Source organism: Helianthus annuus, chromosome 11, assembly GCF_002127325.2.
Source record: "Helianthus annuus cultivar XRQ/B chromosome 11, HanXRQr2.0-SUNRISE, whole genome shotgun sequence".
NCBI classification, from domain to species: domain Eukaryota; kingdom Viridiplantae; phylum Streptophyta; class Magnoliopsida; order Asterales; family Asteraceae; genus Helianthus; species Helianthus annuus.
Genome location: NC_035443.2, coordinates 131824833 through 131896921, shown reverse-complemented (window position 1 = coordinate 131896921; position 72089 = coordinate 131824833). Strand labels below are relative to the sequence as shown.

The following is a 72089-nucleotide window of genomic DNA, read 5'->3' as shown; positions in this document are numbered from 1 at the left end:
CATCATTCAAATTTGCTTTTGATAACAAAAATTCTTTACTATAAGCCCTTTGGACCGACGACTTTGAACTTTTGACCGATGAACTTGACCCTCCAGACTCAGATTTTGACTCAGACTCTTCATCAGTATCCAACACTTGATTGACCACCTTTTTGATTAACTCAGACTCATGATCAGTATCGGACGAGGTAAATGTGACATCAATGTTATCTGGTAATTCATCAGTTGAGTCGGTTTTTAGCTTTATATTGACTGCTTTTTCCAATTGCTCCTCGTTTGGTTTTCTAGGAGAATACCCTTCCCAAATTGGAGGCGGACATTTGTTATAGCTAACAGTCAGTTTCTTACCACAATCTTTCTTTTCTCTCGGCTTCTTGTCTTGAAAAGCTTCCATTCCTGCAACAGTTGGGTAAATACGATCAATGAGATAATCAGAACTAGAATAGCTTTGCAATAAACGTCTAATCCTCTCATTTTCGATCTTTTCGGTCTCCAACTCTTGTTTCCACTTGGCACTCTCTTCGATGTAGAAATTTATGGCTTTTTGCTTTGACATCATAACTGCATTCATCATCGTCAGTGCTTGTTCTCTTTCTGAGTTCGTCTTTTGTAGACCAGTTACTGTTTTGTTCAAGACATCATATGATTCTTTCACGTAGTTGAGGTTAAACAGTAACTGCTCTTTCTTCTTTTCATACTCAGCTATTATGTCATCTTTTGCTGCACATTCCTTGCAAGCTTCCAAACACTTCTCGCAAGGCTTGACAACTTCAAAAATCTTTTCAATCTCAATTGTTTTCACAACTTCAATCACCTTTACTTCTTCTTTCACCTTCTCAGCTTCGATTACCTTATCATCACTCACCAGCTCAGTCTTATCATTCTCTTCAGTAACACTTTCAATCTTCATTTCCATTTGTTCTTTTGCAGCTCTCTTTGCCTTCAACTTTTCCAAGCGATCTGCAAAATAGAAATGAAAACTTTCAGGAGAAAGATGAGATTTTGCAACATTTATATGTTTCTCTTCCTCATCATCACTACTACTATCAACTGGTGACTGATCAAACTGTACAGATTTTTCAGAATCAGCATCTGATGGTGTTTCATCAAATACAACTTCTTTTTCAGAACTAGCAACATTTTCAACACTTGAACCCTCTGAAATTTCCCTAGATCTTTCTGAAAGTTCGTCAACACTTTCTGAATTTTCATTAGAGGTAACAGACTTTTCATCCTCACTAGTCACATTCACTCCGATAGATTTCATACATGTAGCAAACATATCTGGCTCTCTGATAATCTTGGCCATAAAAGCTTTGAACTCTCCTTTCTCATCAACAAACATATCCCAACTAAAGCCATCAGGTAGTCTCTCATCATCTTGATCAATTATACAGGCTTTGCTGTTAGGAGATATGTATTTGTCCCAGCTGAAATCCACTAAACATGCTCTCTTAGAATCTTTAATCTTCCTAAGATGAGCCGTCTGTGAATCTTGTGATTGACCAACCTGCTGATAAATGGCTTTTCGGTAGTAGTCGTCTTTTCTGAACGGATTCTGAACACCACTAGCTTCTCTACCCTTGCACTCCCGTTTGAAATGGCCTTTCTCCCTGCATCGAAAATAAGTAATTTTAGATTTATCAAAACCTAAAGTAGATACATGAGCATCAAGAAAGTCATTTCTCCCGGTAATCGTTTTGAACTTTTCAGCACGTCGAAGAACACTTGCAAGACACCATTTGATATCCATTAATTCCATCTCTTCGGCGTCTATTTGATCGTAATCCTCTTTGGTAAGCATAGGATTCCCGATCCGACCAGCTACGAGACCCTCATAAGATAACAACACAGAACCAAGAAGTGCCATGTGGTCTTTAGCAGTGTCTTCTGAAAAGCTTTGACCTTCTGGAAGGTTTAGAGCTATGTTACACTGAATCACATATCCATTTCTTGTCTTTGTGCCCTGAAATTGAAAACTTGTCTTTGACTCTTTGGGATTTACACTCGGAAATGATGAGAACTCACTGCTGCTGTTGCCCGAACCCTGATCAGCTTTTTCTGTTGAATCCCCAGCACTGAAAGCAGTTTGGATTTTCGGACTTCTCTCAGATTCAGGAACCAGAATACTACCTTTGTAATACACTTTTACATCTTGTTGACCACTCGGACTGTTCATCCTGGCGATCTTTTGCTGTTCTAGATCCTGACTCTCAATTTTTTCAATAAACTGAGAAATCGTTAACCCATCATAAACACCCGTGTTTTTCAGAATCATCAGATAAGTTCCCCATTCTTTCTGTAGTAGTGCATCAGCCAACTTATCCACCCACTCTTCACGATCTTTTTCAACACCCAACATCGACAATGATCGCACTAAGTGACAGTATCTCTCAATCAGCTTCTTTGTATCCTCTCCCGGTAAGCTACTAAACAGATCAAACTCTTTCTTAAGCAACGCCTTCTTGCTTTTAATCATATTCTCACTTCCCTCAAATTTTACTTTAAGAGCATCCCATATCGATTTTGCAGTTTTATCATGCTGTAGCAGAATGAATATATCTTCTTTAATCGCTTGCTGCAATAAACTGATCATCATCTTCTCGGCTTTGTACATCACTCATTCCTGATCCGTAAACTCAGATAACTGTTTAATAACCTGCAACTCTGTTCTAGGTAACACATACTTCTTCAATATACACTCCCATGATCTAAGATGATTGGCCTGAACCCAGTTCTCAAATCTATCTTTCCACCCGTAGTATTCTTTGATACTCATCAACTTCGGGGGCTTTTGGGTGGTTCCCGTTTCGTTCTCTAAGTTCATGGCCTGAGCAATCGCAGCTGGAGTAGACGATGTTGCAAACGCGTTGTAAAACTCTGAATCCATAATGACTATGCACGTTTTACAATAACAGTGACGAATAAGCGAAACTAAAATGATCACAGAAGCGAAACTACTGAAAAGCACTTGAAGCGAAACACCAAATATTCTTAGAAGCGGAACCACTGATGTATCAATAAGCGAAACTTCTTCAAGCAGAACTTTCAAGCGAGACTCTTGAAGCGGAACTATTAGATGTTCAACCAAGCGGAACCTAATTCGAAGAAAGTTTGACCCATTTTTAGTCCGAATTTTGGCATGAAACTTTCCAGGGTTTATCAATGTCCAATAACACACATTCTGTGCAATTTTGACCCAATTCTGACCGGTACGACTTTCTGAAATGATAAAAGAAGGTGTAGAAGTAAGAAATGATGATGAATTCCAGCTATTCTCTGTAGAAAACCTGGCTCTGATACCACTTGTAGGATCGTGTTCTCGACCCGAACGAGTCGTTCAGAGGCGTTCTTTTACGTTTCAGGTGCGGAATAACAAGAAATGTAGATAGAAATAGCTTGCACTTCACTTTAATCTATTGTTTCATTGATTTGACCACAATTACAGCTCAAACATCACACCGGCAGCACCTCGGTATGGAAATTACAAAAGTTCTATCTGTTTCGCTTGAAGGCCAGCTATTTATAGTGTTCAGGTTTCGCTTATGTGTACATGACACTCAAGCGAAACCTTTACTGTGACACTGAAGCGTAACCATTACAAGACCATACAAGCGAAACCTTTTCTAACACACATACATTTTCCTATTTTCTCGTATATTGAGCCCTAATCTATACAACGCAATGATTGACTTGATCCAAGACGAAATCAACAGATGTAGTGCACCAACAATCCAACTGGTTTGTATCAGCCACGATATCACCAGAATCCAAATTAGCTTGCTCGATAAGGAAATCATCATAATCCAGATTAGTTGCATTAGTATGGTCCTTTTCACCACTTGGGACATCAAGATTTCCATCTTCATATGTGAAATTTGTCTCTATTCCTTTTTGTTTGTCTCTTATAGATTGTTGATAAAGCTCTACCAAGTGTCTGGCTGTACGACATGTACCAGCCCAGTGGTTGTTACTACCACATCGATAACATGCATTCGATGAGGTTCCAATTTTCTTTTTACCTCTTTCATCATTGGATTTCTTTTCATTATCATGCAAATTTTGTGTAACACCTCGAAAATTCATGTCCAATAATGTATTGACACGTGTTGTAAGCTTTGAACGTGTGAAAGAATACTTTAGAGGGACTAAAGTTGACAAACAAGGAAACTATGTGAATATAAGGGTCCAAAGTGTCAACAATGGATAACTATATTTTAAAATAAGCCCTACAAGATGTTTATACCTTCAAACGAATAAATCATGGATCATACGGATCTAAATATGAAAGAAAGTGAGAGATTACAAACTACAGGGGATAAATGTGTCAACATGTTTAAAGTATACCTCTGAGTGACCTTTTGGCAAACCCGAAGCTTTGTAACGACTAATTATGCTCACTAGAATGTGTGATAAAAATTTCATAAAGTTTCGTTATCATATGAGAAAGTTATGATAAAATTCGTGTACAAGGGTTTAAAAGCGTCAACGTTGCAATTTAAGGTCTTGCGGGTGATCACAAAGTTAATCAAGGACTTAACCAAGTTTGTATATGTCTTGGAGCCCTTAAAAGTCAAGTCAGAGGGTTAAAATTGCAAGAAATAAAGTTAAAACCTCGTTTAGAAGGACCAGGGACCAAAACAGCAAATTTGGAAAGTTGAAATTCGTTCACAAGGGCGTCGCGCCACGCGTAGGATCCTTAGGTGACCTACGCGTGACGCGAGGGGTCATCTGATTCGAAAAAAATGGCAGCTGCCTGTTAAAGCTGTTAAATCGACTCAAAACCTTGTTTTTACATACCAGGGGCTGCACCAACCAGTTTACTTGCAATAGGGGCACTTGTCATGATCTGGAAACAAGCATAGACCTCTTTGGCATCATCTTGTGTGATCAAAACCCCTATATAAGAAAATCTAAGTTGCAACATTTGGGCACTTGCATTTGAAGCATTCACAACTTCATTTCTGGAGCTCCCTGATCAGCAACAAGCTTCTTAGTGATCCCTAGTCGTGATTAGGACTCTTGTAAGTATCCTTAACCCTTCCTAATCCAGTTTAGCTTAGTTAATTAGCTAAAAGTCAAACCGTCGTAATTAAAGTTTGACTTCGAGATTACTCATAAATTACTCAGTCAAATCTCGAATTAAAAATACCTATAAGTAGGTAATTATGTGGGTAATAAACCCTTAAAAGGGTATTCTCAAATTCCCACTCTAACTATGTCAATTGTCGGGTCAAAGCTTACTTTAAAAAGTCAACAGAATGCTTATTTTCAAATTAATGCATGATTAGCAATGTAGGATCCATGCAATCTCTTTTGTCACTAATATAACTTGGTAAATAATGTAAGAACATGTCTAAACTTGTTCACCCTGACAATTTTCAGTTTAGGCTCGGTTTGGAGCCGAAAGTCGCATAGTTTGACTTATGCTTTGACTTTCAGTTCTGACCTGTTTAAGCCAAGTTTAGGATTGCCTTAGAGCTTCTTTTGGACCTATTTTAATATTAGTATAACCCTCTGTGATTATACAACTTGGTTCATTAGACATCTAATTCTTATGCATGTTTCCGTTAATCGCTTATATGTTGACCATTATGCCCAAATGACCTTAAAATATGATTTTTGAAAATGTAAAAGAGTAGACACCTTAGTTACTGATTTATAAACTTGTACTTAAAATTTGGCATCAGTTTGAGGTCTAGATTTAGAGTTATGCTCATGAGCGTAATTAGAAGCATTCTTAGTAATTAATTGGCATAATTAGCATATAGCCTATCTAAACCCAAATTTTTATACAAAACTTATTACCTAGTGATATAAAATAATATTTTGGGATTTTTGGAGATTTTTATTTATTTTTAGGCTGAGCATAACTTAGAGTCTTAAGCTTAATTCGGTTATTGCCGGTTTTGCCCTTTTGGGCTATAAAATGAGTTTTATAAATCCTTTTGACCTCAAACCTTTTCTACTGATCTAATATGATAAATAAATTATTTTGAGCCTTTTGGAATTATAAAAATATCAGCTTTTCTTTCAAAACCCGGAAATGGCTCCAAATCGCCTTTTTAAGCATTTTTACGACATAGTATGTATCAAAACTAGTTTATAGATATAAAGTTCGGATCGGCTTATGTAACTAGTTTACACATTTTAACCGAAACGGGTCAAACCATATCCTTTTTGTCTCAAAATCTAGAATGTGATTATGTTACCCATATTAAACAAGCATGCAAGCTTGTCGGGTCAAAACCACATTCAAAACCGGTCTTCGCCTTCCATGCGATTGAACCGTACTCTTTCTTTAAAACTAACCGGTCTAAGCTTAGGCTAAATTAAAGACCCGTTAGGATTATAATAGGTTATTATAAACCTTCGTTCCAGAATAGGAGATCCAGTAAAAGATATTTGCACTTGCTTCTATGACTTTACTTGCTCAGGTAAATACTTTTAACTTATTTCCCCTATACGGGCTTGGGGTACGGTATATAAAATACCGCTTGGTCGGGCATTGAATCTTTGATCCAATAGAGGTTAAATCATTGATATCCTGTTTAAATTGTTTTGTTGCTTAAAGCCTTTGGGGGGTTAATGACCATGTCCCGGATATCCTTGGCATCATTTTACGAAATGGCCACGACCTAAGCATGCGGGTGTAGGCGTAAACCCGTTTGTGCATAAATAAATATTAAGGTATAACCGCCAGTTTTGGGTTAAACCGCTGCGGGATTATATCATGTGGTGTGTCTATTGACCTTTAACCCGGTGTCGACCCGGGCTACTAGACGCATAAGAAACATGTAAATCTTTTACAAGTTTATATTCAAATAATTATCCCAAGTTATAAAAAAAATCTTTTGTGCCATGTGCAATCAAATCAAATTTTCAAACCTTTTCAAAACGAGTCAGTTAAATTGTATTTACCAGTGCAAACTGACGTATTTTCCCAAAAAGATTAAGTGCAGGTACTACGTGTAATAGGCTGGCCTCTCCTAGCATCAACTAGAAGTCTCGCAAGCTTAGATGTCAAAATCTGTTGAACAATATTTCTTCTTTATTTTGATCCGCCTGTGGATCTGTTTCGACTACATTGTGATACTTAAATATTACAATTTTATTGGTTGAAATAAATCTATCTTTTGCTTCCGCTGTGCATTTTAAATTTGTGTTGTTTGACTATGATGATATCAACTACGTCACGATACTCCCCACCGGTGACACGTGGAAAATAGGGGTGTGACAGGTTGGTATCAGAGACAACACTGAGTGAATTAAACACTAGCCTTTTGTGTTTAATCTCAGTGCACAAATTGCATATTCCTCGAGTTCCGAGTCTAGACAAAGAACATAGGACAAATTCTGTTTTTGTTTTATTTTGTCTTTTATTTTATATATTTTGGCTATTATCTTAATCATGTTTGCAGGTCAAGAATGCCGCCAAGGTTTTTGAGAGGAAGAGGCAAGGGCCCAGTTACGGGCCATGACCATGAAGCCGGGCCGTCTCACCGGCGTACACCATCTATCACAATGAGCACTAGCCCTCCGGAGCCGTGGAGGGTTTACGTTGAACCCAGGAGGCGATCAGTCTCCTTAAGTTCCTCACCGTCCTACTTGCATTCTTTCGGGCCGCAATCCGAAAACGTGCCCGACAACCCTCCGCCTTCCTTCATACCGTTGCAGCGGTCAAACTCGCACCATTCTTTTGGTGACCCTACCCCTGCCTTCCAGAGCTGGTTCAACCCGGCTAATTTTATTCAAGAACCAATGGGTTTTAACCCACTAGGACCCGAGGATCACTTCTCGGGTGAAAATGACATGGATGAGGACACGGATCCCGTGGAGCCTGCAACCGGGACCCCGAACCATCCCATCGAGATCTCGGATGGGTACTCATTTCACGGATCGCCTTACCGCGGTCCGGACAACTACGAGGCGAGGTTCAGGCAGATTGACTGGTATTTCACTCCCTCACACCACTCGTCTCCTTACCAGCAGCAGCAACAGCAGCAGGATCCTTCCGAGGATTCTTGATTTGTGGCAGTCACTCCACCACCACCACCAACACCAGTGGAACATCAACCGCCTCCGAAGCCACCGTGGCCGAGAAGGTCAAACGCGCGGATGTCCGTGCAAGGAGGAGTCCGCATCAGCACTCTTCAACCCTCGAGTGGCAGCCATTATCCGCCACTCCAAGAGGAAGAAGACCCACAGATGGGGGGTCCATCAAACCCCGTCCCAAAGATCAACTCTGTGCCTATGGCGCCACCATTGGGTTTTGATAACCCAATCCCTGCCTACGCTGGTTCAGCGGCATATAACCCTTTTGAGCAGTCGGCTCATACCCATTACGACAATGCCAATGTGGACCCATACCAGGAGGCATGGGACTACAATGCTCGTTACCCAGAGGGACCCTATGGTGGTCTTTGAACCACTGGTTACCCAACTTATGGGTACCAGCGTCCACCACCTCCTCAACCTCTGTATCAGCCGCCGCAGCCGCAACTGATCCCGCCGGAGCGCCAACAAGAGGTCCTTGAAAGATTGGACCGATGTGAATGGGAAATTCAAACGGAGCACAGTAACACTCAAGGCTTCTTCAAGGGGTTGTCAGACCTGATCAAAGGGAAGTCCAAGAGAAGGGGTCATTAAAGACCTTTTGTTATTTATTTTATTTAGTTGTAATCAAGTCCCTGCGTGGACTTTTGCTTCAGTACTCAGCCCCTGCGTGGGCTTGTCTTTTTGTACTCTGCCTCTGCATGGGCATGTCTTTAGTTGACCCCTGCGTGGGTTTGTTGTTTGTTTCGCCCCTGCGTGGGCGTGTTATTTTTGTAGAAGTCCCATTTAGGGAAAAAGTTGTACTTGTTAAATTTATTAATGAGATGTTAAATTTAAATTTTCATTTTATTTGTTATTAATTATGTGCATGAAACATAAAATAAATGTAAATAATTTTATAATTAAAAGATCTACCATTATATTAAAATGGCAAAATCTAAAAAGGACAAGACCTAGCCATATGTCATCATAAAACAGGGCCAAAATGGTAGTTCCATAATTAGATTCAGATCCATATTAACATCTCAATTTAGGACTGTTCTGCGTTAATTATTAAAAGAATCTTAAAGGTAAAACCTAGTCTATGTGTCACTGCAGACCTGGCCAAGATGATAGAACCCACACACAAAAGATTCCAATTCTTGTTAACATCTGAAGGCATGTTAACATTCATGACAAACTGTGATACGATAAAATCACATAGGTCATCTTTTAATTGGGTCATTTAAATTCCTTTAATTATATAACCATCCCTTAAGGATGAAGTGCCTACGGGCTAAAGAATAATGTCCTTGGGACTAAAGACAGTAGTAGCTTGTATCTCCCTGTCTAGAATAAGGCAATAAACTTTGATTAAAGCCTTAATACCTTGACTTCGTAGAAGTCTTGGTTTATATATCAAATTTGTCTTTATGACTGAGCTTTTGTGCTATTATTAAATTAAAATATAGGATTGATAAAAGTCCTGAACATATAATTAATTAACAAATTAACCAAAAGTGGCTATTAAAACCATGGTTAATAAATCGTAAAATATTGTAAGACCTCTAAATAAAACCTTGCCCATTATCTTTTATATGTAGCAATCGAAGCTACATGGCTGGGTCAGATGAAGCGAATAGTCATCCGGTGGAAAACCACAATAATGCTAGAACACAGCTAACTGGTGCGGAGCTGCAAGCACTAGTCGACAATGTTGTTACAAGGGCGTTGGATCGGCAAAACAGTGAGTCTTCTGGGACTCGAAGTAGGACCCTATCTACACCGCATTCCAAGCCTAAGATCCATTCTGAAGCTCATAGCAAGCCACCCTCTGTCCAACCTAAGCCTAAGAAAGAGGAACCAAAGAAAGATGATGACCGACATTCCTCCAACGAAAACAGCATTCCATCCACAAGAATTGTATTTGATGATAAGCCTCGTGCCAAAGGTTGCACATACAAGTACTTTGTTTCATGTAAACCCTGAGATTTTACTGGGGAGAAAGGGGCTGTGGATTGCATGACTTGGTTGGATGAGATGGACACGGTGGTAGATATTAGTGGGTGTGCTGAAAGGGATATCGTGAAGTTCGTATCTCAGTCGTTGAAGGGTGAGGCATTAGCTTGGTGGAGGTCCTTGATCCAAGCTACAGGGAAAATCCCATTGTACACTATGTCTTGGGAGCAGTTTGTATCGCTAATCAAGGAAAACTATTGTCCTCAGCATGAGGTGGAAAAGATCGAGTCTGATTTTCTGTCGTTGGTTATGAAGAACCTAGATTGCCAAGATTATCTCACGAGTTTTAATACTATGTCAAGATTGGTTCTTTATCTTCTAATCCCGGAACCCAAAAGAATAGCTCGATTCATTGGGGGGTTTAGCCCCTGAAATCAAGGCAAGTGTGAAGGCCTCTCGGCCAACTACATTCAAGTCTGTAACTGATATATCCCTGTCCCTCACATTGGACGCGGTCCGGCAAAGATCACTGAGGCACACTGATGCTGAGAAGAGGAAGCGCGATGATGACAACTCGCGACGCTCAGGCAAAAAGCACAAGGGAAACCATGACCACAGGAAGGGGTCTGAATCTAAAAAGGATGGGCATCAGTCTGGAGATAAGCCCAAGTGTAAGGTCTGCAAGAAGTACCACTTTGGGAAGTGCAGATACGACTCATAATCCCAGTCTCAGCCGAGGCCATGTGGGATTTGCAAATCAACTAAGCATAAGACCCTAGAATGCAAGAAACCCAAAGATGCAACTTGCTACAGTTGCAACGAAAAAGGGCATATGAAGACAAATTGCCCAAAACCTGCGAAGAAGGCTGAAGAAGGAAAGAAGACCAATGCAAGGGTCTTTCGCATGGATGCGAAGGAAGCTGTTCAGGATGACAATGTCATAACAGGTACTTTTCTTATTAATGATGTCTACGCAAGAGTATTATTTGATTCAGGAGCAGATAAATCATTTTTAGATGATAAGTTTTGTGAATTGTTGAAAATGCCTGTTAAGACCTTAAGTGTGAAGTATGAAGTCGAATTAGCTGATGGAACCATAGAAACCGCTTCAACTGTATTAGATGGATGTGTCATATCCATTAGGAACCACTCTTTTCCTTTGTCCCTCCTTCCATTTAAGTTAGCTGGTTTCGATATAGTGATAGGCATGGATTGGTTATCGCATAACCAAGCCCAGATCGTCTGTAACAAGAAGCAAGTAGTGATCAAGACTCCGTCTAGTGAGCCACTTACCATCCAAGGAGACACCCAGTACGGGTTACCCGAGCAGGTGTCTATGCTCAAAGCATCTAAATGCTTGAAGAAGGGTTGTGTCATTTACATGGCACAAGTAATTGTTGATGAGCAGAAGCCGAAGATTGAAGATATTCTAGTCATTTCTGAATACCCTGAAGTTTTCCCGGAAGAACTACCTGGTTTGCCACCAGATAGACAAGTAGAGTTCAGAATGGACATCATTCCAGGAGCAGCGCCTATTGTAAGAGCACCTTATAGGTTGGCACCAACAGAGTTGAAGGAATTGAGGACGCAGTTAGACGATCTGCTAGCCAAAGGTTTCATTAGACCTAGCTCGTCCCCATAGGGAGCACCAATCTTGTTTGTCAAGAAGAAAGATGGGTCGATGCGTTTGTGAATCGATTATCGTGAGCTTAATAAGGTCACTATCAAGAATAGGTATCCTTTGCCCAGGATCGACGATCTGTTCAATCAGCTTCAACGAGCAAGCTACTTTTCCAAGATTGATCTGAGGTCAGGCTATCATCAGTTGAAGGTTAAAGATGAAGATGTGCACAAGACTGCATTTAGGACTCGTTATGGTTATTACGAGTTCCTAGTGATGCCTTTTGGGCTCACTAATGCACCTGCCGCATTCATGGATCTCATGAATCACGTCTGCAAGCCTCATCTGGATAAATTTGTCATCGTCTTCATCGATGACATCCTCATCTACTCAAGGAGCCAAGCTGACCACGAGAAGCACCTCCGTTGCATTCTGAAACTGATTCATCAAGAAAAGCTCTATGCCAAATTTTCTAAGTGCGAGTTCTGGCTTCGTGAAGTCCAATTCCTTGGACATGTTGTTAGTGAGCGTGGTATCCAAGTAGATCCCGCTAAGATTGAAGCTATCATGAACTGGCAAGAGCCGAAGACGCCTACGGAGATTCGCAGTTTCTTAGGATTGGCAGGATACTACAGACGCTTTATTGAAAACTTTTCAAGAATTGCAGCACCCCTATCTCTTCTCACTCGAAAGAATAGCAAGTTCGATTGGGGGCCTAAGCAGCAAGAATCCTTCGATATTTTGAAGCAGAAGTTGAGTAACGCTCCAGTGCTGACGTTACCTAAAGGAATTGAAGAGTTTGTAGTGTATTGTGATGCATCACACACCGGAATGGGGTGTGTGCTTATGCAAAAAGGCAAGGTCATTGCCTATGATTCACGCCAGTTAAAAGTGCATGAGAAGAACTACACCACCCATGACTTGGAGCTGGGTGCCGTTGTATTCGCACTAAAAGTGTGCAGGCATTATCTGTATGGAACTAAGTGTGTGATCTATTCTGATCACAAAAGCCTTCAACATCTGTTCAATCAGAGGGATTTAAATATGAGGCAGCGACGTTCGATGGAAACTTTGAACGATTATGACTGCGAAATAAGATACCATCCGGGCAAGGCCAATGTAGTCGCAGATGCCTTAAGTAGAAAAGAAAGAGTGAAGCCGATTAGAATCAATGCCAAAAGCATTGAAATCAAGAATAGTTTGAATGAAAGGTTGTTAGCTGCACAGAAGGAAGCTGTGTTGGAAGCTAACTATCCTGATGAAAAGCTAGGAGTGACTAAAGAACAGTTATCCTATGGCAAGGACGAAATCCTAAGATTAAATGGAAGAATATGGGTTCCTGTTTATGGAGGACTTCGGGACGTCATCCTTTAGGAAGCCCACAGTTCCAAATATTCCGTTCATCCTGGAGCTGATAAGATGTACCAGGATTTGAAGGCAAACTATTGGTGGACAGGCTTGAAGAGGTCTATAGCTGCCTATGTAGCTAAATGTTTGACGTGCGCACAAGTCAAAGCTGAACATCAAAAGCCGTCAGGTTTGCTACAACAGCCTGAAATTCCCACTTGGAAATGGGAAATGGTGACGATGGATTTCATCACCAAATTGCCAAAGACAAAGAACGGAAATGATACTATATGGGTGATAGTAGATAGACTGACTAAGTTAGCACATTTCCTACCCATTAAGGAAACTTACAGTTCTGACATGTTAGCCCAATTGTACGTTGATAAGATAGTGTCTCTACATGGAATACCAGTGGCTATTATCTTTGACAGAGATACCAGATACACGTCACACTTTTGGAAAAGTTTCCAACAGTCTTTGGGCACGCGCTTAAACTTCAGTACGGCTTACCATCCTCAGACGGATGGGCAGAGTGAGCGTACCATTCAAACTTTGGAAGACATGCTTCGTGCATGTGTGATTGATTTAGGTGGTAGTTGGGATAAACATCTACCCTTGGTTGAGTTCTCCTATAATAATAGCTATCATACCAGCATTCAGGCGGCGCCTTTTGAGGCATTATATGGTAGGAAGTGAAGAACGCCTATTTGTTGGGCAGAAGTAGGAGAAGCTCAGTTATCAGGTCCTGACCTATTCCTTGAAACAACGGACAAGATTGTCTAAATTCGCGACCGCCTGAAAGCTGCCAGAGATAGGCAGAAAAGCTATGCTGATAAAAGGCGAAAACCTCTCAAGTTTGAGGTTGGTGATAAAGTTCTGCTCAAAGTATCACCCTGGAAGGGGGTGATGCGATTTGGTAAGAAAGGTAAGTTAAGCCCGAGATATATAGGACCATTCGAGATCATCGAATATGTAGGGTCAGTGGCTTATAAGGTAAACTTACCAGAAGAGCTCAATGGTATTCACAACGTATTCCACATCTGCAATCTGAAGAAATGTCTAGCTGATGAATCGCTAGTCATACCACACACTGATGTGCACATAGATGAGAGCTTGAAATTTGTGGAAAAACCTGTGTCGATTGAGGATCGACAGGTAAAGAAGCTTCGAAGGAAGCATGTGCCTATTGTCAAGGTAAAATGGGATGCCCGCAGAGGTCCCGAATATACGTGGGAGTTAAAGTCCACCATGAAGGAGAAATACCCTCATTTGTTCTAGCAAATCTCGAGGTCGAGATTTCTTTTAAGGGGGTGAGGATGTAACACCTCGAAACTTCATGTCCAATAATGTATTGACACGTGTTGTAAGCTTTGAACGTGTGAAAGAATACTTTGGAGGGACTAAAGTTGACAAACAAGGAAACTATGTGAATATAAGGGTCCAAAGTGTCAACAATGGATAACTATATTTTATAATAAGCCCTACAAGATGTTTATACCTTTAAACGAATAAATCATGGATCATACGGAGCTAAATATGAAAGAAAGTGAGAGATTACAAACTACAGGGGATAAATGTGTCAACATGTTTAAAGTATACCTCTGAGTGACCTTTTGGCAAACCCGAAGCTTTGTAACGATTAATTATGCTCACTAGAATGTGTGATAAAAATTTCATAAAGTTTCATTATCATATGAGAAAGTTATGATAAAATTCGTGTACAAGGGGTTAAAAGCGTCAACGTTGCAATTTAAGGCCTTGCGGGTGATCACAAAGTTAATCAAGGACTTAACCAAGTTTGTATATGTCTTGGAGCCCTTAAAAGTCAAGTTAGAGGGTTAAAATTGCAAGAAATAAAGTTAATACCTCGTTTAGAAGGACCAGGGACCAAAACAGCAAATTTGGAAAGTTGAAATTCGTTCACAAGGGCGTCGCGCTACGCGTAGGATCCTTAGGTGACCTACGCGTGACGCGAGGGGTGATCTGATTCAAAAAAAAATGGCAGCTGCCTGTTAAAGTTGTTAAACCGACTCAAAACCTTGTTTTTACATACCAGGGGCTGCACCAACCAGTTTACATGCAATAGGGGCACTTGTCATGATCTGGAAACAAGCATAGACCTCTTTGGCATCATCTTGTGTGATCAAAACCCCTATATAAGAAAATCTAAGTTGTAACATTTGGGCACTTGCATTTGAAGCATTCACAACTTCATTTCTGGAGCTCCCCTGATCAGCAACAAGTTTCTTAGTGATCCCTAGTTAGGACTCTTGTAAGTATCCTTAACCCTTCCTAATCCAGTTTAGCTTAGTTAATTAGCTAAATGGCAAACTGTCGTAATGAAAGTTTGACTTCGAGATTACTCATAAATTACTCAGTCAAATCTCGAATTAAAAATACCTATAAGTAGGTAATTATGTGGGTAATAAACCCTTAAAAGGGTATTCTCAAATTCCCACTCTAACTATGTCAATTGTCGGGTCAAAGCTTACTTTAAAAAGTCAACAGAATGCTTATTTTCAAATTAATGCATGATTAGCAATGTAGGATCCATGCAATCTGTTTTGTCACTAATATAACTTGGTAAATAATGTAAGAACATGTCTAAACATGTTCACCCTGACAATTTTCAGTTTAGGCTTGGTTTGGAGCCGAAAGTCGCATAGTTTGACATATGCTTTGACTTTCAGTTCTGACCCGTTTAAGCCAAGTTTAGGATTGCCTTAGAGCTTCTTTTGGACCTATTTTCATGTTAGTATAACCCTCTGTGATTATACAACTTGGTTCATTAAACATCTAATTCTTATGCATGTTTTCGTTAATCGCTTATATGTTGACCATTATGCCCAAATGACCTTAAAATATGATTTTTGAAAATGTAAAAGAGTAGACACCTTAGTTACTGGTTTATAAACTTGTACCTAAAACTTGGCATCAGTTTGAGGTCTAGATTTAGAGTTATGCTCATTAGCGTAATTAGAAGCATTCTTAGTAATTAATTGGCATAATTAACATATAGCCTATCTAAACCCAAATTTTTATACAAAACTTATTACCTAGTGATATAAAATAATATTTTGGGATTTTTGGAGATTTTTATTTATTTTTAGGCTGAGCATAACTTAGAGTTTTAAGCTTAATTCGGTTATTGCCGGTTTTGCCCTTTTGGGCTATAAAATGAGTTTTATAAATCCTTTTGACCTCAAACTTTTTCTACTGATCTAATATGATAAATAAATTATTTTGAGCCTTTTGGAATTGTAAAAATATCAGCATTTCTTTCAAAACCCGGAAATGGCTCCAAATCGCCTATTTAAGCATTTTTACGACATAGTATGTATCAAAACTAGTTTATAGATATAAAGTTGGATATGTACTGATATATTCAACAAATTTTTATATTATAACAGTAAGCAAGAGTTTTAAACTCAGATTTCCAGTTTTATCCTTTTAGGCTTGTGTGAAATTACCAAAATGCCCCTTCGGTGCATAATAGGGTTATAATTGATAAATTTCACATATATATGATACCCTACTTTTATAACTTATTAATTTAAGTATATTTATTAAATAAATCAGACCTGTAACTCAGATTACAAATTAAACTCTTTTATACCCTTTAAAATGACCAAAATGCCCTTTTGAGGCATAGTTTGTGTTTAAAATCATTTCGGGCATAATAGGAGATATCTTACTGATATCACAACATATTTAGTGCATATTAACTCAGGGAACTTGTATATGATTCGCATGGTTACCCGTTACGCACTTTCGCGTTCGGATCGGCTTATGTAACTAGTTTACACATTTTAGCCGAAACGGGTCAAACCATATCCTTTTTGTCTCAAAATCCAGAATGTGATTATGTTACCCATATTAAACAAGCATGCAAGCTTGTCGGGTTAAAACCACATTCAAAACCGAACTTCGCCTTCCATGCGATTGAACCGTACTCTTTCTTTAAAACTAACCGGTCTAAGCTTAGGCTAAATTAAAGACCCGTTAGGATTCTAATAGGTTATTATAAACCTTCGTTCCAGAATAGGAGATCCAGTAAAAGATATTTGCACTTGCTTCTGTGACTTTACTTGCTCAGGTAAATACTTTTAACTTATTTTCCCTATACGGGCTTGGGGTACGGTATATAAAATACCGCTTGGTCGGGCATTGAATCTTTGATCCAATAGAGGTTAAATCATTGATATGTCCTGTTTAAATTGTTTTGTTGCTTAAAGCCTTTGGGGGGGTTAATGACCATGTCCCGGATATCCTTGGCATCATTTTACGAAATGGTCACGACCTAAGCATGCGGGTGTAGGCGTACACCCGTTTGTGCATAAATAAATATTAAGGTATAACCGCCGGTTTTGGGTTAAACCGCTGCGGGATTATATCATGTGGTGTGTCTATTGACCTTTAACCCGGTGTAGACCCGGGCTACTGGACGCATAAGAAACATGTAACTCTTTTACAAGTTTTTATTCAAATAATTATCCCAAGTTATAAAAAATCTTTTGTGCCAAGTGCATTCAAATCAAATTTTCAAACCTTTTCAAAATGAGTCAGTTAAATTGTATTTACCAGTGCAAACTGACGTATTTTCCCAAAAAGATTAAGTGCAGGTACTACGTGTAATAGGCTGGCCTCTCCTAGCATCAACTAGAAGTCTCGCAAGCTTAGATGTCAAAATCTGTTGAACAATATTTCTTCTTTATTTTGATCCGCCTGTGGATCTGTTTCGACTACATTGTGATACTTAAATATTACAATTTTATTTGGTTGAAATAAATCTATCTTTTGCTTCCGCTGTGCATTTTAAATTTGTGTTGTTTGACTATGATGATATCAACTACGTCACGATACTCTCCACCGGGCCCACCGGTGAGACGTGGAAAATAGGGGTGTGATAGGTTGGTATCAGAGCCAACACTGAGTGAATTAAACACTAGCCTTTTGTGTTTAATCTCAGTGCACAAATTGCACATTCCTCGAGTTCCGAGTCTAGACAAAGAACATAGGACAAATTCTGTTTTTGTTTTATTTTGTCTTTTATTTTATATATTTTGGCTGTTATCTTAATCATGTTTGCAGGTCAAGAATGCCGCCAAGGTTTTTGAGAGGAAGAGGCAAGGGCCCAGTTACGGGCCATGACCATGAAGCCGGGCCGTCTCACCGGCGTACACCATCTATCACAATGAGCACTAGCCATCCGGAGCCGTGGAGGGTTTACTTTGAACCCAGGAGGAGATCAGCCTCCTTAAGTTCCTCACCATCCTACTTGCATTCTTTCGGGCCGCAATCCGAAAACGAGCCCGACAACCCTCCGCCTTCCTTCATACCCTGTCACACCCCCAAAAATCCACCTGCGGAGTACTTCCGCTTGGGAGCGTGACATGACCAGGATCAAGCCACCAATTATATCAAACATAGCATTTAATAATAATCATAGACATAATTGATGTTCAAAACCAAACATTGTATATGTAGCGGAAGCATTTAAGTAAAAACCCAAAACTAAGTATTAGTGTGTGAATGTAATAGTGTTTAATAGACATTCACGTGTCCTTGTCCACAACGACCCGCTTCTCCTCTGGTGCAAGCTCCAAGTATACCTAGGGTCCTGCAAGGCATGCAGCAAATAATCAACACACTAGTTGAGCGAGTTCACAGAAAGTAAGTTCGTAACAGTAATATGTAAGTTCATCTAGTGGGGGCTTCCCATACAAGTATATACTATTGGTGAGGGATTCTCACATTTATCCTTAACAATGGGGGATTCCCATTATGGTACTTACTAGACTATTTGCAACCATGTGTTCTTCTTAATCCGAGAACAGGAATACGTACTAGGTCACGCAGGATTTACGTGAGTGCCCTTCCCCGAGGACAGTGGTACGCGTGGGGTTTACGCAGGATTTACGTAAGTGTCCTTCCGACCCGGAAGACAGTAGTAGGTATTAGTTTACGTAGGATTTACGTAAGTGTCCTCCCGACCCGGGAGACAATGGTAGATTCTAGTTTACGTAGGTTTTACGTAAGTGTCCTGACTATCCTGAGGACGATGGTCTATAGTCTAGTGATTGCGTAAGTACGAGAAATCAGTCTACATCAAACATTCCAACCCAATTCCCAACCCGGGAATCCCATGCCTTGGCTGTGTGAACTCACCTTGGTTTGCTCGGCAGATACACAAATAAAAGACTCCTGAACTAAGGTGGTCAACCACTTCCTAACAGGGTTACCATACAAGTCAGGTTCGGTTCAAGTAATGCACGTATACATCATAGCAAACATGTATGCACGTAAACAGTCAAGAGTATAATGGAATCATACATGTGCGATTAAATCATTAGCCCAATTTAATTGGCCCAACATATAAGTAAACAGTTCAACATATACGGCCCAATTAAAGAAGTCCAACATAAAGGTCTCGGCCCAACTAAAGCCTTGTGCGATCCGAATTGGATAGTGCGATTAGAGGTTGGGCTGTGTGTTCCAAACCAGCCCATTCCCAACTTAATGACCGGCCCAATCCACTTAGTTTGTGCGATCGGTGTGGGCTTGTACGATCCAGCCGCCTTGTGCGATTTATGTGGGTTGTGCGGTCTGACTTTGGGCTTGTGCGACTGGACATTTGGGCTGTCCGGCCCAACAGCCTTAACAATATCTAATATGTGTGTGGCCCAACACCTTGTGCGATCCACACTAGCTTGTGCGATCCTCAAGGTGTTGTGCGATCAGGCAATACTCTTGTGCGTTCAACCTTGTGCTATCAGATTGGCTTGTGCGACCAGATCAGTTGTGCGACTGATCTACTTGCACGTGTGGACATCTTGTGCGAACAAGATGCCTTGTGCGATCAGTTTAATTATCCGAGATTTAAGCTATCAGTTACAAATCATATGTAGTTTCCTTATACAACACTTATCAATTAACACCAATCCACAAATCAATTAACCAAAATATCGATTAAACAGGGCAGTTTCATCTCAATTCATATGAACTCTAATAGTCACACTCATGAACAACATATCAAAAACCTTGAATAAACATTTAACAACATGAAGCCGGTTTATGAGCATCACAACAATCAAATATCATATCTAGTTTGGCTAGAACACTATCGCATGACTATGATCTTAGAACATATAACATGGCAGCCGATTACATACGCATATTGTCAAATACTTTCATCCGATCACAAGTATCATACGAACAGATTGATTATGATAACATATAACATCCAATCGGTTTTTATATCATTCTCATACAATCCAAATCACAGGAATATCATCATACAATACAATCAATAACATACAAATGACAACATGATCACTAACCGGATTGAGAGAAGGAAAGGGATGACCCGAACTAGAAGGTGGTCGCCGGTCACCTTGTGCCTTTGCCGCCGGGTTCACGTGAGAGAGAGAGAGAGAGATAAGAAATCTAGGGTTTGTGTGTGTGTGGGAATTGTAACAAGTGAAAGAACAAAACCCCTAGGTGGATGCTTGTTTGCGTGCAAAACAAGTGGGCCGAACCCCATACCGGGCTGCCCATGAGTCCCGCAAAACAAACTAAACGGCCCAAAGACCTTGTGCGGGTGATGTGAGCTTGTGTGGTTCAAGTGGTCTAGTGTTGTGCGGTTCAATACATACATGTACACATAATATACGCAATGCACATAACACAACATTCATTCAATTATAATCAAGTTCACATAAGTACGTAACATCGTAACATTCATTAACTCAAAGTGTCATATAGGTACGTAACGTTACATCAAAGTGAGTCTAAAGTTCGAGTTGTCACATTATCCCCAACTAATTGGAAATTTCGTCCCGAAATTTGGTATGCACTCACTGAGGAAGCTAGGTAAGTTCAATCGTTCACTGGTTTTCCTGGGGTGTCACATCCTCCCCCCGTTGATCTGGAATTTCGTCCCGAAATTCCGAAGTAGTAGCTTCAGCCTCAGCAGTGGTTGCATTGGTTCCGAATAACTGGGGGTACTTTTCTGTCATCCTGTCTTCGCGTTCCCAGGTGTACTCTGGGCCACGTTTGGAGTTCCAACGAACTCGAACAAGAGGGATTGTCTTGTTTTTGAGGACCTTCATATCCCGGTCCGTGATTTCAACTGGTTCTTCGACGAACTGCAACCGCTCGTCGATAGTGAGTTCTTTGAAAGGAATGATGAGGGTTTCATCAGATAGGCACTTCTTTAGGTTCGACACATGGAAAACATTGTGAACTGCCCCGAGTTCAGCTGGTAGGTTTAGCTTGTATGCTACTTTGCCAATCTTTTCTATGATTTCGAATGGTCCGACGTACTGCGGATTCAGTTTGCCCCGTTTGCCAAAACGTACCACACCCTTCCAGGGTGAGACTTTAAGTAAAACCCGGTCCCCGACCTGAAATTCCAATGGCTTTCTACGCTTATCCGCGTAGGCTTTCTAACGGTCGCGTGCTGCCGCCATGCGTTGTCGTATTTGTGCTATCTTTTCCGTGGCGTCCACTACAATCTCTGGACCCGTAATCTGACTATCCCCCACCTCTGCCCAACAGAGAGGTGACCGGCATTTACGCCCGTACAATGCCTCGAATGGAGCGGCTTGAATGCTGGTGTGATAACTATTATTATACGAGAACTCCACCAAAGGGAGATGCTTTTCCCAGCCTTTGCCGAAATCGATGACGCATGCCCGAAGCATGTCTTCTAGAGTTTGGATCGTTCGCTCAGACTGCCCATCCGTCTGAGGATGATATGCTGTGCTCATGTCTAATCGTGAGCCGAAAGATTTGTGCATTGCTTGCCAAAGTTCTGACGTGAATCGTGCATCGCGATCCGAAATGATGGATGTGGGCACCCCGTGCCTCGAAACAACTTCTTTAAGATAGACGTCTGCGAGAGTGGAGAACTTATCCGTTTCCTTTATAGGTAGGAAGTGTGCAGACTTGGTGAGTCGATCCACGATCACCCATATGGTATCATTCCCACGCTGGGATCTGGGTAAGCCCGTGACGAAATCCATGGAAATTTCTTCCCATTTCCATTGAGGTACCTTAGGCTGCTGAAGTAGGCCCGCTGGTTTCTGGTATTCAACCTTGACTCTCGCACAGGTCAAGCATTTTCCAACGTACGTAGCGATGTGGGCCTTCATGCTAGGCCACCAATAAGTAGTTTTGATGTCGTGGTACATTTTATCCGACCCTGGATGTACCGAGTAGCGAGACTTGTGAGCTTCATCCATTACAAGTTCGCGTAGACCGCCATAAAATGGGACCCAAATACGCCCCGTTACATAGTAGGCGCCGTCTGCCTTCTGTTCCATTTGCTGTCGTGAGCCGCGTAAGGCTTCAGCCTTGACGTTTTCGGGCTTCAATGCTTCTGCCTGAGCATCTCGTATCTGTGCGGGAAGGCTAGACTGAATCGTAAGCTGTAGCGCTCGCACGCGCCGAGGTAAGGTGTCTTTCCGACTGAGGGCATCAGCCACAACATTGGCTTTGCCTGGATGATACTTGATAGCGCATTCGTAGTCGTTCAGTAACTCGTCCCATCGTCGTTGACGCATGTTCAAATCCTTCTGCTTAAGGATATGCTCGAGACTCCTGTGATCGGTGTAAATCGTGCACCTGGTACCGTACAGGTAGTGTCGCCATATCTTAAGCGCGAAAACAACAGCTCCCAGCTCTAAATCGTGCGTCGTGTAGTTCCGTTCATGAATCTTAAGTTGGCGTGAAGCGTAAGCAATAACCTTGTCGCGCTGCATTAACACACATCCAAGTCCCCGAATGGATGCATCACAATAAACCACGAAGTCGTCTGTGCCCTCTGGCAGAGAGAGGATAGGTGCGCTGCAAAGTCTATCCTTTAAGTGCTGAAAAGCAGTCTCCTGGGGCTCTCCCCAGCGATAGGTGACACCCTTATGTGTCAGTAACGTAAGCGGCTGAGCAATCTTCGAAAAGTCTTTAATAAACCGTCTGTAATAACCCGCCAGACCCAAGAATTGGCGTATTTCCGTTGGCGTACGCGGTGCAGACCAGTTTCTGATCGAGTCTACCTTGGATGGATCGACATGGATCCCATCCTTGTTCACTACGTGGCCTAGAAAGTGGACTTCACGAAGCCAGAAGTCGCATTTCGAAAACTTAGCGTACAGCTGTTCCTTCCGTAGGAGTTCCAAAATAAGGCGTAGATGCTGCTCGTGTTCTTCCTGACTCTTGGAGTAAATCAGAATGTCGTCGATGAATACTATGACGAACTTGTCGAGATAGGGTTTGCACACCCTGTTCATAAGGTCCATAAATACAGCAGGCGCGTTCGTTAACCCGAACGGCATGACAAGAAACTCGTAGTGGCCATAACGAGTTCTGAATGCGGTTTTGGAGACGTCCTCATCCCGGACTCTCAGCTGATGATAACCAGACCTCAAGTCTATCTTCGAATAGTAACACGACCCTTGCAACTGGTCGAATAAGTCGTCTATGCGTGGAAGAGGATAACGGTTCTTCACCGTCACCTTGTTGAGTTCACGGTAGTCGATGCACATTCTGAACGTACCGTCTTTCTTTTTCACAAATAGTACTGGAGCTCCCCAAGGCGAAGAGCTTGGACGAATGAAGCCCTTTTCCAAGAGCTCTTGCAGTTGCTTTGACAGTTCCTCCAATTCTGATGGAGCTAGACGATATGGTGCGCGAGCTATGGGTGCTGCTCCTGGAGCGAGCTCGATTTGAAATTCGACCTGACGATGAGGCGGTAAGCCAGGTAAGTCTTCAGGAAACACCTGAGGGTAGTCGCGTACAACTGGAATATCTTCCAATTTCTTTTCCTTTGCTGATGCGTTTGTAACGAGTGCCAAGATTGCGGTGTGACCCTTCCGCAAACATTTCTGAGCCTTCAAGAAAGAGATGATGCCAACCACAGCACCACTCTTGTCGCCTTGGACTTCGAGAGGTTCTTGACCAGAACGTGGAATGCGAATAATCTTCTCGCTGCATAAGATCTCTGCCTGATGTTGGGACAACCAATCCATCCCAATCACAACGTCGAAACTACCCAAAACTATGGGAATGAGATCGATGGAGAAAGCTTGACCAGCTAGGATAAGATTACAACCCTGAACTACGTGCGTGGCTTCTAGACTTTTACCGTTAGCTAACTCTACTACATGTTTGGTGGGTAAAAGTGTTGGTGCACGTTTTAGCAGTTGACACATTTTCACAGACATATAGCTTGTATCCGCACCCGAATCAAACAAAATAGTAACGTAAATATTGTCGAGGAGAAACTTACCCATAACCACATTGGGATCGTTCACTGCGTCACCTCGACCTAGCACAAAAGCGCGTCCCCTAGCCTCGTTGCCATTATTGTTGTTGTTCCCACCGTTGTTGTTGTTCCCGTTGCCCTGGTTATTGTTGTTGCGATTCTGGTTCAACTGAGGACAGTCGCGTTTGCAATGACCTTTAGCCCCACACTGGAAACATCCCCGGTTTCCACGCTGTGGCTGCTGCTGTTGCTGTGGATTCTGTGGAGCAGGTTGTTGCGGTTGCTGGTTCTGATTTGCAGGCCGTGGGCTCCTACAGTCTTTAGCCTCGTGACCCATCTTGAGACACCTTTGACAACGACCCTTGTTGCACTGGCCGCTGTGATGCCTGTTGCAGTTGTGACACTTGGGGTGAAACCCTTGATACCTTCTCTGTCTAGGACCACCAGAGGATTGCTGACTAGGGCTCTGGTAGTGATCAGTCTTCTGCTGCTGAGCTTGGGATTGAATGGATGCTGAACCTTTGCTTGAATCTCCATCCCACTTTCTTTTGTTGTCACTGGGTGTAGTGGGAGTAGCAGCTGATGTGGTAGCACTGATGCGTTTGGGCAACTTGTTCTGATCCACCGCCTGATCCGTGAGGCGATGAGCAAGACGCTGGATGTCTTGGATGTTATCGAGGTTAGCCGACGTGACGTGGCTCTGAATCTCTGAGGCTAGCCCCTTGAGGTACAACTCGATGCGCTTGATCGGAGGGTCTACCATGGTAGGACACAAAATAGCCAGTTCGTTCGATCGCTTCGTGTAAGCTTCTATCTCTGACCCCGTCATCTTCAAGTGATAAAACTCATTTTCCAGCTTGTGAATGTCGTCACGCGTGCAGTACTCACGCTTGATGAGTTCCTTGAAGTCGTTCCAGGGTGTGGCGTTAGCAGCTGCCAACCCTAAGATCTGAACTTGGGCGTTCCACCAAGTTAGTGCTATTCCTTCTAACGAGCCAGTGGCGTATTTCACCCTGCGAGCCTCAGGGCATTCACACATTTCGAAAACTGACTCTAGCTTCTCGAACCAGTGGAGGAGTCCCACTGCCCCCTCTGTGCCGCTGAAGGTACTTGGACGACAGTCCATGAAGTTCTTAAAGGTGCAAACTTGCTGCGCGGGTTGACCTATTGTATACGAATAGGGCAAAGTTTAAATACAAGGGCTAGTTTAGGAATGTAGGATCTAAAGATCCTAGCGTAAGTTATGACTACAGGATATACTACCTGCTTGAGCAGCTGCAAGTGCCGCAGCAACTTGAGCTTGAACGAGAGCCTCTAGCTGGGCTTGAGTCATGTTAATTCGTCCAGACATGATCTTCATAGTAAAAGTAACGTAAGTGAGAGTGGTTCGCGAGTAGGGCGATGACAGAAAAGTGTAAGCACGTAGGTATTCTCGTGTAATAAAGTCATGTGTATCTAAGCGTAATGCGAGCAAAGTTCTAAGCAGTTCTAGCATACAGGCAATAAACATAAACCTTATTACCTAGGATGTCGAGTCTTGCACGTGGAGCGAAGCGTCGTTGTGGATCGTTGAGAGCACTGTTATGGTTATAGTCTGGTTTTAATAAAAACGTTTTCCCATATTAAAACCAAGTTCTCTATAACCAATGGCTCTGATACCAATCTGTCACACCCCCAAAAATCCACCTGCGGAGTACTTCCGCTTGGGAGCGTGACATGACCAGGATCAAGCCACCAATTATATCAAACATAGCATTTAATAATAATCATAGACATAATTGATGTTCAAAACCAAACATTGTATATGTAGCGGAAGCATTTAAGTAAAAACCCAAAACTAAGTATTAGTGTGTGAATGTAAAAGTGTTTAATAGACATTCACGTGTCCTTGTCCACAACGACCCACTTCTCCTCTGGTGCAAGCTCCACGTATACCTAGGGTCCTGCAAGGCATGCAGCAAATAATCAACACACTAGTTGAGCGAGTTCACAGAAAGTAAGTTCGTAATAGTAATATGTATGTTCATCTTGTGGGGGCTTCCCATACAAGTATATACTATTGGTGAGGGATTCTCACATTTATCCTTAACAATGGGGGATTCCCATTATGGTACTTACTAGACTATTTGCAACCATGTGTTCTTCTTAATCCGAGAACAGGAATACGTACTAGGTCACGCAGGATTTACGTGAGTGCCCTTCCCCGAGGACAGTGGTACGCGTGGGGTTTACGCAGGATTTACGTAAGTGTCCTTCCGACCCGGAAGACAGTAGTAGGTATTAGTTTACGTAGGATTTACGTAAGTGTCCTCCCGACCCGGGAGACAATGGTAGATTCTAGTTTACGTAGGTTTTACGTAAGTGTCCTGACTATCCTGAGGACGATGGTCTATAGTCTAGTGATTGCGTAAGTACGAGAAATCAGTCTACATCAAACATTCCAACCCAATTCCCAACCCGGGAATCCCATGCCTTGGCTGTGTGAACTCACCTTGGTTTGCTCGGCAGATACACAAATAAAAGACTCCTGAACTAAGGTGGTCAACCACTTCCTAACAGGGTTACCATACAAGTCAGGTTCGGTTCAAGTAATGCACGTATACATCATAGCAAACATGTATGCACGTAAACAGTCAAGAGTATAATGGAATCATACATGTGCGATTAAATCATTAGCCCAATTTAATCGGCCCAACATATAAGTAAACAGTTCAACATATACGTCCCAATTAAAGAAGTCCAACATAAAGGTCTCGGCCCAACTAAAGCCTTGTGCGATCCGAATTGGATAGTGCGATTAGAGGTTGGGCTGTGCGTTCCAAACCAGCCCATTCCCAACTTAATGACCGGCCCAATCCACTTAGTTTGTGCGATCGGTGTGGGCTTGTACGATCCAGCCGCCTTGTGCGATTTATGTGGGTTGTGCGGTCTGACTTTGGGCTTGTGCGACTGGACATTTGGGCTGTCCGGCCTAACAGCCTTAACAATATCTAATATGTGTGTGGCCCAACACCTTGTGCGATCCACACTAGCTTGTGCGATCCTCAAGGTGTTGTGCGATCAGGCAATACTCTTGTGCGTTCAACCTTGTGCTATCAGATTGGCTTGTGCGACCAGATCAGTTGTGCGACTGATCTACTTGCACGTGTGGACATCTTGTGCGAACAAGATGCCTTGTGCGATCAGTTTAATTATCCGAGATTTAAGCTATCAGTTACAAATCATATGTAGTTTCCTTATACAACACTTATCAATTAACACCAATCCACAAATCAATTAACCAAAATATCGATTAAACAGGGCAGTTTCATCTCAATTCATATGAACTCTAATAGTCACACTCATGAACAACATATCAAAAACCTTGAATAAACATTTAACAACATGAAGCCGGTTTATGAGCATCACAACAATCAAACATCATATCTAATTTGGCTAGAACACTATCGCATGACTATGATCTTAGAACATATAACATGGCAGCCGATTACATACGCATATTGTCAAATACTTTCATCCGATCACAAGTATCATACGAACAGATTGATTATGATAACCTATAACATCCAATCGGTTTTTATATCATTCTCATACAATCCAAATCACAGGAATATCATCATACAATACAATCAATAACATACAAATGACAACATGATCACTCACCGGATTGAGAGAAGGAAAGGGATGACCCGAACTAGAAGGTGGTCGCCGGTCACCTTGTGCCTTTGCCGTCGGGTTCACGTGAGAGAGAGAGAGATAAGAAATCTAGGGTTTGTGTGTGTGTGGGAATTGTAACAAGTGAAAGAACAAAACCCCTAGGTGGATGCTTGTTTACGTGCAAAACAAATGGGCCGAACCCCATACTGGGCTGCCCATGAGTCCTGCAAAACAAACTAAACGGCCCAAAGACCTTGTGCGGTTTATGTGAGCTTGTGTGGTTCAAGTGGTCTAGTGTTGTGCGGTTCAATACATACATGTACACATAATATACGCAATGCACATAACACAACATTCATTCAATTATAATCAAGTTCACATAAGTACGTAACATCGTAACATTCATTAACTCAAAGTGTCATATAGGTACGTAACGTTACATCAAAGTGAGTCTAAAGTTCGAGTTGTCACATTATCCCCAACTAATTGGAAATTTCGTCCCGAAATTTGGTATGCACTCACTGAGGAAGCTAGGTAAGTTCAATCGTTCACTGGTTTTCCTGGGGTGTCACAATACCGTTGCAGCTGTCAAACTCACACCATTCTTTTGGTGACCCTACCCCTGCCTTCCAGAGCCGGTTCAACCCGGCTAATTTTATTCATGAACCCGTGGGTTTTAACCCACTAGGACCCGAGGATCACTTCTCGGGTGAAAATGACATGGATGAGGATACGGATCCCGTGGAGCCTGCAACCGGGACCCCGAACCATCCCATCGAGATCTCGGATGGGTCCTCATTTCACGGATCGCCTTACCGCGGTCCGGACAACTACGAGGCGAGGTTCAGGCAGATTGACTGGTATTTCACTCCCTCATACCACTCATCTCCTTACTAGCAGCAGCAACAGCAGCAGGATCCTTCCGAGGATTCTCGATTTGTGGCAGTTACTCCGCCACCACCACCAACACCAGTGGAACAGCAACCGCCTCTGGAGCCACCGTGGAGGAGAAGGTCAAACGCGCGGATGTCCGTGCAAGGAGGAGTCCGCATCAGCACTCCTCAACCCTCGAGTGGCAGCCATTATCCGCCACTCCAAGAGGAAGAAGACCCGCAGATGGGGGGTCCATCAAACCCCATCCCAAAGATCAACTCTGCGCCTATGGCGCCACCATTGGGTTTTGATTACCCAATCCCTGCCTACGCCGGTTCAGCGGCATATAACCCTTTTAAGCAACCGGCTCATACCCATTACGACTATGCCAATGTGGACCCATACTAGGAGGCATGGGACTACAATGCTCGTCACCCAGAGGGACCCTATGGTGGTCTTTGGACCACTGGTTACCCAACTTATGGGTACCAGCGTCCACCACCTCCTCAACCTCTGTATCAGCCGCCGCAACCGCAACTGATCCCGCCGGAGCGCCAACAAGAGGTCCTTGAAAGATTGGACCGATGTGAATGGGAAATTCAAATGGAGCACAGTAACACTCGAGGCTTCTTCAAGGGGTTGTCAGACCTGATCAAAGAGAAGTCCAAGAGAAGGGGTCATTAAAGACCTTTTGTTATTTATTTTATTTAGTTGTAATCAAGTCCCTGCGTGGACTTTTGCTTCAGTACTCAGCCCCTGCGTGGGCTTGTCTTTTTGTACTCTGCCCCTGCGTGGGCATGTCTTTAGTTGACCCCTGCGTGGGTTTGTTGTTTGTTTCGCCCCATGCGTGGGCATGTTATTTTTGTAGAAGTTCCATTTAGGGAAAAAGTTGTACTTGTTAAATTTGTTAATGAGATGTTAAATTTAAATTTTCATTTTATTTGTTATTAATTATGTGCATGAAACATAAAATAAATGAAAATAATTTTATAATTAAAAGATCTACCATTATATTAAAATGGCAAAATCTAAAAAGGACAAGACCTAGCCATATGTCATCATAAAACAGGGCAAAAACGGTAGTTCCATAATTAGATTCAGATCCATATTAACATCTCAATTTAGGACTGTTCTGCGTTAATTATTAAAAGAATCTTAAAGGTAAAACCTAGTCTATGTGTCGTTGCAGACCTGGCCAAGATGGTAGAACCCACACATAAAAGATTCCAATTCTTGTTAACATCTGAAGGCATGTTAACATTCATGACAAACTGTGATACGATAAAATCACATAGGTCATCTTTTAATTGGGTCATTTAAATTCCTTTAATTATATAACCATCCCTTAAGGATGAAGTGCCTACGGGCTAAAGAATAATGTCCTTAGGACTAAAGACAGTAGTAGCTTGTATCTCCCTGTCTAGAATAAGGCAATAAACTTTGATTAAAGCCTTAATACCTTGACTTCGTAGAAGTCTTGGTTTATATATCAAATTTGTCTTTATGAGTGAGCTTTTGTGCTATTATTAAATTAAAATATAGGATTGATAAAAGTCCTGAACATATAATTAATTAACAAATTAACCAAAAATGGCTATTAAAACCATGGTTAATAAATCCTAAAATATTATAAAACCTCTAAATAAAACCTTGCCCGCTATCTTTTATATGTAGCAATCGAAGCTACATGGCTGGGTCGGATGAAGCGAATAGTCATCCGGTGGAAAACCACAATAATGCTAGAATACAGCTAACTGGTGCGGAGCTGCAAGCACTAGTCGACAATGCTGTTACAATGAAGTTGGATCGGCAAAACAGTGAGTCTTCTGGGACTCGAAGTAGGACCCTATCTACACCGCATTCCAAGCCTAAGACCCATTCTGAAGCTCATAGCAAGCCACCCTCTGTCCAACCTAAGCCTAAGAAAGAGGAACCAAAGAAAGATGATGACTGACATTCCTCCAACGAAAACAACATTCCATCCAAAAGGATTTTATTTGATGATAAGCCTCGTGCCAAAGGTTGCACATACAAGTACTTTGTTTCATGTAAACCCCGAGATTTTACTGGGGAGAAAGGGGGCTGTGGATTGCATGACTTGGTTGGATGAGATGGACACGGTGGTAGATATTAGTGGGTGTGCTGAAAGGGATATCGTGAAGTTCGTATCTCAGTCGTTCAAGGGCGAGGCATTAGCTTGGTGGATGTGACACCTGTGTCACTTCAACCATCTAACAAATGCCAAACCAATGAAATATTTTTATTTCATACTTGGGATTTGTAAAAATATGTGTATCGTTTGCACATATCAACTCTTGTTCGATTTCAAGCTTTAAATCGCTTTCTGGAAGGTTATACGCGCTCTGAGGCGTAAATATAACCAGTTTAATGCAACAAACACTCCGGAATAGTGAAATAGGCTTAACATACCTTAAATAACCCCCACATAACTTAGAAATAAGTTTTGGATGGTTTGGTGTGTTGAAATCAAGTTTGTTCGATCGCAGGGACTAATTGTGTCAAATTGCGAAACTATACCGATTTGTATAGTAACGAACCTTCCGGAACTTGATCATAAGTTTAATATGCCCTAAATATCCTTTACATAGCTTAGAAATAGGCTTTGAGGTGTTTGGTGCGCAAAAATAAACTTTTGGTCATTCAGGGACTAAAAGCGTCAAAAAGTGCATAAGTTTGCATTTTCACGCATATCTTACGTTCTGAATACATCCGGACGTCCAAAAATTTATGCAAGCACAAAAATATTTTATTTTAGTGTTTGGCATGAGAAAAATCCATTCGTCGCGCAATTTGGATCGTTTTTCGCGCTTATGCGCATTCCGTCGTAATTAAGCGATTAACGCAATCGTACGACCAAATGAACCGACATCCAAGATATTTTTGAGCATGTTTCATGTCCCCTATACTTTAACTTCATTTTAGAGGCTTGAAATGAGGTTAACGGGGCTTAAACGTGTCAAAAATGGGCCGAAATGCATGTTTCTCAAGTTCAGGGGCCAATTCTGACAATTCTGGAAACTAAGCCCAGGCGGGCCGCATGAGTGTGTGTGTGTCCCTTACGCGGGCCGCGTGAGAGGCCCAGGTCTGCAAAAAAAATCTGTTCCAGCTGTTAACAGTTGTTCCACACACTTGTAAATGGTTTTTGATCATTCAAGGGGCCAAATTTGATGGTTTTTAAGAGCCCATGGTATCCAAATACCATGTGCCCACTTGGACGGTCTAGATTGAAGCTCGTTTCCCAATAAACGATCCTAACAGTTCTAGAAATCCTATAAATACCCACCTTGTCTTGCTCATTCTCCTCACATTTGATCTGATTCTTGCTCTCTAAGTGGAAGTATATGCTTCCTACCTGAGAGTGAATCGGGTCAAAGCTTGCAGGGACCTTCTGTAAGTATTCTTTCGCGTTTTTGATTCGTTTTTATCGTTAAAAGTCAAACTGCGTTTGACTTTCTGCATTAACCAGTTTATGGTCAATACGAAGTTCGTTTGAACTTCATAACGTGAGCATAATCACGATGGTCATAGTCCCTAGTGACTATACCTACTGATTACCACGTTATCTAGGCTCAGTGACGAGTCATAGTTTCGGCCAAAATGCATTTTCTCGCGTATTTTGTAAACAAACTACTCTTGGGTATCAAAACCGTTTGTTTTGATATGAAAACCTGTTTTCTAACTTAACTAAACATGTTTTAGCATGTTTAGCTCGTCACTTTTAGTTTAGTTCTTGTGTAGAGTCGTAAGTCAAGCGGACTAAACACCCGCTTAGACTTTCGAACACGACCCGTTTGGTCGATCATTAGGATCTGACCAAACATGTTTAGTGACCATAGTTGCATAGGGAATAACCTTCCGAGGTTATACTTTATGGTCACCTAGTTTAAGTAGTTGTATGATAGGTAGTTTATATTGTAACACCCCAGGAAAAACCAGTGAACGATTGAACTTACCTAGCTTCCTCAGTGAGTGCATATCAAATTTCGGGACGAAATTTCTATTTAGTTGGGGATAATGTGACAACTCGAACTTTAGACTTATCTTGTAACGTTACGTGCTAATGTGAATGTTTACTATTTAATGATTTCATGAAATGTTATGTGCTTTATGTGTGTTACATGTATGTATATAATGGCCCGATCGCACAATGTATAGATATTGTTAAACCGAACCGCACAACACCCACACTCGCACAAGCCCTTTGGGCCGTTTTACTTGTGTTCGGACTTCAAGGGCTGCCCAAGTAAGGGCCGGCCCATTGCTTTTCTTTTGCACGTACAAACATACACACATGAGGGGATTTCACCTCATTTGTTACAAAATACTTTACACACACAAAACCCTAGCATCTCTTCCTTCTCTCTCGAACTCGAAGTGTTTCGGATCAACTCTTGACCCCATTCTATTCGGTTAGTATGATTAATTGTTTGTGCTTAATGTTTTGATGTGTGCATGATGATATAGGATTTTTGATTAATATGATTGTTCATGTTGTATGGTAGTATTCTTGTTGATCAGTTACATGATGATGTTAATCCACTGTTATGTTCTAATTCCGGATTGTTAACTTGTTGGTGTTCATTAAATCGGCTCTCATGTATATTCACACAAATCGGGTTGCATGATAGAAGTCTAATGGTAACCTATGATGTTTGATAAATCAGCCGATATGCTATATGTTCCGGATTGTCATGTGTGATAATGAAAGATTTGAATGAATGTAATCGGACCAAATCATTGAGTTGTTAGTTGTTGTTATGCCTTGAATCAAGATTAGGGTTCATAAGATTTGATACTTGTTATCCCTGTTTGATCGATTTTAGAGTAACTGAATGTTTGGAGTTTTGTTAATTGGTAATCATGTTAAACTTGGAAACTTGATAAATGCTTGTAACCGAATCTGCTTGATTATTGGTATGTTAAAACAAATCGCACAAGGCCTCTCGATCGTACAAGAGGCCCACACGTACAAGACTTGGATCGCACACGGCTGCCTATCGCACAAGATCCCTCCGGATCGCACAAGGAATACGGCATCGCACAAGCTGCATGTTGTTAGACGGTTTGGGCCAGGTACTGTTGGGCCTCAAAGTCCAAAGACCAATCGGACAGCCCAAGTGTCCATTCGCACAAGCTTGTCCGGGCCGCACAAGAGTTCTGTTTGTTTGTTGTTTGGACTATATGTTTTGGGCTTCGTATGTTGGGCCGGGTACATTTATGGGGCCGAACAGGCTATTGATTACTGATGCTATTTGGGCCGGGTTAGTGACCAATCGCACAGCCCATTGTGGATCGCACAAGCCTTGCAGATCGCACAAGGGGTTGGGCCGATTGTTAATGAGCCCAATTGTTTAGTCGCACATGTTGAATATGTTAAACACCTGATTAACTGGAAAATGTTGCCATGATCTATACGTGCTCGAAACGTGTTACTTATGTGAAACAAACGTGTATTACTTAAAGTCAAAACCTGACTTGTATGGTAACCCTGTTAGGACGTGGTTGACCACTGTTAGTTCAAGAACCCTCTTCTTTGTGTATCTGCCGAGCAACCCAAGGTGAGTTCACACAGCCAAGGCATGGGGTTCCCAGGGTGGGAATGGGATTGAATGAATTATACGTACATACTTAGTTAATTGAACTTAATGATATGAGTCCTCAGGGTGAGGATGGTGAATGATAAGATACGGCTAGACTAGTATACCTACTTGAACAGATCTTCGCACACACGCCAAGGGTTGGCTGCGATAATTATGACTGATCTTCGCACACATGCCTCGGGAAGGCTGCGAATTATACATATTAGAACTTCGCACACATGCCAGGGTGGCCGGCGATACAAATATACATAGTCTAGGATATTTGGGAGTATTAACCCAAATCTTCGCATACATGCCGAAAGGGCCCGCGATGGAAACCAATACTATACATGAACAACGAACGGACTAATACGATACATGATTAGATGAACGAACGCAATACTTGCTATACCATTTCTATTACTGAACTTACTTTCTGTGAACTCGCTCAACTAGTTGTTGACTCTCTGCTGCATGCCTTGCAAGACCTTAGGTACATTATGGAGCTTGCACAGGGAGGAGCAGGTCGTTGTGGGCAAAGGATCGTGAATGCTATTTGAACACTTATGATGTTTCACACATTAATGCTTATGTTTGGGTTTACTTAAATGCTTCCGCTATACTTAACTATATTACATGTTCAATTAGACGTCTCGAACGCACATTGCACGCGCGACGCGCTAAAGTAGCGTAAGCTACCTTAATGGATCATAATGGGTCGAAAGCACTTAGGATAGGTTTCATTTTAGTATGTAGGCCTTGTTAGACCATATCATATGAGTTCCCACGCTCATTTGGTTCATGAGACCTCATACTATCTGATCTCCCGATTTAGGTCCGGTTTATTTATGTAGTTATCAATATTAGGTACCGTTTGATTCCGTGCTCCCTCTAGCTTGCTTGGTAGTTGTTCAAGACTTCTAAGCACTCTCAAGTGAGTACATAGTCCCCTCTTTTACTGTTTTCAAACTGTTTTGGGGTGAAGCATGTGTACCTATCTGTTATTTTCATGTTTTCAGAAGTATAATTGATTATACATATTTGTACTTATCTTTTTACAAACTGAATGATTATTTATGGTTTAAACTCTAGTTTTTCTTAAAGATTATAAAATTAATGTTTGGAATAGTACTTATTTTGTTCACCAGACCGGTTGGTAGTATGATATAGCGCTATAGGATTTGATACCCCATTCCTGTTGTCATGGAATGTCTGAAACCAATTTGTTGCTCCATCCAAATAGGGATTGCCTTTGTGGTATTTCTATAGTCTCAAAGGTGTATTTTGATGCACTAGGTCTGAATGAATTCTTAAATCACATTATTTTTGTATATTAAGTTATACTCCCAAAAGTATAGTTTGATGTGCTCTCATATGTGATATTGTACAAAACCAACATATATTTTGTTAATCATCAAAACATAGTTTGATATGATATTCTCAAAATCCAAAGCATAGTTTTAATATGTTATTTTCTAACCAAAGCATAGTTTAATATGTTATTTATAAATCCAAAGTATACTTTTGATATACTACTGAAAACTTATTTATTTTACCAACTAAAGTATGGTTGATATACTATTTACTTAATGACTGGTTATTGGTTAGTGTTTAGATAACGGGACGGGTGTAATGTGATAAAAACATGGTAGATACGCCGCTGGTACTTCTAATATATAAGTGTTTTCATCACTTTACATACCGTGGCGTTATTTAGTACACTTGGGTTAACGGTTTTGAAACTGAAATATATTTTAATATATTACTTGTTCGACTTTCTTAAAACCAAAGTATACTTTTATATATACTATGAATCTTTTTATCAAAATATTGTTTTTCAAACAATATATTTTTATACAAACTTATTCTATTTACTTATTCAATTTCCTATGTATTACTATTTTATATCATCTGATTTCTTACAAATGATTTATAAAAGAAAACCTTTTCAAGGATCATGACTACTTTTCTTAAAACATTTTCTTTAAACTTATAAGTCATGAATCCTAAAAAATCAATAAAACCTATGTATCTCACATGCATTCTTATGCTGACGTACCAATTTTTACACATGTTTCAGGTGCTGCTTTATGATGATTGTTGATACATGCTACACTTAGGATGAACTCGTGCCTTAGCAACTCTAAAACTTGAAAGATAATAGTTGTACTTATCTGACTGTATTAAAACAATGAGTTCATTTATTCAATAAAACAAAATTATTTATTCCATGGTTGTGAAACAATGATTCTGTTACAACACTCCCCGACGTTTCCGCCACGTTTTGTTGTTTTACGTGGTCGGGGTGTGACAGTGGAGGTCCTTGATCCAAGATACAGGGAAAATCCCATTGTACAATATGTCTTGGGAGCAGTTTGTATCGCTAATCAAGGAAAACTACTGTCCTCAGCATGAGGTGGAAAAGATCGAGTCTGATTTTCTGTCGTTGGTTATGAAGAACCTAGATTGCCAAGCTTATCTCACGAGTTTTAATACTATGTCAAGATTGGTTCCTTATCTTGTAACCCCGGAACCCAAAAGAATAGCTCGATTCATTAGGGGTTTAGCCCCTGAAACCAAGGCAAGTGTGAAGGCCTCTCAGCCAACTACATTCAGGTCTGTAGCTGATATATCCCTGTCCCTCACATTGGACGCGGTCCGGCAAAGATCGCTGAGGCACACGGATACTGAGAAGAGGAAGCGCGATGATGACAACTCGCGACGCTCAGGCAAAAAGCACAAGGGAAACCATGACCACAGGAAGGGGTTTGAATCTAAAAAGGATGGGCATCAGTCTGGAGATAAGCCCAAGTGTAAGGTCTGCAAGAAGTACCACTTTGGGAAGTGCAGATACGACTCATAATCCCAGTCTCAGCTGAGGCCATGTGGGATTTTCAAATCAACTGAGCATAAGACCCTAGAATGCAAGAAGCTCAAAGATGCAACTTGCTACAGTTGCAACGAAAAAGGGCATATCAAGACAAATTGCCCAAAAGCTGCGAAGAAGGCTGAAGAAGGAAAGAAGACCAATGCAAGGGTCTTCCGCATGGATGCGAAGGAAGTTGTTCAAGATGACAATGTCATAACAGGTACTTTTCTTATTAATGATGTCTACGCAAGAGTATTATTTGATTCAGGAGCAAATAAATCATTTTTAGATGATAAGTTTTGTGAATTATTGAAAATGCCTGTTAAGACCTTAAGTGTGAAGTATGAAGTGGAATTAGCTGATGGAACCATAAAAACCGCTTCAACTGTATTAGATGGATGTGTCATATCCATTAGGAACCACTCTTTTCCTTTGTCCCTCCTTCCACTTAAGTTAGCTGGTTTCGATATAGTGATAGGCATGGATTGGTTATCGCATAACCAAGCCCAGATCGTCTGTAACAAGAAGCAAGTAGTGATCAAGACTCCGTCTGGTGAGCCACTTACCATCCAAGGAGACACCCAGTATGGGTTACCCGAGCAGGTGTCTATGCTCAAAGCATCTAAATGCTTGAAGAAGGGTTGTGTCATTTACATGGCACAAGTAACTGTTGGTGAGCAGAAGCCGAAGATTGAAGATATCCCAGTCATTTCTGAATACCCCAAAGTTTTCCCGGAAGAACTACCTGGTTTGCCACCAGATAGACAAGTAGAGTTCAGAATCGACATCATTCCAGGAGTAGCGCCTATTGCAAGAGCACCTTATAGGTTGGCATCAACAGAGTTGAAGGAATTGAGGACACAGTTAGACGATCTGCTAGCCAAAGGTTTCATTAGACCTAGCTCGTCCCCATGGGGAGCACCAGTCTTGTTTGTCAAGAAGAAAGATGGTTCGATGCGTTTGTGCATCGATTATCGTGAGCTTAATAAGGTCACTATCAAGAATAGGTATCCTTTGCCCAGGATCGACGATCTGTTCGATCAGCTTCAAAGAGCAAGCTACTTTTCCAAGATTGATCTGAGGTCAGGCTATCATCAGTTGAAGGTTCAAGATGAAGATGTGCACAAGACTGCATTTAGGACTCGTTATGGTCATTACGACTTCCTAGTGATGCCTTTTGGGCTCACTAATGCACCTGCCGCATTCATGGATCTCATGAATCGCGTCTGCAAGCCTCATCTGGATAAATTTGTCATCGTCTTCATCGATGACATCCTCATCTACTCAAGGAGCCAAGCTGACTACGAGAAGCACCTCCGTTGCATTCTGAAACTGATTCATCAAGAAAAGCTCTATGCCAAATTTTCTAAGTGTGAGTTCTGGCTTCGTGAAGTCCAATTCCTTGGACATGTTGTTAGTGAGCGTGGTATCTAAGTAGATCCCGCTAAGATTGAAGCTATCATGAACTGGCAAGAGCCGAAGACGCCTACGGAGATTCGCCGTTTCTTAGGATTGGCAGGATACTACAGACGCTTTATTGAAAACTTTTCAAGAATTGCAGCACCCCTGTCTCTTCTCACTCGAAAGAATAGCAAGTTCGATTGGGGGCCTAAGCAGCAAGAATCCTTCGATATTTTGAAGCAGAAGTTGAGCAACGCTCCAGTGCTGACGTTACCTGAAGGAATTGAAGAGTTTGTAGTGTATTGTGATGCATCACACACCGGAATGGGGTGTGTGCTTATGCAAAAAGGCAAGGTCATTGCCTATGCTTCACGCCAGTTAAAAGTGCATGAGAAGAACTACACCACCCATGACTTGGAGCTGGGTGCCGTTGTATTCGCACTAAAACTGTGGAGGCATTATCTGTATGGAACTAAGTGTGTGATCTATTCTGATCACAAAAGCCTTCAACATCTGTTCAATCAGAGGGATTTAAATATGAGGCAGCGACGTTCGATGGAAACTTTGAACGATTATGACTGCGAAATAAGATACCATCCGGGCAAGGCCAATGTAGTCGCAGATGCCTTAAGTAGAAAAGAAAGAGTGAAGCCGATAAGAATCAATGCCAAAAGCATTGAAATCAAGAATAGTTTGAATGAAAGGTTGTTAGTTGCACAGAAGGAAGCTGTGTTGGAAGCTAACTATCCTGATGAAAAGCTAGGAGTGACTGAAGAACAATTATCCTATGGCAAGGACGGAATCCTAAGATTAAATGGAAGAATATGGGTTCCTATTTATGGAGGACTTCGGGACGTCATCCTTTAGGAAGCCCACAGTTCCAAATATTCTGTTCATCCTGGAGCTGATAAGATGTACCAGGATTTGAAGGCAAACTATTGGTGGATAGGCTTGAAGAAGTCTATAGCTGCCTATGTAGCTAAATGTTTGACGTGCGCACAAGTCAAAGCTGAACATCAAAAGCCGTCAGGTTTGCTACAACAGCCTGAAATTCCCACTTGGAAATGGGAAATGGTGACGATGGATTTCATCACCAAATTGCCAAAGACAAAGAAAGGAAATGATACTATATGGGTGATAGTAGATAGACTGACTAAGTCAGCACATTTCCTACCCATTAAGGAAACTTACAGTTCTGACATGTTAGCCCAATTGTACGTTGATAAGATAGTGTCTCTACATGGAGTACCAGTGGCTATTATCTCTGACAGAGATACCAGATACACGTCACACTTTTGGAAAAGTTTCCAATAGTCTTTGGGCACGCGCTTAAACTTCAGTACGGCTTACCATCCTCAGACGGATAGGCAGAGTGAGCGTACCATTCAAACTTTAGAAAACATGCTTTGTGCCTGTGTGATTGATTTAGGTGGTAGTTGGGATAAACATCTACCTTTGGTTGAGTTCTCCTATAATAATAGCTATCATACCAGCATTCAGGCTGCGCCTTTTGAGGCATTATATGGTAGGAAGTGAAGAACGCCTATTTGTTGGGCAGAAGTAGGAGAAGCTCAGTTATCAGGTCCTGACCTAGTCCTTGAAACAACGGAGAAGATTGTCCAAATTCGCGACCGCCTGAAAGCTGCCAGAGATAGGCAGAAAAGCTATGTTGATAAAAGGCGAAAACCTCTCAAGTTTGAGGTTGGTGATAAAGTTCTGCTCAAAGTATCACCCTGGAAGGGGGTGATGCAATTTGGTAAGAAAGGTAAGTTAAGCCCGAGATATATAGGACCATTCAAGATCATCGAATGAGTAGGGTCAGTGGCTTATAAGTTGAACTTACCATAAGAGCTCAGTGGTATTCACAACGTATTCCACATCTGCAATCTGATGAAATGTCTAGCTGATGAATCGCTAGTCATACCACACAATGATGTGCACATAGATGAGAGCTTTAAATTTATGGAAAAACCTGTGTCGATTGAGGATCGACTGGTAAAGAAGCTTCGAAGGAAGCATGTGCCTATTGTCAAGGTAAAATGGGATGCCCGCAAAGGTCCCGAATATACGTGGGAGTTAGAGTCCACCATGAAGGAGAAATACCCTCATTTGTTCTAGCAAATCTCGAGGTCGAGATTTCTTTTAAGGGGGTGAGGATGTAACACCTCGAAAATTCATGTCCAATAATGTATTGACACGTGTTGTAAGCTTTGAACGTGTGAAAGAATACTTTAGAGGGACTAAAGTTGACAAACAAGGAAACTATGTGAATATAAGGGTCCAAAGTGTCAACAATGGATAACTATATTTTAAAATAAGCCCTACAAGATGTTTATACATTTAAACGAATAAATCATGGATCATACGGAGCTAAATATGAAAGAAAGTGAGAGATTACGAACTACAGGGGATAAATGTCTCAACATGTTTAAAGTATACCTCTGAGTGACCTTTTGGCAAACCCGAAGCTTTGTAACGATTAATTATGCTCACTAGAATGTGTGATAAAAATTTCATAAAGTTTTGTTATCATATGAGAAAGTTATGATAAAATTTGTGTACAAGGGGTTAAAAACGTCAACATTGCAATTTAAGGCCTTGCGGGTGATCACAAAGTTAATCAAGGACATAACCAAGTTTGTATATGTCTTGGAGCCCTTAAAAGTCAAGTTAGAGGGTTAAAATTGCAAGAAATAAAGTTAAAACCTCGTTTAGAAGGACCAGGGACCAAAACAGCAAATTTGGAAAGTTGAAATTCGTTCACAAGGGCGTCGCGCTACGCGTAGGATCCTTAGGTGACCTACGCGTGACGCGAGGGGTCATCTGATTCCGAAAAAAAATGGCAGCTGCCTGTTAAAGTTGTTAAACCAACTCAAAACCTTGTTTTTACATACCAGGGGCTGCACCAACCAGTTTACATGCAATAGGGGCACTTGTCATGATCTGGAAACAAGCATAGACCTCTTTGGCATCATCTTGTGTGATCAAAACCCCTATATAAGAAAATCTAAGTTGCAACATTTGGGCACTTGCATTTGAAGCATTCACAACTTCATTTTTGGAGCTCCCCTGATCAGCAACAAGCTTCTTAGTGATCCCTAGTCGTGATTAGGACTCTTGTAAGTATCCTTAACCCTTCCTAATCCAGTTTAGCTTAGTTAATTAGCTAAAAGTCAAACCGTCGTAATTAAAGTTTGACTTCGAGATTACTCATAAATTACTCAGTCAAATCTCGAATTAAAAATACCTATAAGTAGGTAATTATGTGGGTAATAAACCCTTAAAAGGGTATTCTCAAATTCCCACTCTAACTATGTCAATTGTCGGGTCAAAGCTTACTTTAAAAAGTCAACAGAATGCTTATTTTCAAATTAATGCATGATTAGCAATGTAGGATCCATGCAATCTGTTTTGTCACTAATATAACTTGGTAAATAATGTAAGAACATGTCTAAACATGTTCACCCTGACAATTTTCAGTTTAGGCTCGGTTTGGAGCCGAAAGTCGCATAGTTTGACTTATGCCTTGACTTTCAGTTCTGACCCGTTTAAGTCAAGTTTAAGATTGCCTTAGAGCTTCTTTTGGACCTATTTTCATGTTAGTATAACCCTCCGTGATTATACAACTTGATTCATTAGACATCTAATTCTTATGCAAGTTTCCGTTAATCGCTTATATGTTGACCATTATGCCCAAATGACCTTAAAATATGATTTTTGAAAATGTAAAAGAGTAGAAACCTTAGTTACCGATTTATAAACTTGTACCTAAAATTTGGCATCAGTTTGAGGTCTAGATTTAGAGTTATGCTCATTAGCGTAATTAGAAGCATTCTTAGTAATTAATTGGCATAATTAGCATATAGCCTATCTAAACCCAAATTTTTATACAAAACTTATTACCTACTGATATAAAATAATATTTTGGGATTTTTGGAGAATTTTATTTATTTTTAGGCTGAGCATAACTTAGAGTTTTAAGCTTAATTCGGTTATTGCCGGTTTTGGCCTTTTGGGCTATAAAATGAGTTTTATAAATCCTTTTGACCTCAAACCTTTTTCCACTGATCTAATATGATAAATAAATTATTTTGAGCCTTTTGGAATTATAAAAATATCAGCTTTTCTTTCAAAACCCGAAAATGGCTCCAAATCGCCTTTTTAAGCATTTTTACGACATAGTATGTATCAAAACTAGTTTATAGATATAAAGTTGGATACCTACTGATATATTCAGCAAATTTTTATATTATAACAGTAAGCAAAAGTTTTAAACTCAGATTTCCAGTTTTAACCTTTTAGGCTTGTGTGAAATTACCAAAATGCCCCTTCGGTGCATAATAGGGTTATAATTGATAAATTTCACATATATATGATACCCTACTATTATAACTTATTAAATTAAGTTTATTTATTAAATAAATCAGACCTGTAACTCAGATTACAAATTAAACTCTTTTATACCCTTTAAAATGACCAAAATGCCCTTTTGAGGCATAGTTTGTGTTTAAAATCATTTCGGGCATAATAGGAGATATCTTACTGATATCACAACATATTTAGTGCATATTAACTCAGGGAACTTGTATATGATTCGCATGGTTACCCGTTACGCACTTTCGCGTTCAGATCGGCTTATGTAACTAGTTTACACATTTTAGCCGAAACGGGTCAAACCATATCCTTTTTGTCTCAAAATCCAGAATGTGATTATGTTACCCATATTAAACAAGCATGCAAGCTTGTTGGGTCAAAACCACATTCAAAACCGGTCTTCGCCTTCCATGCGATTGAACCGTACTCTTTCTTTAAAACTAACCGGTCTAAGCTTAGGCTAAATTAAAGACCCGTTAGGATTCTAATAGGTTATAATAAACCTTCGTTCCAGAATAGGAGATCTAGTAAAAGATATTTGCACTTGCTTCTGTGATTTTACTTGCTCAGGTAAATACTTTTCACTTATTTTCCCTATACGGGCTTGGGGTACGGTATATAAAATACCGCTTGGTCGGGCATTGAATCTTTGATCCAATAGAGGTTAAATCATTGATATGTCATGTTTAAATTGTTTTGTTGCTTAAAGCCTTTGAGGGGTTAATGACCATGTCCCGGATATCCTTGGCATCATTTTACGAAATGGCCACGACCTAAGCATGCGGGTGTAGGCGTACACCCGTTTGTGCATAAATAAATATTAAGGTATAACCGCTGGTTTTGGGTTAAACCGCTGCGGGATTATATCATTTGGTGTGTCTATTGACCTTTAACCCGGTGTAGACCCGGGCTCTGGACGCATAAGAAACATGTAAATCTTTTACAAGTTTATATTCAAATAATTATCCCAAGTTATAAAAAAAATATTTTGTGCCATGTGCATTCAAATCAAATTTTCAAACCTTTTCAAAATGAGTCAGTTAAATTGTATTTACCAGTGCAAACTGACGTATTTTTCCAATAAGATTAAGTGTAGGTACTACGCGTAATAGGCTGGCCTCTCTTAGCATCAACTAGAAGTCTCGCAAGCTTAGATGTCAAAATCTGTTGAACAATATTTCTTCTTTATTTTGATCCGCCTGTGGATCTGTTTCGACTACATTGTGATACTTAAATATTACAATTTTATTTTGTTGAAATAAATCTATCTTGTGCTTCCGCTGTGCATTTTAAATTTGTGTTGTTTGACTATGATGATATCAACTACGTCACGATACTCCCCACCGGGCCCACCGGTGACACGTGGAAAATAGGGGTGTGACATTCTGGTGGGTTCTTTTGTTTTTGAATTGAACACCATGACAATTCCCTCGCCCATATGTATGTCCACGACCACGTCCATGACCACTACCACGACCACGACCACGACCACGACTACGACCATGACCACGCCCACGTTGATAGCCATGACCACGTTCGTGACTTCCACTTTGGTCATTATATGTTGCCACATTCACTTCTGGGAATGGGGTTGTACCAACCGGATGAGTTTCATGGTTTTTCATTAGTAGCTCATTATTTTGTTCAGCCACAAGCAAACATGATATTAAGTCACTGTATTTGGTGAAGCCCCTTTCACGATATTGTTGTTGTAAGACAATGTTTGAGGCATGAAAGGTGGAGAATGTTTTTTCCAACATCTCCTTATCAGTAATATTTTCACCACATAGGATCAATTGTGACGTGATTCTAAACATTGCTGAGTTATACTCACTTATAGACTTAAAGTCTTGCAACCTTAAATTAATCCATTCATAATGAGCTCTTGGTAGTATTACTGTTTTCTGATGGTCATACCTTTCTTTTAAATTGGTCCATAGGACGAGTGGATCTTTGATAGTGAGATATTCATTTTTCAATGACTCATGAATATGGTGGCGTAAGAAAATCATTGCCTTTGCTTTATCTTGGGTACTTGTTTTATTTCTTTCTTTAATTGTTTCCCCAAGGTTATTGGAATTTAGATGGATTTCAGCATCCAAAGCCCATGATAAATATTTTTTTCCAGTGATGACTAAAGCCAAAAACTGAAGCTTTGCAAGATTCGACATGATTAACTATATTAAAGAAATACACGTGGATTAATGTATGTTATTCAAATTATAAACCAATAACAATATAATTTGTAATAACAATTACTCACTATAAATAAAACAAGATTAATAAGATAATTATGTATTTTAGGCTATTTGTATAGTTTATTGATATTATATTACAATAAAAGAAAAAAAAACCTTTATTTATATAAAAATGACAAAACAAAGTTTTACCAACTTATTATAAGTCTAGACAACTAAATATATAAAACACATGACTTAACATAATTAGTGCTAAAAACCTAACAAATATCATCAGATTATAAACTAGATTACAAACTGTTATTTATCACATCCTAATTTTATCTCATCATAATTGGTATAAAAGTAATGTTTAACGGAGATAAGAAAACCAAAGGGGTTAAAGCTAATATCTGTCAAATTCATTGTCATCTAATAAAACATATTAAAAGAAAAAAAATTGGAATTATATTCTTTAATAATAGATACAACAGTGAGCAATATTGCATTACTTTTTCATAGTATCTAGGATCGTTTGTCCAGAGGGATGGGGAGATAGATAGTGACGTTGCCCACCGCATCCAGGTCGGATGGTGTAGGTAGAGAGCTGCCACTGGGGTATTGTGCGATAGGAGGTTCCCAACAAAATTGAAAGGGAAATTTTATAGGGTTGCAATTAGACCTGCTATGTTATATGGAACTGAATGTTGGGCCATTAAGGAAGTACAGGCACGCAAGATGGAGGTAGTAGAGATGAGAATGCTAAGATGGATGTGTGGCCACACAAGGCTAGACCGGATAAGAAATGATGTTTTTAGGGAAATGTTAGAAGTAGCTAGTATATCAGATAAGATAAAGGAGGGAAGATTGAGATGGTTTGGGCATGTGAAGAGGAGGCAGACGATAGAACCAGTTAGAGTGGTTGAAACCCTCGAGGTGGAGGGGAGGAGGAGTAGAGGCAGACCCAAAATTACTTGGGATGAGCGGGTTAGGCAGGATTTGCAAAAATTGCACCTCTCTGAGAGCATGGTCCATGATAGGAGCTCGTGGAGACATAGGATTAAGGTTAAAGATTTCTAGGATAGGGTACAATTGTGTTTTTAGGTGTATGGGCGTACACAAGTAACTATGTGTATAGGATGTTTTGTACAGTTGTGTTTCTAGGTGTAGTGTATAGTCGTAGATATGTAACTATGTGTATAGGCTGTTTTGTGTATTCATATTTGTTCTGTTCTACCATGCACTATTTTCGCAACTCATACTACATTGGTAGCTTCATACACACACACACACACACCTCATGCTCTATTCATTTCTTTCCTGGGTGTTTTGGAGCCGAGGGTCTCTCTGGATATCAGCGGCTGTGCTGATAAAGACATTGTCAAATTTGTGACTCAATATTTCAAGGGCGATGCCCTAACATGGTGGAAGGCCATGATTCAGTCAACAGGGAAAGTGTCCTTGTATAACATGAAGTGGTCCAAGTTTGTGGACCTAATCAAAGAGACTTATTGTCCACCTCATGAGGTTGAGAAGGTGGAGTCTAATTTCTTGACTCTCACCATGAAGAACATGGACTGTCAGAAGTATGTGTCCGATACAATTCTTTTTCCAGATTGGTTCCATATTTGATCACTCCTGAATTAAAGTGCATTGCTCGATTCATTGGTGGACTAGCACCAGAGATTAAAGGCATGGTTAAAGCCTCTAAACCCACAACTTTCGGATCTGTTGTAGATGTATCTCTCTCCCTTACTCAAGATGAGGTGAGATTGAGATTAGTCAAGACTTGTGTAACAACTGTCACTAAAATCAATAACTAGGACGATAAATAGTCAATAAGAAAACCCTAATTGAGACACCCAAGTAATTCTGCATTAGCCCTAAAATTTTCAGAACAATCGGAATCAGGATCAGGGCCCCTAAAACTCGAGGGGGGCAAACCCTGGTTGGACGTTTATCTAAATAAAATGTTGGGACAATCTGATTTGTTAAATTAGTTGATTCAGCAAGCCTAGTCCCGAGCCTAGGCAGCCTATAATTAGACTGCTTAGCTTACGGACCGTAAGGGATCAGGCATACGGTCCGTAAGCGAGTCCCAAAAATTAGTATAAATAGCAGACATTGGGACTTGAACAATGAAATGAAAACGACGTAGGAATTCTGTCTGTACGTCGAGTTAAAGCTGTTATATCACAATTAAACACACACGATCACGAGGTGCTGCCGCAATCAGGGTAATAACTCGATCGCTATTACGATTCAACGTCCGATCGATTATAACTATCCAATGATTGTCTGAGTGCTGCTTAAATTGAGCTTGTACTTTGATTATTCGTCGTGATTTCGACTTGAATATTTGAGTGCTGTTCGAATTCGGACTATGCTCTGCTATTCGTTGTGAATCCGATTGAATTATTAAGTATCGCACTTGTTAATCGATGTGAGGGTTTGATCTCGTGAATTGACGTAACTGCTATATTAGTTACTAACCCGTTTGTGTGTGCATTGTGTTAAATTAGGTTTAATCCAGCTAATCAGTAGGCTTATATATTGCTCGTTAAATCTGCAATGTGAGTCATTCTCTTTTTATCAACTGTTTTACAAAACTCCAAATTATTTTCAAAGTTATAATTACAGGGATTAAGTCTTTGTAATCACCATATTACAGCCGGTATGTGGGGTTTTGTATACATTACTTGATAATCTTCAACATTGGGGCAGCCAATGGGTGATATGACCATAATCACAGACACCACTGGACAGGTGGGCCAGTGGGTCGAGTGACAAAGTACCGTGGGTAGTTGGTTTGATAATCAGAAACATTGTAATCGCTCTTAATACTGTGAATTATAACAAATGTGTCGTTTTAGTAAAATGAATGATTCACTCAGTATTTCCCCGCTGACAAAACCTTTTTCAAACATGTTTCAGGTGATATGTTGTGAGAAAAGAAAGAGAAGTGCCGTGAAGCACTCCCAGCTTAGAAAAGTGGCTCAGTGTAAATAAATAAAAGAAACATGTTTTGAAAAATAAAGATTTCCCTGAGAAATCACATCATTGTAAATTACGGGAATTTATCCCTAAATTATGAAACGGGCAGTTTAAATTATTGAAGGATCCTGTTTTAAAAAGACTTTCGCTGTCGCCTAAAATTTGAATACCGCAGGATTTCTGTCCCGCGGCTCCGGAAACGGGTCAAACCGGGTCGGGGGCCGTGACAGAAATAAGGTGGTATCAGAGCCACTGTTTTAAGCTTACTGATTAAGCTCACTGTTCTAATTGATTTAAGCCTATTACAATTAGGAAAATTTTACTTGTCATTCTGTGAATATATGTGCATTAACTTATTAATTGTTGAAATTACAGTATGGGTAAACAAAAGATTTCTGCTATCTATCGCAAATTAGATAGTACACCTAAAGAACAGGGAACCTCTTCCTCCAAATCTCCCATCGAGTTAGAGGAAGGAATCTTTGTTCATAAGGCAAATTATGAAAATCCACTTACACCGGAGAAAAGAAATTTGATTATTAGAAAGGGTCAAGAGAAAAAGAAACCCCAAACCAAGAGAGTGAGGTTTAACCCAGAGATTCAGGAAATTAGCAATAATCCACCAGGGGAAAATAACCTAGATGAAAAATGGGCAAATCTGTATCTGCTCGCTACCGTAGCAGAAAATGCAAATCTTTAAACTCTAAATCTAGAAATAAGTACTTCCCAGTAAATAAATAAATAAATTTGAGTGTGTTCTGTTTGCTGTTATATTAGGGTGCAATAAAAATGTTTATTTGTTAAGCTTTGTTCCAAAGTTTTAACTTAACATTTTTGTACATTTTGCATATATATGCTACACAGCATGAGTGAGTTATCCGAGGCGTTTCAGAACCTCAACCTCTATCCTGTGCCAATTGAAGTCTCCCACAACTTCACTGGTTACATTGCCAACATAGAGGAACCTCTGGAATTCCAAGCTCCACCGCTGGAAAAAGCAAAACCTAAAAAGAGGAGAAGATATGTAGGGTGGCGAAAAGTGCGCAGAAGGAAACCTAGGAGACTCCCTAAAATAGAAAATCCTGTAAGTGTGAGCAAGGGAAAGGAAATAGAAACCGGAGAAAGTTCCAAACCAGTAGGGACAGAAATAGGGATAGACCTAAAACAAAAGGGAATAGAGATCGGAGAAAGCTCTAAACAGCCAGAGGAGATCACATTCCAGGACGAAATCGACCGTCTACTGGCCAATTGTGACATCATAGAGCCTGTCAACAATAATCTTTTCTCTTATCCTGCCACAGCCCAATTCCCAATGAACCTAGAACCAGTTATTCCAGACCCACTGGTACACACACGACCATTAGGCCAAATGGAAGAATGGTGGACCAACGACTGGCAATTCCAGAATATAGTCAATAGCCCCTATAGTTTTCTCCCACAGTTTGATCCAGAACCTATCCCTAATCCGCCAATGAGCTATGAAAATTTAGTTGAACTGCATCAGTTTGGTGAAGAACTGATAGGCACTGGGAATAGGATCAGGGAAATTGGGAAGCAGATTTCCTGGAAGTATGACGAAAGGGAACGTCACTACTGAACTGCCAGTAATCCAAGAATAGTGGGGAGGATTTGGAAAAGTTTGTTTGTATTATAACTAATACAGTAAAACTAACTCTGTAAAATGGGCAATAAAACAATGTAAGATAAAAGGTGTGTATTGAAGCAGATATAATATATAAAATAAATAGAAGTCGAGGCATCGACAATTTTGGTTATATTTGTATGTTGTAATAATCTATGTGTTTATCTGTGCTGATTTTGTTACCAATAATTAGATACTAATAATTCCTATCAATATAAATTAGCAGATGGAAAACGCTAGTAATGAACCAGTTAATGAAGAGAATCAATCTGAGCAAAATCAGGAAAACCAATACATGACTAGACAAGATATTGAAAATATCCTTACTCAAGGGATAGCCAATGCTATTCCAGAAATCATGGCTGCTGCTAGGAAACCTGTTGAATCGCAACAAATCATTCCTAGTAAACGTACTCAGGAAGATAATTTTAGCCATAGTGTAAATGGAGGCGGCAATCATGATAATCATGATAACAATCCGCAACAGGCCCCACTCCCTAAGAAAATGAAAGCTGCAACGCCTGGTTGCACTTACAAGGAATTTCTTGCCTGTAAACCAGCAGAATTTGCAGGTAATGAAGGGGCAACTGCAACACTGCGATGGTTAGAGAAAACCGAAGCAGTAATTGCAATAAGCAAATGTGCTGAAGAAGATCAAGTGATGTATGCATCAAACCTGTTCAAAGAAGGGGCGTTAGAATGGTGGAACACAGTGCTACAAGCAAAAGGAAGAAGAGTGGCCTATGCGATGAATTGGGACGAATTTAAGAGTCTTGTCGAAAGAAAATTCTGTCCCATATACGAAAAGGAACAAATGGCAAACAAGTTCCTGAGTCATCGTATGATTGGTGTAGATTGCCGAGGATACACTTCGACATTCTTTGAATATGCGAGAGTGGTACCTAACCTGGCTTCGCTAGAACCGGTACTCATTTCCCGTTATATTTGGGGATTAATCGGAGAAATCCGTAACATCGTTAAAGCTGCAAGAGCACGCACTATTGACGATGCTGTAGAGTTAGCCAACACCTTAACCGATGAACTGGTGCGCACAGGAGAAGAAGATCGAAAGAAGGAATTGGCTCAGAAGATTATCCAGGGATTTCGTACGGGTAATAATAACCGCTTTAAAAGAAGAGGAACAGGGCAATCCTCAACCCCGCCATTCTGCAGGAATTGCAAGAGAAAGCATTTTGGAAAATGCTATATAACCTGCAATTTTTGCAAATCAGTAGGACATAGTGAAGATAATTGCAAAAAGAAAGCCATAGTCTGCTATAACTGTGGAGAAACCGGACATTACAAAACAGAATGCCCTAAATTGGTTAAAGCCGCAGATAATAAAGGCAAGCAAGCTGAAGGGGCAACTAAGAAGAATGTTCGCGCATTCCAGCTAACCACTCAAGAAGCCGAACTCATTCCAGATGTGATAGCGGGTACGTTCTTAATGCATAACATCTATGCAAAAGTATTATTTGACTCTGGTGCAAACCAAAGTTTTATTAATACTGCATTCTGCCAAGCTCTTAACCTACCTTTAACTACCCTTAGGCATATTTTTACAGTCGAAACGGCAGATGGAAGTTCTGTCAACATAGATAAGGTATTGCAAGAAGGAAAGATAGAACTGTTAGGCCATAAGTTTTCTGCAAACTTGTTACCTATGAATTTAGTCAGATTCGATGTAGTATTAGGAATGGATTGGTTAGTCGCCAACCATGCTCGAATCCTGTGTGATAAGAATTCCATAGAAATCCGTACCCCCAGAGGAGAAGTAATCTTAATTACTGGAGATAGACCTCGGAAGCCACTGAAGTTCATTTCAGTAATGAAATTGGCTAGTTATTCAAGGAAACAAGAAATGGTGTATATGATTTCTGTAATCATTAACACTAAAAGTAAGGAACTCCAGGACATCCCTATAGTTTCAGAATACCCAGATGTCTTTCTAGAAGAATTACCTGGGTTACCACCAGATAGGGAAGTAGAATTTAGAATTCATCTAATTCCAGGTTCTACACCAATAGCTAAGGCACCTTATCGATTAGCACCTACTGAAATGCTAGAATTGAAAAAGCAGTTAGATGAATTACTAAACAAAGGATTCATACAACCTAGTTCATCCCCTTGGGGTGCACCAGTGTTGTTTGTGAAAAAGAAAGATGGGTCGATGAGAATGTGTATCGATTATAGGGAATTGAATAAGGTTATAATTAAGAATAGATACCCACTACCTAGGATTGATGATCTTTTTGCCCAATTGCAAGGAGCTAGGTATTTCTCTAAGATAGACTTAAAATCTGGATATCACCAGTTGAAAGTACAAGAAGAAGACATACCTAAAACTGCTTTCAGAACTAGGTATGGTCATTATGAGTTTACAGTCATGCCCTTTGGATTAACAAATGCTCCAGCCGCATTTATGGACATGATGAATAGAATCTGTAAACCATACTTGGATAAATTTGTAATCGTGTTCATTGACGATATACTAATTTATTCCAAAAGTCAGGAAGAACATTGTAAGCACCTGCATGCACTCTTAACCTTGTTAAGAAAAGAAAAGCTCTATGCCAAATTCTCGAAATGTGAATTCTGGCTGCAGGAAGTACAATTTTTAGGTCATATGGTGAATCACGAAGGAATTCACGTAGATCCTGCTAAAATAGAAGCAGTCACCAACTGGAAGGTTCCACGAACGACTATGGAAGTTAGAAGTTTTCTAGGATTAGCTGGATATTATAGACGATTTATTAAAGATTTCTCTAAGATAGCTGTACCTTTGACTAAGCTAACCTGTAAGGCAGTTAAGTTCGAATGGGGAACTACACAAGAGGAAGATTTTAAGATTCTAAAGCACAAATTGACGAACGCTCCAATCTTAGCTTTACCCGAAGGAACTGAAGATTTTGAAATATACTGTGATGCTTCAAAATTAGGATATGGATGTGTGTTGATGCAACACAAAAAGGTAATTGCGTATGCCTCTAGACAGTTGAAAAAGCATGAGGAAAATTATACAACTCATGACCTAGAGTTAGGAGCCATAATTTTTGCCCTTAAGATTTGGAGACATTATCTGTACGGAAGTAAGTTTACTATCTATACAAATCATAAAAGTTTAAGGTATATATTTGGGCAAAAAGAGTTAAACATGTGTCACACCCCGACCACGTAGAACATACAAAACGTGGCGGAAACGTCGGGGAGTGTTGGGACAGAATCATTGTTTCATAACACATGGAAATTTAAATATTGTTTTATTGATTAAATGAACTCGTTGTTCTATTACAATCACATAAGTACAACTATGATCTTCCAAGTTTTAAAGTTGCTAAGGCACGAGTCCATCCTAAATGTAGCATGCATCAATAATCATCTCAAGACAGCACCTGAAACATGTGTAAAAATAGGTACGTCAGCATAAAAATGCCTGTGAGATACATAGGTTTTGTGAAAATGTGATTCATGACTTGAGTTTAAAGAATGTTTAATAACAGTCATGAACCTTGTAACTTGCTTTGTCTTGTAAGTCATTTGAAAAACGCTAGGATCAGATGATATGTATAAATAAGAGAATAATGTATGGTTAACTGAATAACCATGTAAAATGAGTTTGTATAAGTTAAGTTGTTTGAAAAACAATGTTTTAATAAAATGTTTATGGTATATATAAAATATACCTTGGTTTTAAGAAAGTTGAATAAGTAATATATTAAAATATATTTCAGTTCCAATATTGTTAACCCAAGTGTACTAAATAACGCCACGGTATGTAATGCAATGAAAACACTTATATATAAGAAGTACCAGCGGCGTATCTACCATGTTTTCATCACATTACACTCGTTCCGTTATCTAAACACTAACCAAAACTAAATCGTTTGATAGATAGTATATTAAATATACTTTAGTTGTTCAAAATAATAGTTTTCAGTAGTATATTACAAGTATACCTTGGATTTATAAATAACATATTAAACCATGTTTTAGTTTTGTAACTAACATATCAGTATATGCTTTGGATGTGATAAATAACATATTAAACTATGTTTTAGTTATGTAAGTAACATATCACAATATGCTTTGGATGATTACAAAATATATGTTGGTTCTGTACAATACCACACATGAGAGTATATCAAACTATACTTTTTGGGAGTATATCAAAATATACTTTAAAGGTGCGATTTAAGAATTCATTCAGACCTGGTGCATCAAACTACACCTTTGAGACTATAGGGATACCACAAAGGAAATCCCTATTTGGATGGAGAAACGAATTGGTTTCAGACATTCCATGACAACAGGAATGGGGTGTCTAGTCCTATAGCGCTATATCATACTACCAATCGGTCTGGTGAACAAAATAAGTACTATTCCAACAATTACTTTTGAAATCTTTGAGAAATCAGTGTTTAAACCATAGATAGTCATTTCGTTTGTCAAAAGATAAATACTAACATGTATAATCAATTATACTTTGAAATCATGAAAATAACAGATAGGTACACATGCTTCACCCCAAAACAGTTGAAAACAGTAAAAGAGGGGAACTATGTACTCACCTGAGATTGCTTTGGATTCCTTATATAATAACCGGATAATGCTAAAAATCACGGAATATCAACGGCACCTAATAGGTAGCTTATGTTAATATACCGGACCAAATCGGAAGGATCGGACAGTACGCGGGTTCGTAAACCAAACGAGTATGGAGACTCGTGTAATATGGCTTAGCAAAGCCTACATACTAAAATGAAACCTAATCTAAGTGCTTACGGTCCATCACGACCCGTTTAGGTAGCTTATGCTACCCTAACGCGTCGTTCGCGTAGAACGCGTTCGGAACGCCTAACGTTGCGACCACACGGTATAACCTCGGAAGGTTATAGCTATGGTCACCTAATGTGTTTGGTCGGGTCCTAATGACCGACCAAATGGGTCGGGTTCGAAAGTATAAGCGATGGTTTAAATCGCTTACCTTACGACCCTATATAAGCACTAAACTAAAAGTGACGAGCTAAGCATGTTAGAACATGCTTAACTAAGTTTAGAAACAGGTTTGGCATCAAAACAAACGGCTTTGATGCCCACGAGTAGTTTGGTTACAAAATACGCAAGAATGCGCATTTTGGCCGAAACTATGACTCGTCACTGAGCCTAGATAACGTGGTAATCAGTAGGTATGGTCACTATGGACCATAACCATCGTGATCACGCTCACGTTATGAAGTTCCATGAACTTCACATTGACCAAAAGCTGGTCAATGCAGAAAGTCAACAAAACGTTGACTTTCGGACTCGAAAAGCGAATAAAAGAGCGAAAGAAGACTTACGGAGGGTCCCCAAGTGCTAATCAAGACCAAATAGCTCAGGTATGAAACAATGGTTTCAACTTAGAGCTCTAAGATCTGATTTTGTGAATTTTACACAAAAAGGGGGGGGGTATTTATAGGAAAAGTGGAACCGTTAGGATCGTTTTATCGAATATCGTGCCTTGATCTCGTGCGTACATGTGTCCAAGTGGATAAGTTCAGTGAACTTGACCCTTGGCTCTTCGTTGGGTGAAAAGGCATCGCCCCTTGATCGAACGAAAGGCCAGATTCTGCATTAAATGCAAAATCTTCTGTCAGACATGTTCACGCGGCCCGCCTAAGGATTTGGCAAATCCTTACGCGCCCCGCCTAAGGTTCCCAGACCAGAATTTTCAATTTTGGTCCCTGCACTTCAGAAACACGTATTTTGGCCCATTTTTGGCACGTTTAAGCCCCGTTAACCTCATTTCAAGGCTCTAGGATGAAGTTAAAGTGTAGGGGACTTGAAATATGCTCAAAAATATTCCGGATGTCGGTTCGTTTGGCCGTACGATCGCGATGTTCGCTTAATTACGACGGAATGCGCATAAGCGCGAAAGATGATCCAAATGACGCGACGAATGGATTTTTCTCATGCCAAACACTAAGGCATAATATTATAGTGCTTACATAAATTTTTGGATGTCCGGATGTATTCAGAACGTAGGTTATGCGCGAAAGTGCAAACTTGTGCACTTTTTGACACTTTTAGCCCCTGAATGATCCAAAAGTTTGTTTTAGCATACCAAACCCCTCAAAGGCTATTTCTAAGCTATGTAAAGGATATTTATGGTATGTTTAACTTATGGACATGTTCCGGAATGTTCGTTACAGTTCAAATTGGCATACTTTCGCAGTTTGTCAAGTTTAGTCCCTGTAAGCGAATTAACTTGTTTTTGCCATACCAAAGCCTTCAAAACTTATTTCTAAGTTATGTAAAGGTTATTTAAGGTATGTTAAGTGTATGATGGTCTCCCGGAGTATTTTGTCGCATTAAACTGAGTACGTTTATGCACCAGTTTGCGTATAATTCTCCAGAAAGCGTTGTAGAGTATGAAATTGAACAAGAATTGATATGTGCAAAGCATACACATATTTATACAAATCCCAAGTATGAAATACAATATTTCCTTGGTTTGGCATTTGTTTGATGGTTGAAGTGACACAGGTGTCACAGTCTCCCCTACTTTAGGAAATTTCGTCCCGAAATTTAATTCTAGAGGAAACTCGTGAGGACAGCTGTGAAGGTTTCGCCTTATAATAGATCCATTGAACCCTTAGGTAAAACCCTGGGCCATGTTAGGATTCTTTAGCGAATTTGTTAACCCTCTGAGTGAATTCCTTGAAATAGTAAAACATGAAATTTTGAACTACTGATTGACGAACGTTTCTTATGAAGGCTTATCATAGGAAAACTTGGTGTGTGATTGAGATCACAATTGGGGGAGTGTGAGAATAAATGACATTGGTCGAGGTCCGAGACTTCTCCCGTATCATTATTCTTGTCACTAGGTCTTAACACATGATGAAACTTCCTGTGGTTCCTGTGCACTGAATTCCATAATTATGTAGGCCTCCATAATTACGTAATTCCTTGCACAGTCCGCACAGCCCATTTCATAATCCGTAGGAAAATTACTTGAATAAATATGAAGCGATTTGACTAGACCACCAAAGGATCCTTTTAATTCGATCAACGAACGATCTTTTTAACTAGATCAACACATGATCTTCTTAACTAGACCGTCGTACGATCTCTTTAAATAGACCGCTTAAGGGATCATTTTTTATATCATCACATGATATTTCTAATCAGATTTTCAAAATCAATCTGTTTAAGCAGACCTTTCAAGAGGTCCAATTATAGAATAATACTTTATAACCCGAGGGACTTAACTACACTGTTGAAATCCATTAAGGGTTTAAGATAGTATCTTTGGATATCCCATTATGAATCTCTCGTACGAAGATATGAAAGATTCTATGAGGATTTGGATAGATCACATACAACCACAAAACATGTAAGAAAATACATAAGCACAAATTTAATTAGCTTGATTCTTTATTTTGTTATCCTTAGGTATGGATATTAAGGCACCCTAGGAATCCAACCTATGGATTTCATTTGGCACTTTAACGATTTATGAAGATCTATCTATAAAGATAGAGGGATTCTCAATAAGTGTTTGACTTTGTTTCTTAAAAGAAACGAGAGTTTAAGGTTCTTGGGGAGATCACAAGTGATCATAATATGACAGAACCATACGAGTAGTTTGTCTTTGGGTTGACATCATAAAGTTGCATCAAGCATTCACACAAACGCATAAATTTTGCAGAAATAAAAACAACAAATCTTTATTTATGTAGCAACGGATTTGTCTTGAAGTGTCAAAAGATAGCAACTAAGGAAATACAAAACACTAATTGTTCACTGCTGCATCATTGTTCATGTTTGCCTCATTGATGTTGAACACTCGTCCACGCGTTGGAGGTATGTTAACAAGCCTTGGGCAATTGTTCCTGTAGTGGGTAAGGTCACCACAGTTATAACACGACCCTGGAGGGAACCATGCTTGAACAGCAGCAGGGTTTGCAGCAGCTTGATTTGCATAACGACAAACATTGATCAAATGTCCCAACCGCCCACAGTGGGTACATTTGTGACACTGCTCTTGCTCTAGATGATGACGGTTGCATTTGTTGCACAACGGTGCAGTACCAACATAGTTTTGTCTTTTACGAGGTTGTGTTGGCTGGTTTGGTGCAACTTGTTTGTCTTGAGCAGTTACAGCGTAGCTTTGAGAGGCTTTGCGCTTTTCCTTCTTGGACACCTCAGCACTTTCTTCCTTTGGTTCCACATGAGCAGTCTTGTCAGATGGTCTTAAGTCGCCCTTCCGAAACAGCTTGCGCTTCCTGATTTGGGATTCAGTCAGAGTGGCAGCCAATTCAATGGCTTGTCTGACAGTAGTAGGGTTGCTGCCAGTAACGATGTCCTGAACTACGTCAGGAAGCCCATCAATGTATTTCTCAATCGCCTTATCCAGAGGCGTAACCATAGTAGGGCATAACAAGCTCAATTCCTCATAGCGATCAGTATAGGCTCGATGTTCCCCACTGTCTTGCTTTAAATCATCAAATTCCCTTTCTAGAGCCCTAAGCTCATGACGAGGACAGAACTCCTTCATCATAAGAGCCCTAAGCTCGGCCCAAGTCTGTGCTAATGCAACCTCTGCACCGCGGTCTCTCATAACCCCATTCCACCATGTAAGAGCCCTCTTCTGAAACACACTCGAAGAAAACTCGACCTTGCGATTTTCAGGACACTGAACGTGACGGAAAGTGTTCTCAATGCTCTCGAACCATTGAAGAAGACCAGTTGCTCCCTCAGAACCATTGAACTTGAGCGGTTTAGCTGAGTTAAAAATCTTGAAATTGCATGGAGCATTGTTGTTGTTGATGGCTTGAGTTATTTGAGCATAAAGAATTGGGAAGGCAGCAGCCATTTGTTGCGCGATGATTTCCGCCAGTTCGGCATTCGCCATCTGATTGTCGCGTCGAGGAGGCATTCTAAAAGAGGAAACATGAGAGGAAACGAGTGAGAGAATTAGACGAAAAGAATGAGATGGAACAAATCTGATGAAAGCAAGGATAGTGGCCGTCTGTCTGTTACTACAAAGCAACACACGACCTGGTGATTAATCAAAGCAAATAGGTCAAAAATAATGTATCGCGAAGACATGCTCGCCTATAAGTGGACACTCACCCCAAGAGTTCCCAGGTAAGAGTGACTGGTCCGATTATGTGGATTTGTACGAACACTCTAGCCTTAGACAGAAAACTCAGGGTACAGGCACCCACCCTTCCAGTTTGCATGTGTTCACAATATTTAGACCAACTTTGACGAGAGTTTTGAAAATTCAAAGGGGTTCAAAACCTTATAACAGAGGGTTCAAAACCTAGTAATCAATCATCCTAGAACAGATGATTAGTTTTCAAAGCGGTTTTGAAATTTATGTTCTTGTTGCGGTCGTCGCCTAAGGATAGGTGACGGTGTTGTTTTATGACTAAACGCAAGTAAACTCGCGTTAGGGTCCTAGGAAGGTTATAGACTAGGTCAAAGCATTACTAATAACCTAATTCCCTATAACCATGAGCTCTGATACCAACTTTTCTGTCACACCCCGACCACGTAGAACATACAAAACGTGGCGGAAACGTCGGGGAGTGTTGGGACAGAATCATTGTTTCATAACACATGGAAATTTAAATATTGTTTTATTGATTAAATGAACTCGTTGTTCTATTACAATCACATAAGTACAACTATGATCTTCCAAGTTTTAAAGTTGCTAAGGCACGAGTCCATCCTAAATGTAGCATGCATCAATAATCATCTCAAGACAGCACCTGAAACATGTGTAAAAATAGGTACGTCAGCATAAAAATGCCTGTGAGATACATAGGTTTTGTGAAAATGTGATTCATGACTTGAGTTTAAAGAATGTTTAATAACAGTCATGAACCTTGTAACTTGCTTTGTCTTGTAAGTCATTTGAAAAACGCTAGGATCAGATGATATGTATAAATAAGAGAATAATGTATGGTTAACTGAATAACCATGTAAAATGAGTTTGTATAAGTTAAGTTGTTTGAAAAACAATGTTTTAATAAAATGTTTATGGTATATATAAAATATACCTTGGTTTTAAGAAAGTTGAATAAGTAATATATTAAAATATATTTCAGTTCCAATATTGTTAACCCAAGTGTACTAAATAACGCCACGGTATGTAATGCAATGAAAACACTTATATATAAGAAGTACCAGCGGCGTATCTACCATGTTTTCATCACATTACACTCGTTCCGTTATCTAAACACTAACCAAAACTAAATCGTTTGATAGATAGTATATTAAATATACTTTAGTTGTTCAAAATAATAGTTTTCAGTAGTATATTACAAGTATACCTTGGATTTATAAATAACATATTAAACCATGTTTTAGTTTTGTAACTAACATATCAGTATATGCTTTGGATGTGATAAATAACATATTAAACTATGTTTTAGTTATGTAAGTAACATATCACAATATGCTTTGGATGATTACAAAATATATGTTGGTTCTGTACAATACCACACATGAGAGTATATCAAACTATACTTTTTGGGAGTATATCAAAATATACTTTAAAGGTGCGATTTAAGAATTCATTCAGACCTGGTGCATCAAACTACACCTTTGAGACTATAGGGATACCACAAAGGAAATCCCTATTTGGATGGAGAAACGAATTGGTTTCAGACATTCCATGACAACAGGAATGGGGTGTCTAGTCCTATAGCGCTATATCATACTACCAATCGGTCTGGTGAACAAAATAAGTACTATTCCAACAATTACTTTTGAAATCTTTGAGAAATCAGTGTTTAAACCATAGATAGTCATTTCGTTTGTCAAAAGATAAATACTAACATGTATAATCAATTATACTTTGAAATCATGAAAATAACAGATAGGTACACATGCTTCACCCCAAAACAGTTGAAAACAGTAAAAGAGGGGAACTATGTACTCACCTGAGATTGCTTTGGATTCCTTATATAATAACCGGATAATGCTAAAAATCACGGAATATCAACGGCACCTAATAGGTAGCTTATGTTAATATACCGGACCAAATCGGAAGGATCGGACAGTACGCGGGTTCGTAAACCAAACGAGTATGGAGACTCGTGTAATATGGCTTAGCAAAGCCTACATACTAAAATGAAACCTAATCTAAGTGCTTACGGTCCATCACGACCCGTTTAGGTAGCTTATGCTACCCTAACGCGTCGTTCGCGTAGAACGCGTTCGGAACGCCTAACGTTGCGACCACACGGTATAACCTCGGAAGGTTATAGCTATGGTCACCTAATGTGTTTGGTCGGGTCCTAATGACCGACCAAATGGGTCGGGTTCGAAAGTATAAGCGATGGTTTAAATCGCTTACCTTACGACCCTATATAAGCACTAAACTAAAAGTGACGAGCTAAGCATGTTAGAACATGCTTAACTAAGTTTAGAAACAGGTTTGGCATCAAAACAAACGGCTTTGATGCCCACGAGTAGTTTGGTTACAAAATACGCAAGAATGCGCATTTTGGCCGAAACTATGACTCGTCACTGAGCCTAGATAACGTGGTAATCAGTAGGTATGGTCACTATGGACCATAACCATCGTGATCACGCTCACGTTATGAAGTTCCATGAACTTCACATTGACCAAAAGCTGGTCAATGCAGAAAGTCAACAAAACGTTGACTTTCGGACTCGAAAAGCGAATAAAAGAGCGAAAGAAGACTTACGGAGGGTCCCCAAGTGCTAATCAAGACCAAATAGCTCAGGTATGAAACAATGGTTTCAACTTAGAGCTCTAAGATCTGATTTTGTGAATTTTACACAAAAAGGGGGGGGGGGTATTTATAGGAAAAGTGGAACCGTTAGGATCGTTTTATCGAATATCGTGCCTTGATCTCGTGCGTACATGTGTCCAAGTGGATAAGTTCAGTGAACTTGACCCTTGGCTCTTCGTTGGGTGAAAAGGCATCGCCCCTTGATCGAACGAAAGGCCAGATTCTGCATTAAATGCAAAATCTTCTGTCAGACATGTTCACGCGGCCCGCCTAAGGATTTGGCAAATCCTTACGCGCCCCGCCTAAGGTTCCCAGACCAGAATTTTCAATTTTGGTCCCTGCACTTCAGAAACACGTATTTTGGCCCATTTTTGGCACGTTTAAGCCCCGTTAACCTCATTTCAAGGCTCTAAGATGAAGTTAAAGTGTAGGGGACTTGAAATATGCTCAAAAATATTCCGGATGTCGGTTCGTTTGGCCGTACGATCGCGATGTTCGCTTAATTACGACGGAATGCGCATAAGCGCGAAAGATGATCCAAATGACGCGACGAATGGATTTTTCTCATGCCAAACACTAAGGCATAATATTATAGTGCTTACATAAATTTTTGGATGTCCGGATGTATTCAGAACGTAGGTTATGCGCGAAAGTGCAAACTTGTGCACTTTTTGACACTTTTAGCCCCTGAATGATCCAAAAGTTTGTTTTAGCATACCAAACCCCTCAAAGGCTATTTCTAAGCTATGTAAAGGATATTTATGGTATGTTTAACTTATGGACATGTTCCGGAATGTTCGTTACAGTTCAAATTGGCATACTTTCGCAGTTTGTCAAGTTTAGTCCCTGTAAGCGAATTAACTTGTTTTTGCCATACCAAAGCCTTCAAAACTTATTTCTAAGTTATGTAAAGGTTATTTAAGGTATGTTAAGTGTATGATGGTCTCCCGGAGTATTTTGTCGCATTAAACTGAGTACGTTTATGCACCAGTTTGCGTATAATTCTCCAGAAAGCGTTGTAGAGTATGAAATTGAACAAGAATTGATATGTGCAAAGCATACACATATTTATACAAATCCCAAGTATGAAATACAATATTTCCTTGGTTTGGCATTTGTTTGATGGTTGAAGTGACACAGGTGTCACAACATGAGACAAAGAAGGTGGATGGAAATCCTAAGTGATTACGACTGTGATATTTGTGACACCTGTGTCACTTCAACCATCAAACAAATACCAAACCAATGAAATATTGTATTTCATACTTGGGATTTGTATAAACATGTGTATCATTTGCACATATTAACTCTTGTTCGATTTCAGGCTTTAGATCGCTTTCTGGAGGGTTATAAGCACACTGATGCGTAAATATAACCAGTTTAATGCAACAAACACTCCGGAATAGTGACATAGGCTTAACATACCTTAAATAACCTTTACATAACTTAGAAATAAGTTTTGGAAGGTTTGGTATGCCGAAATCAAGTTAATTCGCTTACAGGGACTAAAATTGACAAACTACGAAAGTATGCCGATTTGAACTGTAACGAACATTCCTGAACATGCCCATAAGTTAAACACACCCTAAATATTCTTTACATAGCTTAGAAATAGGCTTTGAGGGGTTCGGTGTGCTAAAATAAACTTTTGGGTCATTCAGGGACTAAAAGCGTCAAAAAGTGCATAAGTTTGCATTTTCGCGCATATCTTACGTTCTGAATACATCCGGACATCCAAAAATTTATGTAATCATTAAAATATTATGTTTTAGTGATTGGCTTGTCAAAAATCCATTCGTCACGCAATTTGGATCGTTTTTGCGTCCGTTACGACTTCCGTCGTAATTAACCGAACAACGCAACCGTACGGCCAAACGAACCGACATCCGACATATTTTTGAGCATGTTTCAAGTTCCCTATACTTTAACTTCATTTTAGAGCCTTAAAATGGGGTTAACGGGGCTTAAACGTGTCAAAACGCATCAAAAACCAAGTTTGGAGGTGCAGGGGCCTGTTCTGCCAATTGCTGAAAGTTACTGCCAGCAAATAAGGTCCTTACGGACCGTATGGAGTTGCTTACGGTCCGCAAGCCTCTCCCAGGTCAGAATACTTCATTTAATTAAAACCCAGCTGCTCCCATGGTTTTGTACTTAGTTTCTTTGATTCTATGGACTGGTTTTGGATGCCCCTAGTATCACAAAACCTTGTGCCCACTTGTACGCTCAAGATTAAAGCACGGGAATCAAGAAACGATCCTAACGGTGCTATAAATCCTATAAATACCCCCACCCTTCTCACCTCCAACTCACTTGAATTCTGAGATTTTCTCTAAGTTGGAGTGGTTATCACTTCATACCTGAGAAATACTTGGAATTCAATCTTGCGGGGACCTTCTGTAAGTATTCTTTCGCGTTTTTCGTTCGTTTTAGCGTTAAAGTCAAACTGCGTTTGACTTTCTGCTTTGACCAGTTTTTGGTCAACGCGAAGTTCGTTTGAACTTCATAACGTGAGCGTAATCACGATGGTTATAGTCCCTAGTGACTACACCTACTGATTACCACGTTATCTAGGCTCAGTGACGAGTCGTAGTTTCGGCCAAAATGCGTTTTCTTGCGTATTTTGTAACCAAACTACTCTAGGGTATCAAAACCGTTTGTTTTGATACCAAACCTGTTTTCTAACTTTACTAAACATGTTCTAGCATGTTTAGCTCGTCGCTTTTAGATTTGTGCTTGTTTAGGGTCGTAAAGGTAAGCGATCTAATCAATCGCTTATACTTTCGAACCCGACCCATTTGGTCGATCATTAGGATCCAACCAAACACTTTAGGAGACCATAGTTGTATAAGGAATAACCTTCCGAGGTTATACCTTATGGTCACGTCGTTTAAGTAGTTGTATGATAAGTAGTTCTTATGCCTTAGGTACCAAAATGCCATTTTTGCACCAAAATTTATTTAAAGCATATGTAACCTAAATTTTGACATCTAAACTAATTAGGTAACTATATTAGACATGTTAAGGCATATTTTACTTGTCATAGGACTAGTTAAGCGGTCCGAACGCGTTTTACGCGAACGACGCGTTAAAGTAGCATAAGCTACCTAAACGGGTCGTAATGGGTCGTAAGCACTTAGGTTAGGTTTCATTCTAGTATGTTGGCTTCGATTAACCATATCATATGAGTTCCAATACTCATTTGGTTTACGAAACCTCATACTATCCAATCCCCCGATTTAGGTCCGGTTATTTATGTAGTTATCTATATAGGGTGCCGTTTGATTTCCGTGATCCCTCTAGCTTTGCTTGGTTGTTGTTCAAGACTTCTAAGCACCCTCAGGTGAGTACATAGACCCCTCTTTTACTGTTTTCCAAACATTTTGGGGTGAAACACATGTGCCTACTTGTTACTTTCATGCTTTTCATGTTTTCATATCATATACTTGCTATTTTCATTAGTACACTATTAGTACACGATTTCATTATGTTTTGCTATGTATGTTTACTTAACATGCTAGCATATTGTTTTACATCACATTTCTTTTGCTATGTATGTTTACTTAACATGCTAGCACATTGTTTTACATCACATTTCTTTTGCTATGTATGTTTACTTAACATGCTAGCACATTGTTTTCACTACTTTTTCTGCTATGTATGTTTACTGAGCATGCTAGCACATTGATTTACATGACTTTTCTACTTTGTATGTTTACTTAGCATACTTAGTACATTTGATTTACATTTACCTTTTTCATGCTATGTATGTTCATTTAGTCCATACTTAGTACATTCACATCATATCACATGCTTACATTCGGTAAAACATTTGGTTTGTTTAAACGGTTCTTTTACTACATTCATTAACATTAGCTACGCCGCTCGGTAGTAAGTAATGGTACCATAGGACTTGACAAATCCCGTTCCTGACATCCTAGGTTTGTTTGGGTGTAAGGAATGACTGAATCCGTGAACATTTTCACTTTGATAACCTTTACTCTAAGGTTATCCTGCTGTCTCAAGGCTTGAATGTATTGCGTTTAACATACCGCATAAGTGTTTATATCAGTATAGCATGCACATCCACAAAACATAACATTGATTTAAACTGAGTTTTACTTCAATACTTTGTTTTGTGCATTTTCACCCATGGTTTAGTTGATACATATTTCACTTGCCATACATGACTTTTTGTTTACACATTTCATGACTACATTTGACATAGACATTTTTTACATGGTTTTTTTTACTATGACATTTGACAAATGGTTTAGACATGGGCAATTTACATTGATGGTTTGTTTGGGTAAGTGATTTGAGTAACGAGACGTGTGTAATGTGATACAAGCATGGTGGATACGCCGCTGGTACTTCCTATATATAAGTGCTTGTATTATATTACATGTCGTAGCGTTATTTAAATCATTCAATTTGGACTTATACATTTTATACAAATAACATATTTTTCACAAGACATTGTTTTACAAAACAGTTTGATTTATACAAATTCATTTTACTGGGTTATTCATTTAACCTTACATTATTCTTTTAAATATACATATCTATCATCGCTTTTCAAATGATTTATAAAACAAAACATTTTACAAGGATCACGACTGACTTTTGTTAAACAACTTTTTCTAAACTTATAAGTCATGAATCCTAAATCAATAAAACCTATGTACTCGCCGGCATTTTTATGCTGATGTATTTTCACATGTGTTTCAGGTACTATATTTGAAGATAATTTTGACGCATGCTCACATAGGATTGGACGAGGCCTTAGTGACATTAAAAGATGCAAGACTAGTTAAATTTTGCATTACTTCTTTGTTTGTTAAGACATTGTAACTCTTAAATCAATAAAACAGCATTTCAATTTCCCATGTGTTATGAAACAATGATTCTGTTACAACACTCCCCGACGATTCCGCCACGTTTTGTTGTTTTACGTGGTCGGGGTGTGACAATATTCAATATCATGAAGGAAAGGCAAACGTAGTAGCAGATGCCTTAAGTCGTAAGTATCATGAAAAGCAAAAACGAGTCCGTGCTCTTAGGTTAAATCTACAATTAGATTTAATGGAACAATTGAAGAAAGTTCACGGAACGGCAATCAAGGATGATGCCGAAGGAATGAAAGGTTACCTAAAGGAACTAGAACAAGGGAAAGATGGAATATGGAGATTCCACAAGAAACGAATTTGGGTACCTAAGCAGGGAGAATTAAGAAATAAAATTCTAGAAGAAGCACATAAATCTAGGTATACTGTACATCCAGGAAACAATAAGATGTACCAAGATTTAAGAAATAATTTCTGGTGGATAGGAATGAAAAAGAAAATAGCTGAATATGTAACCAAGTTTCTTACTTGTTCGCAAGTTAAGGCCGAACACCAGAAACCTTCAGGACTACTACAACAGTTAGAAATGCCTGTATGGAAATGGGAACTCATAACAATGGACTTTGTTACTAAGTTACCCAAAACTAGAAAAGGTAATGATGCTATTTGGGTAATTGTGGATCGATTAACCAAATCAGCTCATTTTCTACCAATGAAGGAAACCTTTAGCATGGAAAGGTTAGCCAAGTTGTATGTAGATGAAGTAGTATCCTTACATGGAGTCCCACTCTCCATTGTATCGGATAGAGATAGTCGTTTTACTTCCCGTTTCTGGACAAGTTTCCAGGAGGCAATGGGAATTCGACTCAATTTAAGTACTGCATATCATCCTCAAATGGACGGACAAAGTGAAAGGAAGATACAAACAATGAAAGACATGCTCCGAGCATGTGTAATTGATTTTGGTGGTAATTGGGATAACCATTTGCCATTAATTGAATTCTCTTATAACAATAGTTATCATTCGAGCATCGAAGCTGCTCCATTTGAAGCACTGTATGGACGCAAGTGTAGAACTCCCGTATGTTGGGCAGAAATCGGAGAAAGTCAATTATCAGGTCCAGAGATTGTGCTAGAGATCGTCAAAAGAGCTATGCAGACAATCGCCGCAAGCCACTAGAATTTCAGGTAGGAGACAAAGTACTCTTGAAAGTTTCTCCTTGGAAAGGAGTGGTACAATTTGGTAAGAAAGGAAAACTGAGTCCAAGATATACGAATAGGACCAGTAGCTTATCGTTTACAATTACCAGAAGAATTAGCCGGAGTACATGATGTGTTTCATGTATCCAATCTCAAGAAATGTCTATCAGAAGAATCCCTGGTAGTACCTCTTCAAGATATAGAGGTAAATGAAAAGCTGAAATTCGTAGAGAAACCCCTACAAATAGAAGATCGGAAGATTAAGTTTCTCAAACACAAACGACTAGTGCTAGTAAAAGTCAAATGGGAATCCAGGAGAGGACCATAATACACTTCGGAACTGGAATCAGAAATGAAGCGAAAGTACCCTCATCTATTTTAGTAAATCTCGAGGACGAGATTTTTCTCAAGGTGGGGAGGATGTAACAACTGTCAGAACAATCGGAATCAGGATCAGGGCCCCTAAAACTCGAGGGGGGCAAACCCTAGTTGGACGTTTATCTAAATAAAACGTTGGGACAATCTAATTTGTTAAATTAGTTGATTCAGCAAGCCTAGTCCCGAGCCTAGGCAGCCTATAATTAGACTGCTTAGCTTACGGACCGTAAGGGATCAGGCATACGGTCCGTAAGCGAGTCCCAAAAATTAGTATAAATAGCAGACATTGGACTTGAACAATGAAATGAAAACGACGTAGGAATTCTGTCTGTACGTCGAGTTAAGGCTGTTATATCACAATTAAACACACACGATCACGAGGTGCTGCCGCAATCAGGGTAATAACTCGATCGCTATTACGATTCAACGTCCGATCGATTATAACTATCCAACGATTGTCCTAGTGCTGCTCAAATTGAGCTTGTACTTTGATTATTTGTCGTGATTTCGACTTGAATATTTGAGTACTGTTCGAATTCGAACTATGCTCTGTTATTCGTTGTGAATCCGATTGAATTATTAAGTAGCGCACTTGTTAATCGATGTGAGGGTTTGATCTCGTGAATTGACGTAACTGCTGTATTAGTTACTAACCCGTTTGTGTGTGCATTATATTAAATTAGGTTTAATCCAGGCTAATCAGTAGGCTTATATCTTGCTCGTTAAATCTGCAATGTGAGTCATTCTCTTTTTATCAACTGTTTTACAAAACTCCAAATTATTTTCAAAGTTATAATTACAGGGATTAAGTCTTTGTAATCACCATATTACAGCCGGTATGTGGGGTTTTGTATACATTACTTGATAATCTTCAACATTGGGGCAGCCAATGGGTGATATGACCATAATCACAGACACCAGTGGACAGGTGGGCCAGTGGGTCGAGTGACAAAGTACCGTGGGTAGTTGGTTTGATAATCAGAAACATTGTAATCGCTCTTAATACTGTGAAGTATAACAAATGTGTCGTTTTAGTAAAATGAATGATTCACTCAGTATTTCCCCGCTGACAAAACCTTTTTCAAACATGTTTCAGGTGATATGTTGTGAGCAAAGAAAGAGAAGTGCCGTGAAGCACTCCCAGCTTAGAAAAGTGGCTCAGTGTAAATAAATAAAAGAATTTCCCTGAGAAATCACATCATTGTAAATTACGGGAATTTATCCCTAAATTATGAAACGGGCAGTTTAAATTATTGAAGGATCCTGTTTTAAAAAGACTTCCGCTGTCGCCTAAAATTTGAATACCGCAGGATTTCTGTCCCGCGGCTCCGGAAACGGGTCAAACCGGGTCGGGGGCCGTGACAACTTGGACTGATGGAAAAAGGAAGCGTGAGGACAACCGCTTCAAGGATTTGAAGAAAGGAAAATTTGGGTTCTGATGTGCACAAAATGCAACATATAAATTACATCAATTGTGGCATAAAACTAACCCTTTTTTAGTACTAATGTTGGATAAAGTGTGCTTTTGTCTTCCTTTTGTATTTTCAGGATTAAATGAGCTCAAATAAACAAAAGAAGCAAAAAGGCAGCAAAATCTAACATAAATACAAGAAAAGGAACAAACGTGGCATGCCCGACCTCTCGACAGCATCTTCCAAAAGCCAAACAAGAAGACAGAAGACTGAACACGCCCCATGCTCAGTGAGCACGGGGGCGTGCCCAAGTGTCAGCAGAAAAGACAAAGTGGTAGAAGCTTCTACTTCCCACCACGGGGCCGTGCTCAGCGGACACGGGGGCGTGGTCAACAGTTGCAGACGCATTTAATGAAATTGAGAATTGCAATTAATGAAGAGAGAGAGTCGGATGGACACGGGGCCGTGCCCAAGCTTCGGTTCAGCCTATAAATAGGAGTGCTTGGAGCTCTTGCAACTCACCCCTTGGCACACCACCTCTCTCACACTTCACCCACCACCCACCACCATCACAACACCATCATTCACCACCATCATCCATTGTCCATCATAGAGTGTGTGAGTCGTCTCGGGATCCAAGATTGATCGTAAGAGTTCTTGACAATCAAAGGCCATGTTTGTCTAAGTCTCTTACATCACTTGGTGAAGACAAGTGTTTAGTGTAATACTTTTTATTTTTAATCTTTTGCACTTTTTAATTGGTTTTGTATTAATGACTTTAATTACTAGTTTCTTATGTTGAAGGTGATTCTTCCTTATCGTTTGTCCGTGGTGTCTTGGCATTATTTTACTGTCTATATAAGATAAAAGATTTTCACCATTCATATCTCCACGGTCTACATGGAGGTATGTTGGCTACCTGGTCGGGGGTTAAGGGAACGGTTGGGTAAGAGTCATGCCATTGTTCAGTGTATAGATCCTGCAAAGGACCTGGGTCAAATTTAGTAGGACCTCCTTCATTACCCAACGGTATTGGATGGCGGGGGTCCAAACTCTTTGATCCCCTCATAAGTTAAACTACTATTAAAACTTTAACCCGGCTACTTAGGACTGTATCCCTGCTGACTCAGACTACTTAGCCAAGGGTAACGTCGCCTTCAAAAGAGGGGCCTACCACATTATGCATTAATAACTTAATTAATTATCTTTCAATAATCCAACCCTTTAGGATTGTATCCTTGCTGACTCAAACTACTGGGTTGAGGGTAACGTCGCCTTCAAAAGAGGGGCCTACTACAATAACTAAGATAATCTCTTAAACAAGTGCAAAAGTGCGAAAATAATCAAAGTTAACACTACACACGAGTCGGATCCAAGTGATTCATCTTGTCTATCTGTTTTTACTTTTATTTTACTTTTCAGCATTTTAGTTAGTTTTATTTTCCTAGTTTAAAAACCTTTTTCTAACATTTTGATTTGATTAGACGTTGAGGATAAACCGGTACTAAAAGCTCTTGTGTCCTTGGACGACCTCGGTATCTTACCAACACTATACTACGTCCACGATGGGTGCACTTGCCCATATGTGTGTTTAGTGTTAGTGAATATCGTGTTTATAAATTTAAAACTTGGCTAAAAAAGTGTAAAAAGGGCTTAAAATATACACCTAATATATATAACACTTCACACGCATCAAGTTTTTGGCGCCGTTGCCGGGGACACAAGGATTTTAAGAAAGTTAGGAATCAGCGGCCTAATCATTTTTTCTATTTTATTTTTATTTTTTTAGGATTTTCTTTGTTTTTCAGCTTCTGCGGAACTCAGCACGGGCCGTGCCCGCTGAACACGCCCTGTGCCCAATCATTGGAACTGGCAATCCTGTTTTAAGTCAGACAGTAAGCTGAACACGCGGCCGTGCCCACTCAACACGCACCCGTGCCCAAGATTCAGTTACTGAAAACAAAACCGTAAGATCCCGACGGTTGGTAATTTCTGACACACAAATGAGTGATAATGATATTTTTTACTTTCGGCACACTTATGGTACGTGGTGTCAATTATGTGGAGGCGGTCATAAAGAATTAGAATGCTATTTTCTAAACTATAAGCCCCACTATATAGACCCATCGTTTTCCTGTAGCCTTAAGAGGGGCGAAAGTAAAAATAATCCTTATCTCTCCCTCGAATGCGCCCAACCAGATATTCTAGGAGAAATGCTCCTCGACTAACTATTTCAACTAGAAGATCTAGTTCTTAATTGGTTAAAAGAACTTAAGATGGATTTCCTTAATTCATCTCAAGACGATGACCAAGAAGAATTGTTGGGTTCGCATTCAAATAAAAACAACCTCGTTGCTCCTAACAATACCTTCCACTCTAGCGAGGACTTGGACGATAGTCGTCCCTATGCCGATTGTGCCGTGAAGGACTCCCCATCGACTTCGTTCGATGCATACATATACCTGAGCGATTCGGCATACACCTTCTTTAACGAGAGCCCGGAAAAGGGTTGGACTTGTCCACCTACATTTAGCATAGGAATCACCCTCACCGACAACCTCTTGTATTCTCGTCTTAATCTAGAGCAATTAAGGTATCTTAGGCACTTTGGGGTTGTTCCATCCAGTAAGGAACCGCCCGATCCGGATAAGTTCCTTGAAAATAGATAATCTTCATAATCAGCCT

General features: G+C 39.9%; 1 protein-coding gene across 1 annotated transcript; it reads right to left on the bottom strand.

The window, feature by feature from the left end:
- Positions 1 to 43877: 43877 nt before the first annotated feature.
- LOC110880871 lies at positions 43878 to 45169 on the bottom strand. The gene is made up of 2 exons (XM_022129309.1): positions 44381 to 45169; positions 43878 to 43910 (listed from the first exon to the last, which is right to left on the bottom strand). The coding sequence occupies exons 1-2, from the start codon at positions 45167 to 45169 to the stop codon at positions 43878 to 43880; spliced, it is 822 nt and encodes a 273-aa protein (XP_021985001.1).
- Positions 45170 to 72089: the final 26920 nt, after the last annotated feature.

Excerpts from the sequence above, each read along its gene's own strand:
- LOC110880871 (XM_022129309.1), bottom strand. The coding sequence starts at position 45,169 with ATGTCGAATCTTGCAAAGCTTCAGTTTTTGGCTTTAGTCATCACTGGA. Across the intron at positions 43,911-44,380 it reads ACAAAAGAACCCACCAGAAT|AGCCCGGGTCTACACCGGGT; the intron begins GTCACACCCCTA and ends TTATGCGTCCAG.